This window comes from Lygodium microphyllum, chromosome 29 (assembly GCF_053477565.2).
Source record: "Lygodium microphyllum isolate KBCC chromosome 29, Lygodium_microphyllum_v1.1.10, whole genome shotgun sequence".
Lineage (NCBI taxonomy): Eukaryota > Viridiplantae > Streptophyta > Polypodiopsida > Schizaeales > Lygodiaceae > Lygodium > Lygodium microphyllum.
Window position 1 is genome coordinate 75,609,712 of NC_141163.1, and position 72,089 is coordinate 75,681,800.

Genomic DNA, 72,089 nt, shown 5'->3' on the forward strand with positions numbered 1-72,089 from the left:
ACTCCTTGGCCCATTGGCCTTTTAGTGGGAGGTTGTTGGGGTAAAAGGCCCTTGGGCTGCCCGTGTATAGTGACCGCCCATATTTTTTATTCATATATATATGAAAGTGCAATAAGACTGTCATAACATTGTTGACATCACCTACATTGTGTGTGCTCTTCTCTCCCGCATCTCCTGCATCCCTTTCAAGGAATCCATATCTAGGCATTACCCTCATAATAGCCTTGTGCTTACAATAGGGTATTGGGAACCCATCACGGCTTGACCATACATTGATGTCTATAGTTGCGTCTTGATACCCTAAGGCGTGAGGTGGGGTTCTTAGCCTTGCGGGGTTATGGGCGTCTGCCCCTAGGTGGTGGTTGTTGCCGTTTAGGCATCCATTGAAGCTTTGGATCATGGGATTTAGCTTTGGTTTCAGTGATTTGCTGGTCTTGAGGCTTGGTGGGTTGTGATGAAGCACCACCCCCCTCCTTAGACTTGGCAGCATGTTTCTTTATCGTTGGCTTTGTGGACTTGGAAGGAGCCACGCAACTCATGCTAAAAGTTGTAACTATGCGGACGTTGCCTATGGCTAGGTGGATACGTTGCGACTTGTAGTCGACATTACAATGAGCTTGCTTCTTAAAGGTTCGTATCCTAACAACAACTCCATGCTTGCATCTTTAGTGTTGGGCAACACATAGAAAATCATTGGCATGTTTTTAGGATTGATAGAAATTGTAGCTTTGCACTTTCCCAAGAGTGCGTATGATCGGGCCCATATGGGTTGAGCTTAGCGTTAGTGATCTCTGTAACTGTGGTTTGCAAATTTGGATCCAATGATCATGAGTTAAGACATTAAAATTTTCTCCCTCATCGATCAATGCATTGATGGTGCATGTGTGCTTGGCAATGATTGCTATGCTTAGGTAAGCTGCTTCTACAGCTTTCTCATCCTCATCGTCCATCTTCAAGGATAGTGGCTACTCGTACTTTGACAAGGGATGCTAGCATTGGAGGCTCATGCACTGGGTGCATGGGAGGGAAGTAATTCTTTATGTAGCTGCCATTGAAGAAGCCTATGCCCTCACCTTCTAGGGTTTCAAGTTCTATGTTGCCAGTTTGCGACTAATGGTTCAAACTCTGAAAGGACCTAGCCCTCAAAATTTCATTTTCTGTTTATGTCCATTGCTTGACTGCAACAATACTAAGTCATTGTGTTCAAGGACTTGCTGCTTGATATGCTTGTCAAACCATCTTTTGCATCTTTCCTTCTTGCATATTAGTGCATGGGTGGCTAGAAGCCAAGTTTTTGATAAGCGTTCAAGCTCAACTAGGTGTTCCATCCATGCCTCCTTCCCATCCCATCTCTCTTGAAGGGCTCTGCTCAGGCTAGGACGAAGAACTCTAAGGGTATAATTGCCTCAGTTCCATAGGTCAAACTAAAGGGAGTCTGACCCGCAGCCAACAGATCTTGAGGAGGAGAGAAAGCTAGCACGCAAAGCTCTGTAAGGCATAGTCGCATACAACCAGGATCAACAGACTAGGATCTTACACTAGGGCATGGAAATGCAAGAGATCTAGAGAGTGCTAGCCCTAGCAAGTAGAAATCGGACGGAGAGTGAGAGAGCGCTAGAAGGAGACCTCATACTGAGTGAGCTCCTAAAAAAAGTGGCTGCTGGATAATACGACAACGGAGTAGAATGCTGCAACATTAGCAACATTGCTATTGGCAGGGCTAGGAGTTAGCCAAGGCTCTAAGAGCCAGTAAAAAATTCCTATGGTAGCAAAGCAGCTGGACAAATACCGATTGGTGGTTGTACAACTTTGTGGAGCAGTTCGAGCATGTCTCTACGAGGCCAACGGCCTCACTAATCTCACTCAATGCTCGCAACCTTTTGGTCTGTGCTTAGGCAACAAGGGTAGGACCTAGTATATGAGTCTAGCACCTACTGAGTGAGCCAATTTCAATGGCCTGAAAAGACTCTTCATTAAGAGATTTTTCGAACTAGGATACTTCGATAACCTACTAGTGGGACTCATGAACATCAAGTAGAGAGAGAAAGAGGACATCCGAGATTATGTAACCCATGTGAGGAGCCTCTTCAAGAGAATCCCTATGGGTGAGAGACCAACCGAAAGAGTGGTGTCCATAGTATTCATTAACAAAATACAAAGTGAAGAGTTCTACAAAGCCTTGGTAGGCAACTCTCAAATGCAAACGAGCAATCACAGCTCAATAGGCAACTGCCAAAACAAGGGAGCAATTCACTGCTCAATACTTGTAAGTGATCCAAGTAATAGCCAAGATCTGTAATCAGAGCATCAAATCCCATATAGCATCCAAGGTCATAATGAAAAAAACCAAGTCGTAATGGAAAAAGCCAAGTCAATGTTCAACTGCTCAAGTGAATACTCAAATGAATGTCGAGACGAGCTCAAACAACTACCATCCATAGCCAAAGCATAAAGCATTTACCAAGACATCATAACCCGTATTGGGTAGCCTAGGCATAAACCATGTCATAGATGAAATGCCAGCTACAAAAAAGTGACAATCAAACCCAAATCGAGCTCAAAAGCATTTCGGAGCATAAACAAAAATACATCATGACATCATACCGAGTAGCCGGGAGCACCCTGTGACCAATAGGCATAACCCAATTGTAACATAAATAGCTTTAGCCCTGAAGTTTCCAGCAATAAATAACAGTCCAAAACTGAGAAAAACAATGCTCAAACCAAGCTCAAATCAAGTGCCAACTCACACGCATACATTCCTTGACATGTAGGCACCAATTGGGCATAATCAAGTATCAAATGACCATGTAGGCACCAATTGGGCATAATCAAGCATCAAATGACCATGTAGCATGAGCATAAAATGTAATGATAGGGGGTTGCCCTGTTTTGGGCTACATGTGGACTGTGTAAAAAAGTCAATCGCTGAGCAAGATCATCTCCAAAACCATCTCACATGATAGGCATACATTCCTACATCATTTGGGGAGCATTCGAAACCAAACGGGTGACCAATGTCAATGCCAATGTGGCCCAAACATAAAATGCTAATGTAGCACTGCTGTAAACTATATGTGAATAGTCTTGGATTGGAGAAAATCAGCCCACAAATCAATGCCAAGTCAAATGCCAAGTGCCGGGGACAAATGCTAAGCGTCGGGGGGTCCAATGGACCAAGATCAAGTGCCAATGAGTAGACAAGTGGGTGGTGGAGCTAGAGAATGATCACATGCTATCCAAGGCCTACCAAAAAATGGTGCAAACTATCTTGAAGGGGGCTGATCACATTTTTTATGAAGGGGGGACTCAAGGGAGCCACAAGGAGGCTCAATAGGTGCCAATGAACGCCCAAGCAAAGCCTCAACAAGCCAAGTAAGGTGAGAAGCTTCAAGCTTCAAGGGGGAAGCTCATCAATGGCTGCCCCAACCTGTAAACCCTACTATACCTGTACGGACTGAAGAATGAGAGAGAACAAGATCTCATACCTTGTGTAGATGCTAGGAAGAGCTCGCAAAGGAGTGGCTCTGATACTAGTTGAAAGGGATGCAGGAGACGCGGGAAAGAAGAGCACACACAATATAGGTGTTGTTTACAATGTTATGATAGCCTTATTGCACTTTCATATATATATGAATAAAGAATATGGGCGGTCATTGTACATGGGCAGGCCCAAGAGCCTTTTACCCCAACATTCCTAAGACCAAAACGGTTCAAAGGCACTAATCAAATGCTGCCCTCAAACTTGACCACAAAAACCCACATGCCACAACCAAGGCCAAGGCCACAAAAGCCTCTAGATTCAAAGCCTTCAGAATCACCAACACACAAATCAGTGAAAACTAAGCAATTCTATTGACCCACAGCCTACCACCCACACACATGCCATGACTAGTCCTACAACTCATGGAATGTCATTCGAATGTAGCAATGCACCGTTAGCATCCACAACCTAGCCTGCTAAACAAAAGGCCCAACCGCAAGCTCAAGAACAAACAAAGTAGCCACCATCAGCTACTAAACCCTTTAGTTTAGTCAAACCCCAACCACCTATTGGCCTTACACTCTCCTATGAGTGGCAATCTATTTTGATTGTGGCCCTGGACTTGGCAGATAACACAGGGGATGACTTGGTTGCCTGTCTTAGATGCTTAGATGCCACCTTCATGTATTTTGTTAAAAGCTATGATCGCTTAGACTTGGGGCTCTTGGATGAGCCTAAAGCAACGTAAGTATGGACACTCCCTTGTTCTTGGGAAGAACTGGAATTTGTATTTGTCAAGGCTTTCGAGGCAGCTAAGGAGCTGATTGCCACCAAGGTTTCCCACAAACAAGCATAGAAACAATGCCTCATCACCTCATATGACAAGCACACAGCTTATTCCAACAATCAAGTGATAGAAGACTTGAAAGAGCTTGTTTCCAACAACTCCCCTTTCTTGAAAAAATGGTACACTCTTCGCCTTCAATGGGAGCTCAAGGGATGTCAGATCATGACAAATTCGGAGCAATGACGCGCAATCAAAACATTGGAGTATGACCCAACCTATGTTGCTCAAACCTCTTATAGGGTATTAATGACCATTTGTGGACCAACCCATAGAAGAACACATTCAAAGACACCCCTATTTAGATCGCATCCTCATCGAGGAGGAACTACACATCACTTGTAGTGTAGACTTCGGTGACTTCTTGCTCGATGTCCTTACTTACATCACCTAGGTAGGCATTTGACCTTTCGACATGGACCGGTACGCTCATATGGAATATAATCCAAACTTCTATGCTTGGCTCATGTGAAAGTAAAGCACTATGTCCATGCCAAAACGCCCTCTACACTCTATCCTTCAATCCGAGGAAGGATTCTTCTCAATTCCGAGGAGGCGAGGGTAAGATGAATTAGGATGAATCATAAGGAGAATCAAAATCAAATCAAACATATAAGGAAACAAGAAAAGGAAAAACACATCTTAAAAGCCTCAATCCACATCTAACAATAGAAAAGAAAGGAAAACATTAAATAATGATTGAGAAAAATGTCACAACCTTTGAAATAAAGCTTGAAAGGGAAGTCTATCTCTGTGCTAAAAGCATTTCAATTCAGCAAGCATAAAGTTTTTTCTTCTAGCAGTTGACTATTTCGAAAAGCACTAATGAAAAACCATGGCTTATGACAGAAGTTGAAGATGTCACAACAAGACCGAGCCCGTCACCTTCCCTTCAAAAAAGAGGAAAGAGCAAAGTATGACCTCTCCCTTGAAAACTTGGTGTTAGCTCAAATTCAGGAGCATTCATGACATCAAAGAGGTGATGACAAGTGAGGCTATCAGGAGGATTGTAGACTAGTGCAACCTTGCCAAGTACATTGAAAAGTTCAGACAAGAGCCTGCTAACCACACTAAGTGTATGGAATTCTTGAGGACATATGACTCTGACATGGAGAGTGGGATAGTAATCGTGGGAAGTATAGAAGGAATCAAGCCTGTGTAGGTCTTGCTCAATAAGGCTTTGGTGGAGAAGGCGCTGGGATTGGAAACAAAAGTGGAAAAGAGGCAAAAAAGAAACGTTTATGCCATGTTGGGGATGAGAAATGAGAGCGTCTTGATGATCGATGGCATAAGCATCCATGACATCCCCAATGAAAAAGTCAGATTGTAGGCCAAGGTGATCCACTCCCTCTTCTCCAACCAAAGGTACAACTCACTCATGCATAGGATTAGTGTGTCTATGTTGGAGAGCGTGGCGGCTCACTCATTGGATGAGGTGGTTTGGAATGGCTATGTGCAGAAGACCATAGACCAATCTGCTAAAGCATTAGCCCTTGGAAGTAGACCAATGGGTGGAGAGTCCCAGCATTGAAAGGAATTGAAAGGAAGAAGCCTTCAGCCAAAGCCTCGTTTATTGGGTAAGGAGGAATCTTGACCGCCCCTATCCAAGAGGTGGTAAAAGAGGCATAGGACGGGGAAGAAGAAGCTGATGAAACACTTGATATGTCACCTCCTCGTGACAAATAACAATCAAGTGAGAGGACAGTTAGTGAGAAGAGGAGGGAGAGCAAGAAGCTCAATCTAGCAGAAGGAAATCAAAGATGCCTAACAAGAAGATGATGCACAAAAAGCAAAGGAAGAAAGGAAGAAAAAGGAGGAAGTGGACCTAAAAAAAGCCAAGAAATAGTCAAAAAGAGCCGAGGAAGAGAGGAGGAGAAAGGCCGTCAAAGAGGAGGAGAAGTTGAGGAAGAAGGAAGAGGAAGACATTGAGTTAGCCAAATGCAAGTCAATGGAGCAGCAAAGCAAACCAAGTGAGATGGACACCTTGAACCCAAGGAGAGAGGAGGGCTTGGGTTCAAGCTCAAGTACCCAAGGGCATGCCAACCACAATGTAGGAGGGCAAGGGAAAAGCCCTCGTCCACCCAATTCCTCCCCTCATGATGCCTACCTCTGCGAGACGACAATGCCCACCTAGAGCACCCCGGCCATGGTGCCACTAACCTTATGGCTTGGGTGCAATATTTCATCAACAAGGAACTATCTCAGGCAAAGAGCATGGAAACCCTGATTGTAGGGCAAAAAAGGACAGCGGTAGTAGCATATGCCGAGTCAAGGCAGTATCCTAAGCGGCAAAAGGTGGGTGCCTCCACAACTCCCATCCCCACAACTATGATGCCACCCGCTAACTACCCACCACTTGTCACCAGGCATGGCGAACTAGTCGTGGCCTCCCTCCTCCATCATCGTCATCATCGTGTTCTTTCCCTTCACGTTGACACATTCTTCCTCCCATGTGTCTTTTCACACATCGAGGTCAAAATGGCATAAGTATGTTAAAGAAAAATTGAAAATATGTAGCTAACCTCAGAAACTCGGCCTCAGTTCGGATTGCTACAGAAGATCTTGTAGCTGTCCTTGACATGGTGTTTCCAAAGAGGTAAGGCCCAAAAAGAGCTCATTATCCTTGGGGAAATACAAAAAGCTTAGTCCAAGGTACTGTGGACCATATGAAGTAATCAAAGTAATGGGAAGGTAAGCCAACAAGCTTAAATTGCCACTGCACCTCAAGATTCACAATGTATTTCATGTAACCTACTAAACCTTATGTACCAAACCCCAATCACATGCTTAATGACGAACAAAATAGTCATGCCTGCCCAAGGAGTTCTGGAAATGAAACCTGAGAAGTTCCTAGATACAAGTGAGAAACCTCTAAGAAGCCGGATCCTAAGAGAACACCTAGTACAATGGAAGGATTCTCCTGAAGAGGATGCCACTTGGATTGATGGGGCAACCCTTACGAAAGAATACCTGAGTTTCTCTTGAGATGAGGACATCTCTATTTCTCTAAGGAGGGAAGAATGTAATGTCCCCATTACTTAGTTTATTTTAATAAACAATGCATGTATACATTCCAAAGAAAAGTGATTTATGTTGCACATTTTTGAAAACTAGCTCTAATTATGAAATTAGCTCTACTTATGAAGATAATTGTTATTATTAATGAGGTATTATATGCCAGTTCATGGAAGAAAGACTTGGGAAACCCTCCCAAGACTAGCTTATTAAAGCTATGTTTGTAGTATAGAACAACAAAAATAACTAGCCTAGTGGATAGTCACTTGGCAGTTAAGTGCACTTGGGTGACGACACTCCTGGGATGGGTGACCTCCCGTGAATATTTTCCTACAAGCTAGTGGGAATTTCTTACATGCAGCCAATGGCGCCACCGAAGCCTTCATAGCCCGTTGCCAAGTATGCCAAGGCCAAGATGCCAAGGTCTATGCCTTGGTTGTCGCCTTAATCGTATGCCTGCCCGCGACGATGCGATGCACCGTGCATCCTCATCCATATATTCATCAATTTTTATCTTCGTGATGCAAAAATGGAATCCCTGATGACGCAATACATGGTGCGTCTTCACCTATATATTTGTCAATTTTTATCTTCGCATTGTAAAAACGGAGCCCCCCTCCCTGACATCGTCAAAAAATCTAAAGAAAAGCATTCTCTCTTTATCATCGATGAAGTCACAAAAAATGCTAAAAAGCAAGCGTCCTCCCTTTACCCCACCTCCCTGATGTCGTAAAAAACGTTCAAAGAAAGCATTCTCTCTTTATCATTAATGACATCATCAAGATGCTAAAAAGCAAGTGTCCTTCCTTTATCCCCCTCCTCCCCTCCACTAGTTACTATATAAACAGGGGTAGAGCATCATGTGTAAGACACACACGACACACACAAATATTGACACACACATAGATACACAATGATCCATGCAGAAGTCTCTCTGCCGTTGACGTAGTGAACCTTTGCTGCAATCAGCCTCTCTCTCTCTCTCTCCACCCCTATGAGAAAGCGCTACTCAAATCCATCAAGCTTCTTCCATGGCTCTCAAGAGATGTCGAAATCCATTCAACCCAAAGGATAGGTTATTCCATAACAAACTAAGGTTGTGGCCATAAACCGTAATCAGGATGGATGGCCAAATGGAGATAATCACATTAGTACATAAGAAAAGGATCATGATTAGTTAGAACTTACTTAAACTTATAAAAGCATATTAGTATTATCAAATGATTTTTAGGAAGGAACATGAAAATTGATGAAGGGGATAGAATCACATACATTGATAACTGTGTTAGAAATGTTTTATGGTTATGACTGCTTTTGGATAACATGAAAATTGATGAAGGGGATAGAATCACATACATTGATAACTGTGTTAGAAATGTTTTATGGTTATGACAGCTTTTGGATTTGTGAATTATGAATTATGACTCTTGTGATTCCGGGCTTGCACAGTAGGATGAGATGTGGGTTGTGGTGGTTTGGGACATTGGTTTCCCCAACCCAATGCTCCCTAAACACTCTATGGAGTGTGGAAGAACTCACATGAGGGTGGGGGGTCCTATGCTCCCGAGAGAGATAGGTGTTTTTGGAAAAACTCACATGTAGGTGGGGGTCCTATGCTACCGGAGGAGGGATATAGATGTTTTTTGATATTTGATCACTCGAGCACCTGAGAGGGAAAAGGGCCAAGTGATAAGTGACCCTATTATATAGGACGGGTCTAGAGGCTTAGGGAAGCTTAGAAGGGCTCTGAGCCAGTAAATTCCCTATTGACCATAGATGGAGTGCGATCACATATAGCCCACTCTGGAGGGATTGGAAGGTCCTATCCTAAGCTGGACGGTGTCTTTCTATGAAAAGGCGATTTTCTATCACTCTGCGGAGTGATGGTGAAATAAATTATCTGATTTTCAAATTGTTTGTTATGTGCTAAAGATTGAGTTTAATGAACCTAGTTTGATGGAGTAATAAAAGGATATCTGATTTTATATGTCCAAACAGTGCGGTAGTATGCTTTGCTAATTAGAAAACTAAGCAAAACCCATCGAGGAAAGTGGGAGACTTAAATCTTGATGATTGGATGTCTATGGCTAGGTGGACCCGATAAGTTGGGTAACTTTCCAGCACTAGATAGAGCTGATTAAATCGTGACCCTTCCAATGTTGATAGGATTAGTTACTAGGCTTAATGCCATTTAAGGGGGACTGGAGCTCAGATTTTACCTTATGGATAGGGGATCAAGTTACACTCTCCCTGGCCTCTCAATCTCTTTGAACCAAGTGCGGTGTTAACCTCACTTCTACCTTTGATTGATTACAAAGTGGTCTTTCTTAGGTGGGCGTTAGATTGCTATTAGGGGTGACTTGTCCATGCTTCCCCTATGAAGTAGAATTGAGATTCCCAAGTCCAAGGTTTCCCATGGGGAGACGGGATGGTGATATGCATGGATATGAATTTCGGTCGACTATTAAGAGGACTCCTTCAGGTCTGTTGGAGGAGGTACCTCACAATCGGCATCCTCATCGTCATCGTCATCGTCATCATCATATTTGTCATGTCCATTGCTAATAAAAAAATCTCCTTTATCATAAAAGAACATCTTCTTTACCACAAAATAGACATAAACAGTCTCATGAACCCCCCCTTTTTGTTCAAAAAATTAAATATTAAAATAATAAAAGAAGAGAGAAAGAAGCTTCCCACTCTGAGTGGAGGAGCTGTCTTTGACCAAAGAGGGCAGAAAGAGAGGGGAAGGGAGAGGTATCCTGCACTCCCTTCAGCCTATAAAAAGGCATGCCCTCTACTCCATTTAGGGAGGCACAAGAGACACTACAGGAAGGAGGTAGAGAAGGGGAAGTAGAAGGATACCCCTCCTCTGAGAGGCTGTGAGAGGAGAGAGAGAGAGAGAGGAGTTACCCCAAGAGGTTGTGAGGGAGAGAGTTAGCTCAACCCCCCCTCTCGCGGTCTTCGATTAAGCCATCTTCTCTCACATTCCCCCATCTCGAATCCATTCCACCTTCTCAAAACCACTTCCAAACGATGGCTCCAAAGAAATGAGGTGGAAAGACTATGAGGACCATCGCAACACAGATATTGCCAGAGATACGGGAGTGCCCAAGGTTGCTGGAGTTACCACTACCAATCGGGTGTGGCAAATGCAACTACAAGCAAAGACGAGATTTCCAATGTTGTCATGCCAAACTAGGGTATTCGCAACTCAAAAAATAGGTTATTATTTCACCACATAAAATAATAAGATTTTTGTTAAAATCTTACATAAAATGTTAGCTTTTGCATTAAATGCTACAAGAACTACTTGGTTAGATTGCACTGACAGCATCCATATAAAAATTAAGTACATAAAATATTAGCTTCCATATTTACACTTACATGAAATGATTGCTTTCATCTAGAGAGCATATTATTACATGCATAAACGATTAACTTGTATCTATGATTTGTAGCTAGAATAATCAAGTTTATAATCCGTGGAATTATGATGGAAATAATTATAGGTGGATGTTGCACAAAATAAGTAAAGGATTATACACACATTCAAGATTAGTTAAATAAAATAACTCGATATATCTACTATCAAACATGGCAAGGTTAAGTATTGATTAACACTTGCGAAAGTCTATTTAAAAGTCCTATAAATCATCCATCATCATATTTTCACTAGGAAATTCTCTATTTCTTAGGATGAATTGATGTTTAGGAAGATATTGGATGGAATCTAATAAGGTGAAGAACAACTTAGACCCTCCCAGTCTATTGTATTATCTACAAACTCCTGAAAATTGAAATAGAAGGATATTGCATAATCTTCATAAATAGTTTGTGAAATGGTATCGCTTATGTTGAGTAAGTTAATCCCCAAACGGGAAATCTATATCTTGCTTAACAAAGTTCAAAAATTGTACTCAACACTTCTTTATGGAGAGGAGAATACTCATTGGATTGTAAGGTTACCTTAGGTTAAGGATCTACCTTGGCTATGTGAAGCTGTGAGTTGCCCACGATGGTATGATTGTCATTGCAGCATTAACATATGTTTGAAAGGATTGTGTGTGTTTTTAAGAAACTAGATCTCTGATTAAAAACATTGACAAATAGGATAAAAGGAAAAGATTGTGCTAGGCTACTCCCAAGCTAGCTGTGAGACCCTACTCCAAAGGGGTCATGGTTATCGCTTTGAGATGCTTAAACCAGCTCCGTAAGCAAAAAGTCTATCTGTAGGGATAGCCTCAGGAAGTAGGAGATGTAAGTGCCCGGTCTCCTAGAATCTGGTGAGACCCTTCATGACCCAAGATGGGATCTTGGAACCCTAAATACTAGTTATAAGGGTGGAATCAATGATATTAAACCATATTCTCGAATGTTCATAACATACTTGCCTACAAAAGATAAGAGATGCTATCATCCTTCATCTTTCTTCACACTACTTCATCTTGAGTCTTTTTCATTCTACTAACTTTTTAGAAGAATTTCAAAATCTTTGAAAAAATTCGATTCATTCAACATGTAGGGTGAATCATCTGAAAGAAGTGGTGAATAGGTCTAAGAATTTTACTCAAGTTCAAAAAGAGAACATGGCAAGTTCTCTTTAAGAGATCGTGATATGGGACTTGTTGGTGATAACTAGCAAAATAGTTTGAATCAGTAGTTTGGTGGAATGTAGGTTTTAGGAGGTTGCAGAAAATTTAGAGGCAGGGGAAGCTCTAGAGGTAGAGGTGGATGGTAGAATTGAGGTTCTGGAAATTTTGATATTATTTGTTATTATTGTGGCAAAACAAATCATATTGTAGTGTCCATTATTATGCTAAGAAGAACGATATTTGCCATGGTAAATTGCATAAAGAAAACTATACATCACCTTCACAATAAAATGAAGACAAGAATGAGCATATGTTTTGTTATGCAGCATATGATGAGTACTATTACAAGAAACATGACACATTATAATATATGGCATGTTTTTTCAAGTACATCTAATCATATAACCATTCATGTTAAATGGTTTGGAGAGATTGTAATGTCTCCCCACAATAAAAGTTAGTTGGTTAGTTTGAAAGTTAGTAAGTCAATTAATAAGTTAGTAATGTTACTAACTAAAGACTAATTAAAGTAAAAAATAATTAAAATTAATAATTAAGTATTTTTATTTAAATTAAAAATATTTTATTTAGAAAAATCAAGAGTCGTAAATCCAATATTTTTCTCGGATTGATAAGGACCGTGGCCACCCTTCACGTAAGTTACAATGTGAACGAGATTTATGAGCTATATTAATCACTAGTATTAATGTGTATAGTTTGGATGGTTCAAAAATATTAGATTTTTGGCAAAACTAGTATATTTTAGATATTTTAGATATTATCCTAAAAACGATATGGAGATCTTTAGAACTGGATGTCATTTAAAAGAAAAGACAAGTGATATTTTAGTTAGTTTTGGAGAATTTATAAAAAGAAAAATAAAGAAAAGTGATTTGTAAAATCGCCCGCGCCGCAATTACAATCCACGGACAGAAAACATCACTTCGAATAGAGAAAAGAAGAAGAAGTGAACTAAGAGCTTTCTAAGCAAGTGTCTTGGAAATTTACCCCCCTTTTGGAGCCAATGGAACCATCAAATTTATGATTTGAGCATCAGATCACTGATCTTTCAAAGATCCCCCTCCACAAAGAGCTCCACTTCTCAACCACAAGCCCTATTATCTAATTCACTATAAATATGAGGCATGGGAGAGGCATAAGTAAGCATAACAAGACCCCGAGAGGTTGCGAGAGAGAGGTAGAGAGAAGGATACCCCTCCAAGAGATTGTGAGGAAGAGCTTGAAAGAGAGCTTGAGAGAGAGAAAGAGAGAGAAGAGTCACCCCGAGAGGCTGCAAGGAAGAGAATTAGCTCAATTCCCTCTATCTTGACCCTTGACTTAACCATCTTCTCTTACACTCTCCCATCTTGAATCTATTCCACCTTCTTAATCTCTTGAGTCTACTTGCGAACGATGGCTTCCAAGCCAAGAATCTCGCGTGCGGATGACAATCCTGCAACTAGCAACAAGGCTTCGGGCAAAGGCATCACTGTCAATCCATTTGCGGTTCCAGTCGTAAGTAATGTATTTTCAAATTGATAGATGCTTGCTTTGATTCTCGTATGAGATACGTTAGGCCCCATACTACAATGCACGAGTATAGGTCATGGGAAATGATAAATTTAATCTCACCTACTCGGAAGATGGAGTTTGTAAAGTGCATATATCAAGGGAAGATAATTGCACCTAGCTACATATGACTTCTTTGCTAGTAGAGCAATTACAAGGAAGAATTAGTCAAGGGTTATGAATGGCATAGTCGTCAAAAGAACAACATTAAAAGATTGTGCATACAAGTGCTAGATTAAAGTATAGTCAAGGGTTACAAAGAGCATAACTACTAAAAGAATATGACATTGAGAATCATGAATAGAAATTACTAGTTTAAAGTTTAAATACTTCAAAAGTACTTAGCCTAAGAGCCCAAATATTAAGGAAAACTAGATTCTAGCTCAATGCAAGGCCTGTTGGAGTCTAATTACTTGAGATCATCTCGCACTTATCTCATTAAGTATTTACACGTTATGCCTGTAACATGTTTGATATATGAGGATAATTTTCTAGTTGCCTCATGACTTGACTAAGAGCAAGTACAAGAAATTAATAATAAGGGTTAAAACTAAGATGTCATGAGATCCATTGGATAACGATGACTTTTGCCAATCCAAATCAGGGTTGGGTTATCAATCAGGGTAAGTGACCTATAGAACTTACATCATGAATAGTGTTTGAACCCTTAACATATGCCCTAGCCGAAGGAAGGAAGTACTAAGAAACATTTTTGCATAGTATTGCTCTAAGATCCCAAGGGGGAGAGCAAATATACGATGGAAATGTTATATCATCTATTCTTGCATTGGTTGGAAAGAATGTAATTGATTTTGTTGGTTGATGGAACAACATCCTAAATGCTTTTACATTCAACTGGTTGTTAGTTGTTGTTTGGATGATTATTCCAAGTGCTTGTGATTTATGGTAAATTCATGGCAAGGGTCTGTGATGACAAGTCGCCATGGGAATAAATGAATGTTTTCTTGGAAAATGATATTAGGGCTGAATGCCTTGTTTGTGCTTGATTCTTAAAGGATTTAATTAAGGAAGGATATATTGCACGGGTGGATCACCTCCAAGATTGCACCACGGATTAACCCGAGAGGGTACTGCTCGATTCCTGTGGTGAAAAGGCCAACCACGGGAATGATGTTTTGCTCCTAGACAGCTTGCGAGTCAGTTGGAACTTTGGACACCCCTTGCTAGGTCTAGAATGGAGTTGAAGAACTCTGTGGCCCCCAATGTCTGGGCATGTTGGGAGATCCTATTCTAGATAAAGGTTTGAATTTGTGGTGCCATGTGAATTAGACCAGTTACTTTTGCAAGGTAGAAGGGATACTTCTGTTAGACAAAAGTGATACATAATTTCTCTTGTCTGGGCAAAAGACAAAGATTAACTTGAAGATAAGTTAAGGAACTTGTTTGTCAATAGATTGCTTTGCTCTGTTTTCGTGTCTATGCTGTAAGTTATGCGAACGAACCCCGTTCCCTAAAAGGGTTAATTAATGAAGCTGACTTTAAGTGTCACACATAAATGTGTTAGGATCTAATTAGAAAACTAAAGCTATTAAGGGAAGCGGGTGGGTGGAAGCCTCGACGGGTCCGTCCTACGGTAGGGTGGTCCCAGAAAACTGGGAGGCTTCTCACAAGATTTTATCGTCATTCGACCTTTAGGTTTTGTTAGGTTAGAACAGGATTCATGCTGTTTTAGGGGATTGGAATGGGACTATGCCCTATGGGCAGAGAGGTTGAGCAATGCATCCCTCTCGTTTCCTATTCTCTTTGAACCAAGTGCGGCATGGGTCTGCTTCGGATTGGGTATCTCTGTGTAAAGTAGGATGTATAAGATTCGACGCTAGAATGTTGTTAGGAGACCTTGGCCACTAGGAGCCCAAATTTTAGGTCGATCCTAGTGGGTTCAGTCGTGAACGTTTTGTTGCGAGGCAGATTCGAGAAACCCTAGGCGAAACAACTCAGAACATTCCCTGGGAGTGTCGGGGAGTGACTCTTAGATTCATTTCTCGATAGGCCTGTAAAAGAGTGCCTGGAGAGCCGATGGGCGGGCACCTTACAATTGGTATCAGAGCGAAACTTTGTAATGATACATGATTGATTAATGTATGGTTTGTACACATATCCTAAACAAAATAATCTAAGTAGTATGCCTTGATTATTAGGCACCTTCTGCACCCAGGAATGTTGACATGAAAGAGAAGAAATTCTTTCTCAAGCAAATTAAGGCACCCAAGTTTGATGGAGAAGGGATAGACATTGTAGCAGAGGCAGAGATATGGATTGAGTCGATGGATTACTATTTCTTTGCTTTGGGAACTACCTCTACCAATCAAGCAATGATAGCCAAACTTAAGTTAGTTGGCCAGGCTCGATTATGGTGGAAGCAATGGTGCAAAGATGAAGGTGTTTCTGAAGCCACTATTAATTGGGTTCAGCTGAAAGATGCTGTACGCAGACGATACCTTCCGCCAACCTACCAGACTTTAAAGATGAATGCATTCTTCAAGCTAAAGTAGCTAGAATTAACTTTGGAAGCTTACTACTCAAAGTTTGTAACCCTACTAAAATACGCACCACCTATGGATATTGCACAGCAAGTATCCAAGTTTTGCCATGGCCTAGACACTCCTCTGAACCATTGTCTTGAAGCAATGCGTCCAACGAACTTGCAAGACACATTACTCCGAGTGAATCCAATCGTCCAAGAATTTAAATCGGAAAATTGTAGTAAAGATGACTCTTGAGATTTGGGTAAGAGATGCCATACATGTGGCGAGATTTGGCACATCCGTAGGAGATGTCCCTATTGTCAATGTTTCCAAGATAAAAGACCACTTCAATCTGCTAAAAGAATCCTAGGACACTTTGGTCTAAAGAAGAAAATCCTACCAAGGACAACCAAGAATCTTGTGACCACAAGTGATAAAGCTCTGCACTGTTTCTATTGCAAGGAGTTAGGTCATTTCAAAAGGGAGTGTCCAAAGCACCCTAAACACCGATGCTCTGAGTGCCACAACATTGGACATAACTATATCAATTGTCCCAACATAACTCAAAGAGAACTTGAGCTTACAAGAAAAGAAGTTGTATAAGCTACAATGATCTAGAATGTACCAAGTGCTTAGGAAAAACCTAGAAGATATCCATGAGGTGTAACTACAAAAAATGTTCTCTTGTAATCAAGACTCGGATATATCAAATACAATAGGTTGTTTTTTTTGAAAAAACTGCATGTCTATGAGTGATCAGAGTAGCGCAATGAAAGCATGGTGGGACCATAACCCACAGATTCCAAAATGATACCCCCAGTTTCTCTCGAGATGAGGATATCTCGATTTCTCTAAGGGGAGGAGGATGTAATATCTCCCCACAATAAAAGTTAGTTGGTTAGTTTGAAAGTTTTTAGGTTGATCCTAGTGGGTTCGGTCGTGAACGTTTCATTGTGGGGCAGATTCGGGAAACCCTAGGCGAGAAAATTTGGAACATTCCCTTGGAGTGTCGGACAACGACACTTAGATTTGTTTCTGGATAGACAGCTAAAAGAGTGCCTAGAAAGCTGATGGGCGGGCACCTTACAGTTGGTATCATAACGAAACTCTGTAATGATATGTGATTGTTCAATGTATGGTTTGTAGACATATCCTAAACAAAATAATCTAAGCAGTATGCCTTGATTATTAGGCACCTTCTGCACCCATGAATGTTGACATGCAAGAGAAGAAATTATTTCTTAAGCAAATTAAGGCACCCGAGTTTGATGGAGAAGGGATAGACATCATAGCAGAGGCAGAGATATGGATTGAGTCGATGGATGACTATTTCTTTGCTTCCGGAACTGCCTCTGCCAATCAAGCAATGATAGCCAAACTTAAGGTAGTTGGGCAGGCTCGATTATGGTGGAAGCAATGGTGAAAGATGAAGGTGTTTCTGAAGCTAGTGTTACTTGGGTTCAGCTAAAAGATGATGTACAAGGATGATACCATCCGCGAACCTACCACACTTTGAAGATGAATAAATTCTTCAAGCTAAAGTAGTTAGAATTAACTTTGGAAGCTTACTACTCAAAGTTTGTAACCCTACTAAAATATGCACCACCTATGGATATTGCGCAGCAAGTATCCAAGTTTATCCATGGCCTAAACACTCCTCTGAACCATCATCTTGAAGCAATGCATCCAACGGACTTGCAAGATGCATTACTCTGAGTGAATCCAATCGTCCAAGAATTTAAATTGAAAAATTGTAGTAAAGATGACTCCCAAGATCTGGGTAAGAGATGCCATACATGTGGAGAGATAGGGCACATCCGTAGGAGATGTCTTTACCATTAGTTTTTCTATTGCAATGAGCTAGGACATGTCCAAGGAGATTGCCCTGACTTAAGTCCAGAAGATACTGAGCCTCCAAGAAAATGAAGCTACACAAGTGTAGTCTTTGAATATATAGAGGAATCAGATGAAGACGAAGACTTCGAACCTACTAAACCACTTCAAAATTATTAGAAATCCTAGAAGTTGGTTAGAGATACTCTGGCAAGGAATGATAGTTATAACGTGCAATGAATTTCTCTTAAGTTGTTTCTTCTCAACTAATATAGATTGGGTCTTACCAAAATGTCGAAGCTTGGAAGTATTCTTTAGTATTACAAGCAAAGCCAATTGTCCATGGAGCTCAGTCCCAAACTAAGAAGAGGACAATCTGGGAATGTAGTTTTCAAGATAAAAAACCACTCCAATCTGCTAAAAGAATCCTAGGACACTTTGGTCTAAAGAAGAAAATCCTACCAAGGACAACCAAGAATCTTGTGAGAACAAGTGATAAAGCTCCGCGCTGTTTCTATTGCAGGGAGTTAGGTCATTTCAAAAGGAAATGTCCAAAGCACCCTAAACACCGATGCTCTGAGTGCCACAACATTCTATATCAATTGTCCCAATAGAACTCGAAGAGAACTTGAGCTTACAAGAAAAGAAGTTGTACAAGCTCTAGTGATCTAGAATATACCAAGTACTTAGGAAAAACCTAGAAGATATCCATAAAATGTAACTACAATAAATTTTCTCTTGAAATCAAGACTCGGATATATCAAATACAATAGGTTGTTTTTTTCAAAAAACCGCATGTCTGTGAGTGATAAGAGTAGTGCAACGAAAGCATGGTGGGACCATAACCCATAGATTCCAAAATGATACCCATGGTTTCTCTCGAGATGAGGACATCTCAATTTCTCTAAGGGGAGGAGGATGTAATATCTCCGCACAATAAAAGCTAGTTGGTTAGTTCGAAAGTTAGTTACTCAATTAATAAGTTAGTAAGGGTACTAACTAAAGAATAATTAAGATAACAACTAATTAACATTAATAATTCAGGATTTTTATTTAATTAAAAATATTTTATTTAGAAAAATCGAGAGTCATAAATCCGATATTTTTCTCGGATTGATAAGGACCGTGGCCACCCTTCACGTAAGTTACAACGTGAATGAGACTTATGAGCTATATTAATCACTAGTATTAATGTGTATAGTTTGGATGGTCCAAAAATATTAGATTTTGGGCAAAACTAGTATATTTTAGATATTTTAGATATTATCCTAAAAAAGATATGGAGATTTTTAGAATTGGATGTCATTGAAAGGAAAAGACAAGTGATGTTGTAGTTAGTTTTGGAGAATTTATAAAAAGAAAAATAAAGAAAAGTGATTTGCAAAATTGCGCTCGCTGCAATCGCAGTCCATTGACAGAAAACATCAATTCGAACAGAGAAAAGAAGAAGGAATAAACTAAGAGCTTTCTAAGAAAGTGTCTTGGAATTTTACTCCCCTTTCGGAGCCAATGGAACCATTAGATTTAGGATCTGAGCATCAGATCACTGATCATTCCAAGATCCCCCTCCATAAAGAGCTCCACTTCTCAACCACAAGCCCTCTTCTCTAATTCACTATAAATATGAGGCATGGGAGAGGCATAAGTAAGCATAACAAGACCCCGAGAGGTTGCGAGAGAGAGGTAGAGAGAAGGATACCCCTCCAAGAGATTGTGAGGAAGAGCTTGAAAGAGAGCTTGAGAGAGAGAGAGAGAGAGAGAGAGAGAGAGAGAGAGAGAGAGAGAGAGAGAGAGAGAGAGAGAAGAGTCACCCCGAGAGGCTGCAAGGAAGAGAATTAGCTCAATTCCCTCTATCTTGACCCTCGACTTAACCATCTTCTCTTACACTCTCCCATCTTGAATCTATTCCACCTTCTTAATCTCTTGAGTCTACTTGCAGACGATGGCTTCCAAGCCAAGAATCTCGCGTGCGGATGACAATCCTGCAACTAGCAACAAGGCTTCGGGCAAAGGCATCACTGTCAATCCATTTGCGGTTCCAGTCGTAAGTAATGTATTTTCAAATTGATAGATGCTTGCTTTGATTCTCGTATGAGATACGTTAGGCCCCATACTACAATGCACGAGTATAGGTCATGGGAAATGATAAATTTAATCTCACCTACTCGGAAGATGGAGTTTGTAAAGTGCATATATCAAGGGAAGATAATTGCACCTAGCTACATATGACTTCTTTGCTAGTAGAGCAATTACAAGGAAGAATTAGTCAAGGGTTATGAATGGCATAGTCGTCAAAAGAACGATATTAAAAGATTGTGCATACAAGTGCTAGATTAAAGTATAGTCAAGGGTTACAAATAGCATAATTACTAAAAGAATATGACATTGAGAATCATGAATAGAAAGTACCAGTTTAAAGTTTAAATACTTCAAAAGTACTTAGTCTAAGAGTCCAAATATTAAGAAAAACTAGATTCTAGCTCAATGCAAGGCATGTTGGAGTCTAATTACCTGAGATCATCTCGCACTTATCTCATTAAGTATTTACACGTTATGCCTATAATATGTTTGATATATGAGGATAATTTTCTAGTTGCCTCATGACTTGACTAAGAGCTAGTACAAGAAATTATTAATAAGGGTTAAAACTAAGATGTCATGAGATCTGTCGGATAACGATGACTTTTGCCAATCCAAATCAGGGTTGGGTTATCAATCAGGGTAAGTGACCTATAGAACTTACATCATGAATAGTGTTTGAACCCTTAACATATGCCCTAGCCGAAGGAAGGAAGTGTTAAGAAATATTTCTGCATAGTATTGCTCTTCAATCCCAAGGGGGAGAGCAAATATACGATGGAAATGGTACATCGTCTATTCTTGCATTGGTTGGAAAGAATGCAATTGGTTTTGTTGGTTGATCGAACAACATCCTAAATGCTTTTACATTCAACTGGTTGTTAGTTGTTGTTTGGATGATTATTCCAAGTGCTTGTGATTTATGGTAAATGCATGGCAATGGTATGTGATGACAAGTCACCATGGGAATAAAGGAATGTTTTCTTGAAAAATGATAATAGGGTAGAATGCCTTGTTTGTGCTTGTTTCTTAAAGGATTTAATTAAGGAAGGATATATTGCACAGGTGGATCACCTCCATGATTGCACTATGGATTAACCTGAGAGGGCATTGCTCGATTCATGGGCCGAAGGTCGAGTGGTGAAAAGGCCAACCACGGGAATAATGTTTCACTCCTAGACAGCTTGCGGGTCAGTTGGAGCTTTGGACACCCCTTGCTAGGTCTAGAATGGAGTTGAAGACCTCAGTGGCCCCCAACGTCTGGGCATGTTGGGAGATTCTATTCTAGATAAAGGATTGAATTTGTGGAGCCATGTGAATTGGACGAGTTAATTTTGTAGGGCAGAAGGGATACTTCTGTTGGAAAGAAGTTATACATTATTTCTCATGTATGGGCGGGAGACAAAGATTAACTTGAAGATAAGTTAAGGAACTTGTTTGAACTTATTTGCCAATAGATTACTTTGCTCTATTTTCGTGTCTCTGCTATAAGTTATGCGAACGTACCCTGTTCCCTAAAAGGCTTAATTAATGAAGCCGAATTTAGGTGTCACACATAAATGTGGTAGGATCTAAATAGAAAACTAAATCTATTAAGGGAAGTGGGTGGGTGGAAACCCCGACGGGTCTGTCCTACGGCAGGATGGTCCCAGAAAACCAGGAGGCTTCTCACAAGATTTCATCGTCATTCGACCTTTAGGTATTGTTAGGTTAGAACCCGATTCATGCCATTTTAGGGGACCGGAATGGGACTATGCCCTATGGGCAGAGAGGTTGAGGAGCGCATCCCTCTCGTCCTATGGGCAGAGAGGTTGAGGAGCGCATCCCTCTCGTTTCCCATTCTCTTTCAACCAAGTGCGGCATGGGTCTGCTTCAGATTGGGTATCTCTGTGTAAAGTAGGATGTCCAGGATCCAACGCTAGAATGTTGTTAGGAGACCTTGGCCACTAGGAGCCCAAATTTCAGGTCGATCCTAGTGCGTTCGATCGTGAACGTTTTGTTGCGAGGCGGATTCGGGAAACCCTAGGTGACAAAACTCAGAACATTTCCTCAGAGTGCCGGATAGCGATGCTTAGATTTGTTTCTCGATAGACCGCTAAAAGAGTGTCTGGAAAGCCGATGGGCGGGCACATTATAGCTAGTATCAAAGCGAAACTTTTTAATGATACGTGATTAATTAATGTATGGTTTGTAGACATATCCTAAACAAAATAATCCAAGAAGTATACCTTGATTGGTAGGCACCTTCTGCACCCAGGAATGTTGACATGAAAGAGAAGAAATTATTTCTCAAGCAAATTAAGGCACCCAAGTTTGATGGAGAAGGGATAGACATCGTAGCAGAGGTAGAGATATGGATTGAGTCAATGTATGACTATTTTTTTGCTTCTGGAATTGCCTCTACCAATCAAGCAATGATAGCCAAACTTAGGTTAGTTAGCCAGGCTCGATTATGGTGGAAGCAATGTTGTGAAGGTGAAGGTGTTTCTGAAGCTAGTGTTACCTGGGTTCAGCTGAAAGATGCTGTACGCAAATGATACCTTCCGCCAACCTACCAGACTTTGAAGATGAATGAATTTTTCAAGCTAAAGCAGCTAGGATTAACTTTGGAAGCTTACTACTCAAAGTTTGTAACCCTACTAAAATACGCACCACCTATGGATATTGTGCAGCAAGTATCCAAGTTTTGCCATGGCGTAAACACTCCTCTGAACCACTGTCTTGAAGCAATGCATCCAACGGACTTGCAAGATGCATTCCTCCGAGTGAATCCAATCATCTAAGAATTTAAATCGGGAAATTGTAGTAAAGATGACTCCCGAGATCTGGGTAAGCGATGCCATACATGTGGAGAGATAGGGCACATCCGTAGGAGATGTCTCTACCATCAATTTTTCCATTGCAATGAGCTAGGATATGTCCAAGGAGACTGCCCTGACTTAAGTCCAGAATATACGGAGCCTCCATGAAAACAAAGCTACACAAGTGTAGTCTATGGATATATAGAGGAATCAGATGAAGACGAAGACTTAGAACCTACTAAACCACTTCAAGATTATTAAAAATCCTAGAAATTTTGGTGACATGAAATACAACTTGTATTGGAATAAACTTTACTCTTGTAACTACAATTAACTTGAGTAATATGAGTTGCATCTTTTTTGAGCCTAGAACTTGCAAATGATAAGAGATACTCTGGCAAGGAATGATACTTATAACGTGCAATGAAGTTCTATTAAGTCGTTTCTTCTCAACTAATATAGATTGGGTCTTACCAGAATGTCGAAGCTTGGAAGTATTCTTTAGTATTACAAGCAAAGCCAATTGTCCTTGGAGTTCAGTCCCAAACTAAGAAGAGGATAATCTGGGAATGTAGTTTCCAAGATAAAAGACCACTTCAATCTGCTAAAAGAATCCTAGGACACTTTGGTCTAAAGAAGAAAATCCTACCAAGGACAACCAAGAATCTTGTGAGAACAAGTGATAAAGCTCCGTGCTGTTTCTATTGCAGGGAGCTAGGTCATTTCAAAAGAGAATGTCCAAAGCACCCTAAACACTGATGCTTCGAGTGCCACAACATTGGACATAACTATATCAAATTTCCCAACAAAAGTCGAAGATAACTTGAGCTTACAAGAAAAGAAGTTGTACAAGCTCCAATGATCTAGAATATACCAAGTGCTTAGGAAAAACCTAGAAGATATCCATGAGATGTAACTACAAAAAATGTTCTCTTGAAATCAAGACTCGGATATATCAAATACAATAGGTTATTCTTTTTTCAAAAAATCGCATGTCTGTTAGTGATCAGAGTAGCGCAACGAAAGCATGGTGGAACCATAACCCATACATTCCAAAATGATACCCCTGGTTTCTCTCGAGATGAGGACATCTCAATTTCTCTAAGGGGAGGAGGATGTAATATCTCCGCACAATAAAAGTTGGTTAGTTTGAAATTTAGTTAGTCAATTAATAAGTTAGAAAGGATACTAACTAAATACTAATTAAGATAAAAACTAATTAACATTAATAATTCATGATTTTTATTTCGTTAAAAATATTTCAGATATTTTAGATATTATCCAAAAAAAGATATGGAGATTTTTAGAACTGGATGTCATTGAAAGGAAAAGACAAGTGATGTTTTAGTTAGTTTTGGAGAATTTATAAAAAGAAAAATAAAGAAAAGTGATTTGCAAAATTGCGCGTGTCACAATCGCGGTCCACAGACAGAAAATAGCACTTCGAATAGAGAAAAGAAGAAGGAGTGAACTAAGGGCTTTCTAAGCAAGTGTCTTGGACTTTTACCCCCCTTTTGGAGCCAATGGAACCATTAGATTTATGATCTGAGCATCAAATCACTGATCTTTCCAGGATCCCCCTCTACAAAGAGCTCCACTTCTCAAACACAAGCCCTCTACTTTAATTCACTATAAATATGAGGCATGGGAGAGGCATAAGTAAGCATAAGGAGACCTCGAGAGGCTGCGAGAGAGGTGTAGAGAGAAGGATACCCCTCCAAGAGATTGTGAGGAAGAGCTTGAAAGAGAGCTTGATAGAGAGAGAGAGAGAGAAGAGTCACCCCGAGAGGCTGCAAGGAAGAGAATTAGCTCAATTCCCTCTATCTCGATCCTCGACTTAACCATCTTCTCTTACACTCTCCCATCTTGAATCTATTCCACCTTCTTAATCTCTTGGGTCTACTTGCGGACGATGGCCTCCAAGCGAAGAATCTCGCGTGCAGATGACAATCCTGCAACTAGCAACAAGGCTTCGGGCAAAGGCATCACTGTCAATCCAACTGCGGTTCCAGTCGTAAGTAATGTATTTTCAAATTGATAAATGCTTGCTTTGATTCTCGTATGAGATAAGTTAAGCCCCATACTACGATGCACGAATATAGGTCATGGGAAATGATAAATTTCATCTCACCTACTCGGAAGATGGAGTTTGTGAAGTGCATATATTAAGGGAAGATAATTGCACCTAGTTACATATGACTTATTTGCTGGTAGAGCAACTACAAGGAAGAATTAGTCAAGGGTTATGAATGGCATATTCGTCAAGAGAATGACATTAAAAGACTGTGCATACAAGTGCTAGATTATAGTATAGTCAAGGGTTACAAATAGCATAATTACTAAAAGAATATGACATTGAGAATCATGTATAGAAAGTACTAGTTTAAAGTTTAAATACTTCAAAAGTACTTAGTCTAAGAGCCCAAATATTAAGAAAAACTAGATTCTAGCTCAATGCAAGGCCTGTTGGAGTCTAATTACTTGGGATCATCTTAAGTATTTACACGTTATACATATAACATGTTTGATATATAAGGATAATTGTCTAGTTGCCTCATGGCTTGACTAAGAGCAAGCACAAGAAATTAATCATAAGGGTTCAAACCAATATGTCTTGAGATCCGTCGGATAACGATGACTTTTGCCAATCCAAATCCAGGTTTGGGTTATCAATCAAGGTAAGTGACCTATAGAACTTACATTATGAATAGTACTTGAACCCTTAACATATGCCCTAGCCAAAGGAAGGAAGTGTTAATAAACATTTTTGCATAGTATTGCTCTTAGATCCCAAGGGGGAGAGCAAATATATGATGGAAATGTTATATCATCTATTCTTACATTGGTTGGATAGAATGTAATTGGTTTTGTTGGTTGATTGAACAACATCCTAAATGCTTTTACATTCAATTGGTTGTTAGTTGTTGTTTGGATGATTATTCCAAGTGCTTGTGATTTATAGTAAATGCATGGCAAGGGTCTGTGATGACAAGTCGCCATGGAAATAAAGGAATGTTTTCTTGGAAAATGATATTAGGGCTGAATGTCTTGTTTGTGCTTGATTCTTAAAGGATTTAATTAAGGAAGGATATATTGCACGAGTGGATCACATCCATGATTGCACCGCGGATTAACCCAAGAGGGCCTTACTCGATTCATGGGCCAAAGGTCGAGTGGTGAAAAGGCCAACCATAGGAATGATGTTTCGCTCATAGATAGCTTGCGGATCAGTTGGAGCTCTGGACACCCCTTGCTAGGTCTAGAATGGAGTTGAAGTCCTCAGTGGCCCCTAACATTTGGGCATGTTGGTAGATCCTATTCTAGATAAAGGATTGAATTTGTGGTGGCATGTGAATTGGACTAGTTACTTCTGCAGGGCAGAAGGGATACTTCTGTTGGACAAAAGCGACACATAATTTCTCCTGTATGGGCAAGAGACAAAGATTAACTTGAAGATAAGTTAAGGAACTTGTTTGAACTTGTTTGTCAATAGATTGCTTTGCTCTATTTTTGTGTCTGTGCTATAAGTTATGCAAATAAACCCCGTTCCCTAAAAGTCTTAATTAATGAAGCTGACTTTAAGTGTCACACATAAATGTGTTAGGACTTAATTAGAAAACTAAAGCTATTAAGGTAACTGGGTGGGTGGAAATCCCAATGGGTCTGTTCTATGGTAGGGTCCCAAAAAACTGGGAGGCTTCTCACAAGATTTTATCGTCATTCGACCTTTAGGTATTGTTAGGTTAGAACTTGACTCATGCCGTTTTAGGGGACCGGAATGGGACTATGCCCTATGGGCAGAGAGGTTGAGCAACGCATCCCTCTCATTTCCCATTCTCTTTGAACCAAGTGCGGCATGGGTCTTCTTCGGATTGGGTATCTCTGCGTAAAGTAGGATTTCCAAGATCCGATGGTAGAATGTTGTTAGGAGACCTTGGCCACTAGGATCCCAAATTTCAGGTTGATCCTAGTGGATTGAATCGTGAATGTTTCGTTGCAAGGCGGATTCGGGAAACCCTAGGCGAGAAAACTCGGAACATTCCCTGGGAGTGCCGGGCAATGACACTTAGATTCATTTCTCGATAGACCGCTAAAAGAGTGCTTGGAAAGCCGATGGGCGAGCACATTATAAAGATGTAGGATTTACAAAATCTAGGTTATGTGCAAATAAGTGGTAATTCATGTCACCTAATTTCACATATTAGAAAAGTTTCCTTGTCCTTGCATCATGGTCATACAAAGATTTTGTTAGACGTATTAGATGTGCCATCTAGCACAAAGAATTTAGTTTTTATTAGTCAAATGCTAGAGCAAGGGGCTGCATGTTTGATTTAATATAAAATGATGCTTTGTGAAATATTTTAATGGTAAGTGCAAGTTGGTCATAAAAGGAAGCAGAGTTGGCAGCATGTTTAGTTTAGATGCTGGAATTCATGCTATGAATGCTGCTATATATGCTAAAGGAAAAGGAGTGGTTGTAGACATTGAAATATGCTACAAACATATTGGACATGCAAATGTGCAAAGGCTTAAATTAATGTAGTACAAAGGGTTGGTTATAGGGTTGCTTGCTTTTAGAGTTTTCATAAAGCATGTCAGTTTGGTAATTAGGCAAGATAACCTTTTTGAAATAACCTTAGCCTAGATTGAATTAAAATGACAAGAAAATAAAATAATAATAATTCAATCAATTGGCCATAGCCATGCCATAGCTAAAAATGTATTAAGTCTACAACACAATGAAGCCATAGCTAGATTGAATCAAAAGTATAATGAGAATCATGGATGAGAGGCTGCTATAAGAAATCCACCTCTTGCTATGGTGAGCATTGAGTATTCATCCTAAATGTTGGTGGAAGAGGCAAGAATCCTCAAACTCTAAGAAAATGGAGAAGTTACAAATGTGCTAAAAAAGATGATTACAATGGCACACTCTTGCCTTTTATACTCCAACCCCAACTAAGCTAATTTTCCTAAACGAAAGGGTACAATATTTTTTAAATTACAATCCTTCCCTATCAAATTTTTTTTCCTCAAAACAATGGAAAAGATAAAGGAATGATAGACATGAATAGAGAAAAATCCAATGTTGAAATAACCTTGTAGAAGCATCATCAAGATGTCAAACACTGAAATTTTGAAATTTTGTCCTGAACATGGTAGTAGTAGAAAATGGCCCATAACTTTGGATAGACACGTCAGATTGGCACATATGAGGTATAGAAATGAAATATACTTCAATAGATAACCATCCACGTCTTCAAAATGCAAACTTGACATCAATAGGCCTATTATTTTGAATGTAGAAATTTTATACAATAAGCTATTCATTATTTAGTGAGCTAGTATTCTCTTGGAGAAGACATGAAAATTGTTTCAAATACAAAACATGCTACCAAGAAGATTCTTCCATGGGCAAACCCTTTTATTTAATAAGATAATCCTTTCCCTTTTTCCTCATTTTCTCTTTTCTTTTTCTTTTCTTTTCTTTTCTTCTTTTGTCTTTGTTTTCCTTTTCCTTTTCCTTTCTTTTCTTTTTCTTTTTGGTACAAGTAGGAGGAGGCAAGCTAGATGTCATCCTCATGCTCTTTAGGAGCTTCACGAGGGGGCCTAAGGGATTTGCTAAGGAATGCAGGGCTTAGCATGTAGCCCTTTTGATTAATCCTTACATTGAGTGGGGTAGTACAGAGGAAAGGATGGTTACATTTCGAGAACCTACTATCACTCATATCTTCTAAGAGACTCATGTAAAATAGTGGTAAGAGAGGAGCCCTCAGCATGAGGCGAGTCATTGCACATCTATCTATTTCGGCATCGACGTCAAAAGAGAGCGGTGACATGCACTCTTCTTGTGGTACTCGATTATGTTTTGATAGGATTCACAAGATATGGAGGTAATTATAGGTGGGAAGGAAGATGGAGTTAGGGCATGTTATGAACTCATATAGGAAGTGAATGATGGAATGTCAGAGGTCTTGAGTTCCAAAAATGAGGCACTCTTCAAGGATGGAGGTGTTGACATTATAGATTAGGAGAAAGTTGTGCTTGTCATGTTGTTCCCGGCCAAAAACCACACCATGGTGCCTCGAGTGAGCTGCCATGTAGGTGGGGTCATTCCTTTTGTATGGGAGAGTTTTACAAAAGGCCATCCATACCTCAAAATTGTTGTCTCAGATCTTTTGGTTCCATTTAGACTGGGAATCATAGCCTTTGACTTTTCTTGGCTCCTCCATCACCTTATCCTCCCAATATCGGACAGGTTCTCTCCTCCACAATGTGGGATTTTTGACTCTCTCATCTTGCCACCACTTTCCTAGCCTCTTGAAGAGCTATATGGTCCCTTCAACCACTTGTGGAGGTAGCACCTTATTCAGAGCATCAGTGTAGAAGAATTCAAATTCGAATGGTGTGCACTTGTTCTCCCACTAATCTTAGTAATTCAACTCCCATGCCCAGTTGATTGGCAGTTGTTTCCCAATTTGCAGCGTTTGGTCATTGGGTGTTGCTTGTGGCACGGCACTAAACTTTCTCCTTGTGAGATTGACCAATTCTCTACGTTTTCTTTTTGCATCAATTATTATTTCCATGGAAGATGGGTCTTCTTCATTGGCCTTCTACTTTTGTTGATGGAGATGGGGGTGGGCTCTATTTAGAAAATTGCCCTTCGGGGTCATCAAGTGGCTCCAAATCAAGGCCTTCCTCTGTTGTTGGTGGTTTTGCATCGGTGGTTGTGGTCGATTAATCGTGGTTTCCTTGGCCTCCAATTCCCAAATCCTCTAAGTCTTCTCTAGAGAGCCCTGCTTATAGTAGAATCTGCCTTTGTTGCTCTAGACTTGGGCTTGAGCTGATTTTGGGGGTGTGAATGCATTGTTTAGTATTGAAAAGCTTGATGGTACAAAGTTTTTATACTAGAAAAGGAAAATCTAGAATGTTTTGTCTAGAATAAGTAAGTGGAGCCAAGAAAATGTAATGGGATGAAGCTTGAGGACATGGATCCAAATGTATAGGATGAATTGGATGAGATACTCCACTATTATGCTAATAATGTCAAATCCATGTATTTTAATGTGAAAGACATAGAAAGTGCATATGATGTATGGAAAAATCTTAGTGAACTATATAACAAAGAAAGTGTAGCTTTGCATGATATTGGTTGAAGAAACTCAATTGACCTCCACATCTTTGGTGTAAGCATCTCAAGAATGTTCAAGCAAACCATGAACCTAAACCCAAGTAGTTTGGAAAACTCACTGAGGGTTTAATGAAAATAAATGACATAGATCTTGCTAAGATAGAGAAATATCCATAATCTGTCTACATTGCCAAAGATCTTAATGCCGAGGACAAAGATTTCCTCATCAAGTTACTTGAGGAATATCATGACGTGTTTTCCTAGAAATACTTGAATCTCAAGGGCATACCACCCCAAGTGTTGATACATCAATACTATTTAAACTCGATGCAAAGCCACTGAAATAAATACTTTATTCCATGAATCCTCACTATGCTTGTCATGCCTATAAAGAGCTAGGAAAGCTATAAAACGCAAGATTTATTTATGAGATGAAGGATATGGACTAGGCATCACCCATTATTGTGGTACTCAAGAAGAATGGAAAGGTAGAAGTATGCATCAATTACACAAAGCTCAAGTTAATTGCTATAATTAGTTCTTGAGCTTCTTAGAGACCTCTAGCCCCCCATAAACACTTGAAAATGTCACACGAGTGCAAAAAAGAGCTAATATGCCACATAATGCACAGTTTTTGGGCATTTGAGAAAATTAAAAGTTTCTTGAGCATGAGATTATGCACACTCTCATTTATTGAACCTACATTAAGCATAAGAAAAAGAAAGGTTTGGTTGTGCATAATAGTCTAGATGATGGTTCAATTTGACTAGGGTTAAGGCATGCATTAAGCACAATGTTCATAACATTGAAAATCTACTAGGGCTAAGCAAATATTGAGTGTGAGGACAATAAGGTTTACACTAAGAACCCCAAAAGAAAAACCTTAAACATGATAACTTAAAGAAACATAATCCCTTAAACACTTAACTCACAAGAAAATCACCCTAACTTGATTCCTATGCAAGCAAAAATCCAAAACATTAAAACTAAGAAAAGTTGAGACCTCGTTTGCAAAAGAAACCAAGCACAAATCTTTGGCACATTTGAAAAAGCAAGCTCTCAACAATATTTAAAATATCTATGCAAACAAACAAAGAATTTAGAATCACCAAAAGACCAAACCCTAGAGTGGTACTAAGTCATTCAACTAGTTAAGAACCAAGTAAAAAGTTCATTCTTATGCAATGGATTGGAGATTCCAACTTCCAAAGAAAGTAGTACTCCTAGCCCCAAAAACACCTTAAAGAAAATAGGTCCTCCAATTATTCCTTGCTAGTTCTAGTATAGATGTGGCTACTTTATAAGTCAAGCATGCTACAAGCAAAATCACAAATGGCAAACACAATTGCTCATAGGATTGGGTATCCTGTCTCAAATGAGTTAGATAAATGTAGAACAATGGATGATCCCTATAGCTTCATAAGGTTGTTTAAGAAAATCTGTGAGGCTAACGACATTGTCTCTTACTAAAAAATAATGCAAGATTTTGGGTTATGCTTAGGCAACAAGAGACGTACATGGTTCACCCACCTTAATACCACTAAGAAGTTCTCATTCTCAACTCTTAAGGATCTCTCAATCATGCATTTCACTAAAGAAAAATATGGACAACTTCATTGTAAGGCCGATAAACATGAAACAAAAAGAGAACATGTGAGACTATGGCCTCTAAGGTTTAGGAGTTTGTATAAGAGAGTCATGCTAGTAGAAATACCAAATTCCAAGGGAGTAACAAATGCTTTCATCAAGGGTATCCAAGATGAGAGAATTTGTGAGGTAATGAATACCAACTCAACTCTACATCAGACCAACATCAACAACGTGCAAAATGAGGCAATTAGTATCAATGATCTTCATGGGCGAGAAGAAGAGATAAAAAATGGGTAGGAATTCAAGAACCCCATCGTAACAGAAGCAACATAAAGCCTAGTAGAACTTGGGATATCTTGGCTACCTTCAAGAGCTATAGCTCATGAAAACTGTAAAGAAACCAAAGAATTGTTGATGGAATGTATAGTGTTTACACTATGGAGGGGAGCACCTACCATCAAAGTGCCTTAGACCTAGTCGAGCATACATAAACTATGGATAAACAAACCCCAACAACTGACCTTACTAGCCCCACCTCTAGCCAAGGGCTAGCAAATCCAAAAGTAAATATCCTTTTAAGATATCAAGATCTCCAAAAACAATCACAATCATTGTCCTAGCAATTCTTCTATGCATTTCATTGTGGAACCATATGGGAAGGACAAGCACACAAATTCTTTCATCACATACTACAAAGAGCATAGTGCTATCCTCATGGACTATCACCCACCTTTGATCACAATGTTAGGATGTGGCAAAGGAAGAGGCATGAGACAAATCTATAAGAGGTTGAGTGCTAGCATTGTAGTCAATTTGGACATATGTTAATCATGTATCTACAAAAGTAGAAACCTCTCCAAGAAGAAAAGGCCAACCAAAGATGCAATGAGTGTGGTATCACTCATATGTGTCATGATTTCCCCAAACACAAAGCATCCAACAACACTACCATTGGACGTATGAGGCCTAATATTTTAATAATGAAGATCAAGGATATGATAGTTAACCCTAATGAAAAGAGCTAAGGCCACCTACATTTCTTAGGCTCAAAATAAAATCAAAGAGAGAGCATATCACAAATACTCTCATTAACAAACATTTTGATTTCAATATTCAAACATATGATGCATGGATTGAAATTAAACAACTTGAACTTGTCCCAGAAATGCAACTATCAATCCATACAAGAGAGTCCTAAATTCATGAACATGTATTTTTTAGCATGCATATAAAATCCACAGAATAAATGGATTCAAGGTAAAGTTCATCCATCTACAATAAATGACAAAAGACATGTAAAAGAGAAAAGATTGGGTCTACCCACCCACCAAGAAACTCTATGTACATAATTTGTAAAAGTGAATAGAGAGGTCATTCTTGTTGAGATGTTTGCAATCACACATACTTCAGTCTCTTTGGAAGGAGTAGTAAGGCTTAGGACTAGAATTCCATAAGCACAGTAGGAGAAGTGCTACCATCTAGTTTCCTATAAAGCATTGTACTTGCTCTCTTTTCAAATGTAATGTCATAGTAATTTTGTCCTTTAGTAAAGTCTCTGTGTCATTGTCAGTCTATACACAAGATTGTGTTTATGAGTCCAAGCTTCCATCTTGGAACCTAATTCACTTGTGTAACAGTCAGTCATGTCAATGTCTTCATGGACTCACTCTTTCTCTTCCAACCTCCATAACTTCCACCTCGAGCCATGTTCTAGATCCATGTTTTTTACATGGTATCAGAGCCCAGTCAGGCATGGATCAAGTTGGCTTAGCTCTTATCAGCTCTCTCTTAGTCCCTTTTCAACTTTGGTTAGCTCAGTTCAAGCCCATGACTGCATCTCTCAACTCTACCTTCACTTGAGCTTCCATGGCAGCCATAGCCAACTGCACCCTATCAGCTTGAAGCTCTTATGTCTCACTCCACAAGTCAAATCTCTTAGATCTTACTTCTAGAAAGTGTTCTCCTATTTTCACAACTTCCTCTTGTCATCTCAATCATTGACATCAGGCAACCATAGGCTTAGTATTGTCAAAATTCTTAGTCATTGCCATAGCTTGCAATTGTGACCTGCAGGACATACCCTACTTGGAGTCCCTAGATTTCTCAATACAAAGCATATCTCGTCTTGGTTTCTTCTAGAGGATCATTCCTCAACTTAAGGCACAACCTGCCATCATATAAATCATTGACATTACTACTCCCTGACCATGGCATTATGAAATTTTCAGATCATTGACAAAAATGCACCTATCTACATTTCACCCTTCTACACGTGACAAGTTGTAACCAATCTTCATGATCTTCATAGGGCTTTGATAAAGCATCAATTTAGCTTCATTTTCATTTAAAAAAATTCAAAAAGCATCAAGTATAGCTCATGCAATGTTAAAAAAATCCAAGACACTGTCAGAAACCCTAACTGTGTCTCCATAGCCATTTTTCACCTAAGCTAAAACATCTCATTATTTTCTCTCTTGACACTCAAACCAAGCCTTTGCCACTCTGATCCACTAAATCTGAAGTTTTCTAGCACTTTTTTCAGCATCAAATCAAGGAGGGGATATTTTGAAGGTCTCAAGCTTTGAGACACAAGTATCAGTATCTATTGATACTATTTATCTAGTGTCTTTTGGCACTCGTGCTTATTCTGCAGAGTGGGAACATCAACGGATTCTGCAAAAACAACCCGATTCAACTGCATAAGCATCACAACAAACTAGACCAAAATGGACGTATTTAACATTAAGAAGAGAAATCACCTTCTGATTGAATGACCCACTTGCGCGGCTTATTCTGCAGAGAGGGAACATCAATGGATTCTGCAAAAATAGCCCAATTCGACTGCATAAGCATCAGAAAAAAATCATACCAAAATACTGGTTTTTACCATTAAGAAGAGGAATCACCTTCTGATTCTATGGAGGTTTCAATGCCTTTACTGGCTTCTGCAAAAACAGCCCAAGCATCACAACAGATCATACGCAAATAGTCTCTTTTTGTATTAAGAGGAGAAATCACCTTCCGATTCAATGCGGGAGGTTTCAATGCCTTTACTGGCTTCTGCAAAAATAACCCAATTCAACCACACGAGCATCACGACCATCATACCAAAATAATGTTATTACCATTAAGAAGAGAAATCACCTTCTGATTGAATGCGGGAGGTGTCAATGCCTTTACTGGCATCATCGTCACTGCCTGCCATCACAATGTTGAACGTCAGAAGAATAAAAACAGCAGGTCAGATCCAAAATTTCGGATATATTCAATTTTAGAATTTCAAACACATTGGATTTTCAGCCAGTGGCCAAGAAAATTCACACCAATCGAGCACTGCAATGCCGTAACAACCGAGGCGGCGGATACACACAAAGTTCTCGAGTATCCATTTAGAAATAAGAGTAAATTATGCGGGCTTCGATCTCGTAGATTTAATGGGCTAATTTAGGTACGCAAAAACAAGGTTGTTTTTAGATGATTAATTTCGTTACGAGAGGTCGGAACACTCAAGATCAAGTCTGCTACTACTGAAATCTGAGAATTTTGAAGTTGATTTGCCACTAATCCTCCAACTCCAGCATGGGCAAGGACTCTCTAACAGTTCACTTCAAAGGGGTCGGGTTTCACATCTGACGAGCTCATCCTAATGAAGAAGGGTTTTTGGGCCATCACCAGTGGCAAAGAGAAGAAGCCTCATGATGCAGACCTTGCAGTCACTTGGAAAAAGAATGATGATAAGGATCAAGCCATTATCAAACTAGAGCTAGACGACAGCTATATCCACCATGTGGATAATTGTGATACTTCACATGATACATGGAAGAGACTTGACACCTTGTTTGGTGCATAGTCTAAGTCATCAAAATATGGTCTCCTGATTGAATTTCTTAGGCTTGACTTGAAGTCCAACACATCACTTGCCACACTCTAAATTACATGGAAGGACTTCTAATCCAGTTTACAGGAATCAACATTAAATTGGAATGTTTGCATTGGTGTTCTACTTAAAAGTTTTCCTCCTAAATATAATAATGTATCAACAACCTTAATCAATATGAAAAACCCTAAGCTTTTTGATATCTAGGCATCACTGTTAGAGGAGGATAAGAAGCTAAAACCTAAGGAATAACCAAGCACCTCTAGAGATGAACAAGCATTATATGTTGGTAACAGGTATAAAGGCAAGAAGGACCAACTTTTCTGTGACTTTTGCAAAAGGATCGGACACATCGAGAAGTTTTGCCATGCCAAAAAAAGTCCCAGAAGGTCTATCTTGCTGTAGTTAAAGAAGAAGAAGACCATGGAGCAAAGGAAGAAGAAGAACAAGAAGAAGAAAACTGGGAGAAGGACAAATCTCATCAATCCTTCTATTCGGATAGACCTTTTTAGCCTTGCATTGCCTGGCCCTAATGCTTTGGACATAAACTTGTAAACTCCTCATGTAGCCTTTTCTACGACAGCCTTTGGTGTTTTGCCATGTCTATGGTGTGCCCGCCCCTTTGTTGAGATCCATTCTCCATCATCATCATCTTCTTATCTTTTTTAATCTATTCTCCTTTTAATATTGGAGTGGTCATTGAATCAAAGGGAGTGGCAATAGATCAAGAGGAGACACACTCAAATTATGGAGCTTATCAGAAAATCATATAATGATCAAACTACAACCAATGCAGAGGACTATCATAAAAGTCACTATATCCATTCTTGAATCATTTAGCTTCTTTTTTTCATGAGATTGAGAGGAGATAACTAGTTACATCAAAGCAAGAGTATGAGCCAATTAGGCAAGAGATAGCTGAGTTGATAGAAAGTCTAGCTCTTGAAGTTGACGTCATGATTGTTGAGCTCTTATTGAGCCTAACATGCATGCTTTCCTAATTGACTATAAGATATTGATAATCACGACTCAAAAATTAAATAGAGTGAAAATTTTAAGAGACACTAGAGTTTTCAATATTTTCTAAAACAATTTTGGTAATCTTTTGGCTCTTGCATTGGACTTCTCTACCTATTTTTATCATTTTAGAATTCAATTACTATTTTAAATAAAGTTATTATTTTTGAAAAATTTTGTTTGTTTTATTTTTGGAAATGGTGTTGTTGACCATTTGTGGTGTCTTTGGCAAAACTAGTTAATGTTTTAAATTTTGATAGTTATTATTTTTTCAATTATTATTTTTAACCATTGATATTTGTTGAGAAACACGGATCTAGAGCAAGGTTTAGCTATGGTGGATGAAAAATGAAGACACTACTCATAATGACATGGACTTAGATAGACTAACTGTTTCATAAGTGAATTAGGTTCCAAGATGGAAGCTTGGACTCATAAACACATTCTTGTGTAAGATGGACAGTGACACTGACAATAATTCAAATTGATAGTTCCATTGCATTGAAATGAGTGCCAAGTACATGCTTATACAGCTTTTGGATATTACCACTTTTCCTCTCTGTGCTTATGGGATTTTGGACATCTCTTCCTAGAGCATTCTGGAGCATACAACTTTTGTCATCTCTCTTATACAAAGCCTCTTCTAGGCATACATCATTTGATTTCTCAACACCCCCCTCAAATGATGAGTCTCTAATCTTGCTGGCTTTTTCCCCCCTTGCATGCAAACATGGACTAGGAGACTAGCTCTTTGGCAGCCTAGTCAAGTTAAGGCTTGAAACTTTACATCTTGGTAGGGTTTTTACAATATCCACTATGGGAACAAATTCCTTAAAACAGTTTGTCATAGTTGTTGATGGTAGCGGAAGTATCTTTTTCTTCTTCTTCATTCATGAATTGACTTTGGTGGTGGTTATTCTGCATCTACTGTGCTCTTTTCTTATGGAAGCATTCACTGACAATATGGCCAGTTTTATCACAATAATGACATGTCATCCAACTCCTATTGTCGGTGTTGAATCCTCGACCTCTTCCCTTGGGTCCAGTAGCTCCTTTAGTGTATAAGAGGTTTTCCCTTGAGCTGGTCTCTTTTACATCTTTGCTTTTAAATTTGCTTTCTCCATCAAGCAGTGAGTGCTCAATATCTTTGAGTGAGAGACTTGGAACATTAATTAGAGTGGACACAAGGTTTTCATATGGATCCTTGTTTACACATGCAAGTAGTACGGCTATTGCTTCATCTTCATCAATATTCTTCTTAAGAGTTGCAAGCTTGGTTTTTAGGCTCTTGAACTTGTTAATGTGCATGGTCATAGAAGCACTGTCTTTGATATCTAGTTTATAAAACTGCATGAGTAGTTTTACCTTTGAGTTCTTTGCTTGGGTACCAAACATTCTGTCAAGTACCTCCCAAGCGGTTCTAGAATTTCTAATGCCAGATATATGATGTAGCACACCATCACTTAGTCCCCAGGAAATGATGCCTAGTGCCTTGTTATTCATCTTCTTCCATTCTTTGGTTTTGAACTGGTCTTCTTCAACAAGCCCATCTTCATCATCTTCCTTCTTGTTATCTGCATCATCTTCAAACAAGTCCCATAAGTCTTTCCGCATAAGATGGTACATGGTCTTCTCCTTCCAAGCATGGAAGCCTTCACCATTAAATTTTGCTATATGTTCCACTTCAGTCGTCTTTAGTAGGAGGTCTTACCACGAGAACTCTCGGGCAGTGTCTATCCTTTTACAAGAAGATTGAGATTTACAAGGGATTTGATAATTGTGACTTTTGTGCATAGTGCAATCAAATAATTTTTGATGTGGGAATTACAAAGTGTCTTGGTAGCAACAACATTTTTATGAGTATTTGAGTGCTTATGAGTATGAACTGTTGTTACAATGATTGCACAAATGAATTCAAAGGCTACGTGCATGAACTGGGCTTGTGCTACACTGGTTAGAGAGATATAGTGTGAAAGGGGGTACTTAGGAAGGGTTGATTTTAATCTTAATGTTAAGGTTGAACTGAATAGACCAAACCCTTATCATTTTTCACACTCTCTTCTGTGATTGAGACGCACACCCGCAGTCTCATCTTCCAAGATTGATCCCGTCAGACTGCCTTGCTTTCTTCATCTTCTAGATTCTTCCTTTCAGTACAACAGCCTTATTTCCTAACAACATCACCCGATCTCTTGTTACTTGATTGGTACCAGGCTGTGAGGATGTCAACAGCCTTCGACAGATGTGATGACACAGTTATGCAGGTTGTTTGAGGTTGTCTATGTGCAAGACAACAGGGACTGCAGAATCCAACAATTATGGAACTCCACGACAGCAACTTACCCTTTTCTCTTGACTTCTTACTTTGTCTTGAAGCCTTTCAAGTCCGTTCAGACCAGCATACATTAGACTAAACAAAACTACTCTTGGACATTGACTCCACAGCCACAGAAATTCAATATTTATCTTCTTCTTTTGACTTGATTTCTTTGTCACTTAACAGAGACAAAAAAAAATCCCCCCAACTTCTTGAAGATAGCCCCTCTACTAATGAGAAGAATAGAGCCTTTGTTTGCGGGATAGGTAGCTCCTTTGGTTGAGGTATGAGTAACTTCAAGGTGAAGACCAAACCAAGCTTCTTGATTGCCTTGAGTAGCACCTTCTCCCTTGAGCTCTTCCAACAATACCTCTTTCCTTGAGATTCTCCTACACACACTTGATGTTGGATGGAAGTAGGCTTGTACAAGGAGAAGAATGAAAGAGGGACATATTGTAGAGCTTACAAAGAAGAAGAGATCACACCACTAGCTACCTAGCTTAGCCATGGCTCTGATATCATGTTGAGAAACATGGATCTAGAGCAAGGTTTAGCTATGGTGGATGAAAAATGAAGATATTACTCATAATGACATGGACTTAGATAGACTAATTGTTTCACAAGTGAATTAGGTTCCAAGATGGAAGCTTGGACTCATAAACACATTCTTGTGTAAGATGGACAATGACACTGACAATAATTCAAATTGATAGTTCCATTGCATTGAAACGAGTGTCAAGTACATGCTTATATAGCTTTTGGATATTACCACTTTTCCTCTCTGTGCTTATGGGATTTTGGACATCTCTTCCTAGAGCATTCTGGAGCATACAACTTTTGTCATCTCTCTTATACAAAGCTTCTTCTAGGCATACATCATTTGATTTCTCAACAATATTTTTAACAATTATTTATATTGATTACCATTTTCTCCCTCCAAGATGAGTTCCAATCTCTTGGTGTTCTCTATTAAAGGTAGTGTGCAATGGCACACACTTACATGAAATGTTGGGATTGAATGAAGAAGTCCAATGGAGGAGCAACGGTTGTTGTTGCTAGTCATGTGGATCATGTTGTGGAATATGACGAATGCAGGTTGGCCTTTTTTGCTAGATGAAAGTTCAAGAATTGTATTGATTGATAAATATTTTCAAAAGTTGGTATTATTATTGATGTTGATACACTTGATTAGGAAATCCCTCCATAATGAACATACCTTGAACTACTAGAAGAAAGAAAATGCAAAGTGCAAAAAGATGAAGAACTTATTTTGGAAAGTATAGATGAAGAATTGAGGTTCTCCACTAGTTTTGATACTTGTAATTAAAACCTTAGGTGTAGTAACTTAGTTTGGAAAAAGTAGAGATGAAGAGTTGAGGTTCTCCACAAGCTTTGATATTTGTAATAAAAACCTTAGGTGTAGCCACTTCCCAAGGAAAGTGATGCTCTTCTTTTGCCAATCATTGTTCATCCAAATCAACACTTGGAGAAAAATGAGGATAAGGGATTAAGTGGAGATATATAAAGCGATAAAAGAAGAAATAATAGTCTAAAAGTTTCCAAAAATAGTAGTTATCAAAAGTAGCAATTATGTAAAGTAAAATTTGGTAATTCAAGTTTAGGAGCCAAATGCAGGAAGGTACCAAAAAATAGTGAAATTATTGAGGATATTTAAGGCCCAAGTGTCAACAAAGTTAATATCTCTATTCATTTTAAATCTCTCATGACTATCCCATAGTGTTTTGTGGTCACATATGGCATGTGAAGAATGAACATTGTAAAGTTTGAGTGTTAGCCTCACTCATATGCAAATTGTAAATCATACGGGTTAATTTTCTCCCTTGCAAGTCTATGTTTACTAGAATATCCGTAGGTTAGTTAGAAAAATCATGTAGATAAGCTACAAAGGCCTTGGCTAAAAGATTAGGCATTCTAAGTGGACATGAGAGGATAAGAAGGTTGAGTGTCCATCCAAAAGAAAACCTTTTGTATATAATGTGTAAAAATGGATAGAAATCCTATTGTTACATGTGCAAACTAAGAACTCTTGCTTGACCTTTTTCTCCTCCTTTCAAATCCATATCTTGTGTATGTGTGTGTAACAAAGAGAATATAACAATCATGAGAGGCATCCCTTCTGTTCTAAGTTATCTCTTCTCCCTCTTTATCACTGCTAATCGAGAAGATATATGAGGAGAGGCTGCAACTACAAGGAGTGCAAGGAGATTATGTATGAAAATTTTAGGGCCAAGAGCTTCCTAGCATTTAGACTATAACAAAGGAAGCTCAAACTTGGTGTACTCACTCAAAGGAGAATATTGGGATTTTATTATTATTATTTTTCATCTGATTCTTTTTCTTTTACTTCTTTTGCTATTGTTGCTTCTTCTTCTTCTTCTTCTTCTTCTTCTTCTTCTTCTTCTTCTTCTTCTTCTTCTTCTTCTTCTTCTTCTTCTTCTTCTTCTTCTTCTTCTTCTTCTTCTTCTTCTTCTTCTTCTTTGCTTATGGATAAGATGGAGAGTGGAAGAGAGGGGTGAGAATACATTTTAGATTTGGAGGTCTAGACATCTATGCAAGAGATAGATTAGAGCTACTAGAGAAAAATGCTTGGCTTGGTTCCATTTTTAAGTACAAGGTATTACTCCTCATTTATGCTATTTTGTTTCCCACCAATGTGGGCAAAAAGGAGATCGTGATGGCTTAACTAGATTGAATGATCTATTGCTTTCTCTAAGAGAAATCATAGCTATTTTAAATAAGAAATATGGCTAGAATAGTTGATATGTGCCTACTTTATGTGGCCTAGAGAGGTGATGCTTGATAATCACTTGGACGCCCTTTCCAAGCAACATTGTTTAGATCCCATGGAATCTAAGGACTTATCTAGTTAGGTGATCTCTAAGTCTACCTCATAGTGAAGAGCCATGACTTCAACCCCCCATGACTAATGACTTGAGGTTCCTATATCTTTATAGTTTCCTAACAACAATTTAATGTACCTTATCAAGAATGATTACTTTGCAACCAATCAAGATCAATAGAAAACTAACACCACATTTGGTTCAAAGAGAGCGTGAGATGAGAGGGAGTTTACCATCGACCCCTTTATTGTAGCAATCACACTCTAGTCCCCTCAAACAATGCTAGTCAAGTTCTAAGACACAATGGTCAAGATGATCACCCTATGCTTTGATGAGGAAGTCCATCCAATGTGCTCTCATTAGGTGAGCTGCTCACCTGGGCACTAGTGTGAAAGTAGTTGAATAGTCCTTTAGAAAATTATTTCTCTTATTCCAAGATTTTGCACCTTCTCCAAGGTGCATCACCTCATTTGGAAATATGCACCTTCTCCAAGCCATATCACCTTATCAGCATCATTTGGCTTCTTATCTAGAACTCAAGGCCTCTTAATGTAGACATTGGTCTCAAAGGGGTCTTCTTCTCCATCTTAGGTCAATGAAAATCTATTGACTAGAACTCCACTAGTTTCTATTCCTCTATACGACAATGCCTTGCCTTATAGATGACCTCTCATACCATGTATCAATCAACACATTGACTAGAACTGCACTAGTTTCTATTCCGCTATAGGAGAAAGCCTTCACTTATAAATGACCTCTCGTACCATGTATCAATCTCACCACATTGGCTAGAAATGACACCTAGTAAGAGAGCTTTGACAAGGACTTCGGGGGAGGTGCCTCACCCACCATGTTTGATAGAGTAAATGTTAAATCAAGATATTTCATAAATTATAGCCAAGAAAATAGCCTATCTTCTAAGAAAAACATTCCTTCCATGAAGTACAATTATGGGAATTGCATATATATAGTAATAGCTTCACAATCCATGGAAAAAATAGCACATATATTAGAATATATTACAAGAAAGCCCTAGCTTTAAAATAATTTATACCACCTCTCCTCATAGGCATATTTCCCTCTTCACATTTAGAAGTAAGTATCCAAAGTATCTTCTTTTTTTCCCAACAAAGTCCAAGCTAATTTTCAAATAGTGGCTTACTAGTCATTAATGGGAATCTATTCCACATCTCCTAAAGGAAACGTCACATTACACTCACCTTTTATAAGCCATATCAATACAAAGGAGGTCAACTATTAGAGCCCATACACAACATTGTGCTTTAGTTCTCATCATGGTTTCAAGTGAGACAATAGCAAGGCTTAGAACAAACTAATCCTTACAAAGTATTTGATTTTACTTTATTCAAATTTAATTATTGTAAGAAAAAAATCTTTTGAGAACATTAGATAATGGTCAAGACATTGTTGCAATCATGAAAACATACTATTGGCCATGAATAGGTCTAACAAAATCAAGTTTCCGCCCAAACCATCTGATAAACTCCAAGTAGCTGTTTGAATTATATGAACTTTTATTTACCAAGAGACTTGGTAAATATATATGCTACATGGTCTTTAGTCTTCACATGAATCAAGTCAATCTACCCCATAAGAACCATTTCTCTGATGAAATGGTAGTGAACCTCAATATGTTTGGACCTAGCATGGTAGATAGGATTGCTAGCCAACATAACACTACTGAGGTTATCACAATGCAATCACACTTTGCTTTCTAGCTATATTCCCAAGTCTTTCAATAGTTTCATAAACCAAATTGCTTTGCAAGCCACTAAGGCAGCTCCTCTGTACTCAGCTTCTGTTCTAGACAATGCAAGGGTAGGCTATTTCTTACTCTGCCAAGTAATCATACTGCTGCCCAATCCAAATGCGTAACCAATGATTTACCTCCTGCATTGGCACAATGTAATATTTCCACGAAATAAAAGTTAGTTGGTTAGTTCAAAAGTTAGTTAGTCAATTAATAAGTTAGTAAGGTTACTAACTAAAGTAAAAAAAATAATTAACATTAATAACTAAATAACATTAAAAATAAATAAATAAATAAAATCAAGAGTCGTAACTCAATATTTTTTATGAATTAACAAGGACCATAGCCACCCTTCATGGAAGTTACAATGTGAACAAGAGAGATAAGCTATATTAATCACTAATGCTAATGTGTATAGTAAGAATGGTCTAAAAATATTAGATTTTTGGACAAGACTAGAATATTTTAGATATATTAGATATTATCTTAAAAAAAGATATGGATATTTCTAGAACTTGATGTCATTTAAAAGAAAAGACAAGTGATGTGTTAGTTTGTTTTGAAGATTTTATAAAAAGAGAGAGAGAGAGAGAGAGAGATATATATATATATATATATATATATATATATATATATATATATATATATATATATATATATATATATATATATAGAGAGAGAGAGAGAGAGAGAGACGAAGTTGTGCGCACCGCGATCACAGTCTACAAACAGAAAACATCACTTTGAATAGAGAAAAGAAGAAGAAGTGAACTGTGAGTTTTCTAAGCAAGTGTCTTGGGGGTTTACCCCCCTTTTGGAGCCAATAACATAATACTAGTGAGTTTGGGAATCTCCCAATTCCCATTTTTTGAATACTAAAAAGGTGGCTCCCAGATAACATGCCCGTAAGTTTCTCAAAACCATATGATGTGACCTATCATTGGAAAGTGCTTGAAAAATGGAATCTATTGAGCTATAGACCGCTTAATTTGGAGTCATAGTGTTCAAGTTATGACAAATCCAAAGATTTGACCACGCGTCCCAAACTTATGGGAAATTCCCATTTTCCCCAATATGGTGTTCAATGGAACCATCAAATTTATGATTTGAGCATTAGATCACTGATTTTCCAAGATCTCCTCCACAAAGAGCTCCACTTCTCAGCCACAATCCCTCTTCTCCAATTCACTATAAATAAGAGGCATAGGGAGTAGTTAGAGAGCACAAGGAGATCCCAAGAGTCTGCGAGAGAGAGGTAGAAGGATATTCCTTCAAGAGGCTGCGAGAAGGAACTTGAGAGAGAGAGAGAGAGAGAGAGAGCTCAATTCCCTTGTCTCGATCTTCAACTAAGCCATACACTCTCTCATCTCAAATCTATTCCACCTTCCCTATCTCTCGAACCACTCGTGGACCATGGCTCCAAAGCGAAGAAGTGGAAAGACAATGGGAACCACCATAACTGATCAAGCAACGGGTATTGCAAGAGATATGGGAGTGCCCGAGGTTGCCGGCATTGCCACTACGAACAGAACATCGGGTGTGGCTAATGCAACCAAGTAAATATGAAATTCCTGTTAGATATGCCCAATGTCCCACCCTCATAAGGTGCCACCAATGATCCATGGTGCTCAAAGTTGTAAGGCCCCCATTATTAGGAGAAGCCAAATGTGAGCCTGGACATTGGTTGAGTCCTGACTTGTATATTAGATGAGGTCTATGTGACGAGATGGCAAAAAGGTGACCATTGTGGGTCTAATCTTTGGGTTGGATTGAGTAGTTAAGTTGGTAGCAAGTCGAGGCACATTGTGGGTCTAATCTTTAGGTTGGACTAAGTAGTTAAGCTGGTAGCAACTCGAGGCACATTGCTTTACGGTAAAGGGAATATTCCCTCGAATATTCCTTGGTCGACTAGTGGAGGCTCACAGCCATCAATCATCTATCTTTCACCCCTTCACAGCCATCGATCATCTATCTTTCACCCAGTCAAAGTTGTTCCAGCTAGCCTTAAGCTCTTCACCTATCTTTTGTCTAGATCCCCATCTAAGCTTCACTGTGGAAGCACATGGGTGGACAAAGCCATCTCTGTATCAGTTGTTTGGAGCTAAAGAAATTTTCTAATTCTCCTCTTATATGTTGTGTACTCTCTATCTCTATCTCTTTCTCAGATTCTGTTCGTTGCATCGTGTAATTTTTACATGGTATCAGAGGCCCAGGGGGCTCTAGGGATCGAAGAGTACGCAAGAGGCAAAGGCTTCAATAGCAAAGAGAAACAATGTCATCTTTTGAAAGCAGTTCTGACGCATCAGGAAGTGGTGCTAATGTACCAGCTATTCAAACACTGATGATTTGTCCACCAACCTTCAGTGAAGGAAAGTAAGATGGTACAAACTATACCTTGTGGAAGTTCAAAATTATAACTATCCTTGATTCTTATGAGCTTTTTGAGACAGTGCTAAGGACTGATGTAGAACCACAGCCTACCCCTGGCCCATCAAATCCTAGTGTGATGATTCCTTCGAATGCAGATCTTCTACGAGCTTGGAAACAAAGGAATGCAGATGCATTGTATGCCTTAGTTACAAGCTATTCTGATAGTGTTTTGACTTTGATTCATCATACAACCAAAGCATCAAAGGCTTGGAATGTATTGAGGAGTCAGTATGAAATATGAAACCAAACAAGGATTCAAAACTTGGAGAATCAACTAGCAACGGAGAAGTTTGTTGAAGGAGAGACAGTTGAAGCATTCATCACTCAGATTAAGAATTTGCTCAACCAAATGGCTAGTGTTGGGATACAAAAGACTAGCGAGGAGCTAGCTTGGAGGTGTCTTCGAATTTGTCCACAAAAGTTTGATGGACTAGTAACTGCCCTTAATACTCAGGTGAGATCTCAAGCTTTGAGTTTTGAGGAGTTTTGGGCATTATTGCTGGAGGAGGAGTTGAGGTTGAAAACCCAAGAAGGAAGCAACAATGGAGATGTTGCATTCTCTGCCAATGCAAAAGGCAAAGATGGTTCCTCCACCAAAAATGATGGTGAAAAAAAGAAGAAGGGTGGTAAGAAGAAGTTTCAAGGAGAGTGCTTCTACTACAAGAAGAAAGGATATGCAATAGCAGATTGTCATGTTAAGAAGACAGATGAAAATAATGGTACCCTTAAAAGTAAAGGGAAAGAGACAACCAATATGGCTGAAGAAGAGTTGGAGTTATTCATGGCGACCATTGAGGAGGTGCGCTCCTCGGCACAAGAAGAATCTACCACTGACTCATGGGTGTAGGATAGTGGAGCCTCCCATCACATGACCAATACGAAAGGTCTATACAGTTCTATACAGTCTCTACAAGAAGCCATCACTGTGACAGTTGAAAATGATGCAAAATGCCCTGTTGTGGGCACACGTACTATTTCATTTGTTGTTGCAAATGGTGATGTTAAAAAGCTTTCAAATGTGTTGTATGTTCCCAAAATTAGAAGAAATCTGTTATCAGTTGTGCTGCCATAACTGATCTTGGTCATGAAGTGAGGTTTAAGAATACAGGTGCATAAATTCTTGATAGTGATGGCAAAGTTGTTGGCAAAGGAGAAAGAAGGAACAACCTATATGAGCTAAGTGCTCTTACAACCACCGTTGGAGTGGACACAAGTAAGCTTTGGCATGAAAGATTTTGACACATTGGATTTGCAGTATTGAAGGAGATGCACAAGCAAGGTATGGTTGCTCACCTACCTGCAATAACTGAATTTAAGGAACCATGTGAAGCTTGTATGATGGGCAAGCAATAGAGAAAGGAATTTCCATAAGAAAGAAAAAATAGAGCACAAGCTTCTCTAGAGTTGGTGCATGCTGACTTGTGCGGAAAGATGCCTACACGGGCCTTGGGGGGATCTTCTTATTTTATGTTGATTGTCAACAAATACAATAGGAAGATGTGGGTGTACTTCCTTCGTGATAAGGCTCAAGCTTTTGGTAAGTTTAAAGAATGGCTAACACTTGTTGAGAATGAAACAGGGAAAAGTGTGAATAAATTTAGAAGAGATGGTGGTGGTGAGTTCAACTCAAAGGAGTTTGAAGACTTTTGCAACCTCAGCAGAACAGTGTTGTGGAACGCAAGAATTGCACCATTGTGGAGATGGCAAGATGCATGCTAAAGGAAAAGGGATTGCCTAACCATTTTTGGGCTGAAGCTGTTAATACTGTAGTCTACATTTTAAATCGGAGCTATACAAAGGCTCTCAAGGGAAAAACACCTCATGAGGCTTACACTAGTAAGAAACCATTTGTCTCACATTTCAGAATTTTGGATGTGAATGTTATACACATATTCTAGATGAGAAGAGAAACAAGTTACAACCAAAAAGTAGAAAATGTATCTTCTTGGGTTATAGTGATGAGCAGAAGGCTTAAAAATTATATGACCAAGAGGCAAAGAAGATCATCGTGAGCCGTGATGTGGTGTTCAAGGAGCAGCTATATACAGTGGAGGAGGAGAAGGCAAGTTCTTCCACTTTATTATCAAGCAAAGAAGTAGTCCACTATGAACCTGTTCCGAGAGTTGTCCCTATCCTTAAGGAGGAGGAAGCATCATCTTCAGATGATGAGAAAAAAGTTTACCAACCTGACATCACCCCACCGAAAAAGCCATTTCTGCGTTGGGTGAAGCAGCTCTATGATAACAATAATCCTATGCCCAGATCTGTTGAGGAGAAGGCAGATGGACCAAGGAGGTCTCAGAGAATAGAGGATAAAAGGAGAGCTTCTGCTCACATAGTCAATATGGCCTTGATGATTGAGATTATGAGAGAAGTAAAGGAGCCAACTGACTTAGAAGAAGCACTTGCAGATCTAGCATGGAAGGCAGCTATGCAAGCCGAGTATGACAACATAATGAAGAATGACACTTGGGAGCTAGTGGATCAGCCAGCAAAGCGGAAGGTTATTGGCACCAAGTGGATTTGGAAGGTAAAGTACAAGGCTAATGGTACTTTAGAAAAGTACAAAGATATATTGGTTGCACAGGTTTTTTCACAGGTTGAAGGGTTTGATTTTCAAGAGTCATTTGCCCCAACTGCCAGAATGACCACTATTCGCACACTACTTGCAGTGGCCACCCACAAGCAATGGCCAGTTTACCTAATGGATGTTAAGTCAATGTTCTTAAATGATGACCTCAAGGAGGAGGTTTACGTGGCTCAGTCACCAGGGTTTGAGGCCCCCCATTCTAAGAACAAAGTGTGTAAGCTGAAGAAGGCATTGTATGGGCTGAAACAAACCCCCAGAGCATGGTACCAACAGATAGATAAGTTCTTTTTAAGCTTAAACTTCAAAAGATGTGCCTCAGATGCTAACTTGTATGTTTACAGGGATGGTGAAAAGTCTGTAGTGATTGTCCTATATGTGGACGACCTTCTTATTATAGGTGACTATGAAAATATGATCAACCAAACTCAAAAGGCTTTGAGTTCTGAGTTTGAAATGACAGACTTGGACATGCTGCACTATTGTTTGGGAATTGAAGTCTGGCAAGAGCCAGGAAAGATCTTCATCTCTTAGAAGAAGTATGCATGGGAGATCTTGAAGGCATTTGGCATGATTGAGTGCAAGGAGATAGCTACACCTATGGAGGTGAATACAAAGTTATCTGTTGAGGATACATCAGCACTGGCAGACATTGGGAGGTATAGGAGGATGCTGATCTACTTATATAATACCAGACCAGATATTAGTTTTGCTATTGGTGTTTTGAGCAGGTTCTCAAACAAACCTCATGAGAGTCATTGGAAGGCTGGGATGTAGGTGCTCAGATACTTGAAGGAAACTCTTGACTATGGTATCACACATATACAGTTCCGTAACTTCTCTTGTGGGGAATTGTGACTCAGATTGGGCAGGAGACAGTGATTCCAAGAAGTCAATTTCTGGTTATTATTTCTCTTTGGGTTCAGGAATTTTCTCTTGGATTAGTAAGAAGCAACCAACAGTGGCATTGTCTTCTACTGAAGCAGAGTACAAGGCATATTTTTTTGCTGCATGTGAAGCAGTATGGTTGAGAAGGATCCTATGGCATATGGGAGTGCAAGATGAAGAACCAACTGTGCTGAAATGTGATAATCAGAGTTGCATTGCCATTGCAAAAAATCCAATGTTTCATGCACACACCAAACATATAGAGATACATTATCATTGTGTGCATGATTTGATGGAGGATGGGATAGTGGAACTGGTCTACTGTCCAACAGAGGAGAATGGAGCGGATATCTTCACCAAAGCACTTATGAAGGATCTACTTCTTCATCTTCAGAGACTCGGTATTGGGCCGAGGAGATAATTCACCTATGGGTGGACATTGAGGGAGGGTGTTAGATATGCTCAATGCCCCACCCTCATAAGGTGCCACCAATGATCCATGGTACTCAAAGTTGTAAGGCCCCCATTATGAGGAGAATCCAAACATGATCCTGGAAATTGGTTGAGTCCTGACTTGTATATCAGATGAGGTCTATGTGATAGGATGGAAAAAAGGTGACCATTGTGGGTCTAATCTTTGGGTTGGATTGAGTAGTTAAGCTAGTAGCAACTTAAGGCACATTGCATCGAGTTGTGGGGGAAGGGAGTTAAAAGGGGCCCCTATTTTGGGATCCGGGGCCCGCGGAAGTGGCCCCTGGGTGAATGAGCCGGTGACTTATAGGCAGTGGCTTGGTTAAGGGAACCCACCAGAGCCATAGTGAAAGCGAGTCTTGCTAGGAAAACTGTCACTACTTATGGACCCGAACCTGGGTGGGGGGTCACGAAAAGATTCCCTAGAATATTCGCTGGCTGACTAGTGGAGGCTCATATGGTAGGTTGGTCACGCCGACCTAACCTTTGCGGGCTATAAAAGCTAAACCCCTTCACAACCATCGATCATCTATCTTTCACCCAGTCAGAGTTATTCTAGCTAGCCTTAAGCTCTTCAACTATCTTCTGTCTAGATCACCATCTAAGCTTCAATGTGGAAGCGCATGGGTGGACAGAGCCATCTCTATATCAATTGTTTGGAGCTAAAGAAATTTTCTAATTCTCCTCTTATCTCTTGTGTACTCTCTATCTCTATCTCTTTCTCAGATTTTGTTCATTGCGCTGTGTAGTTTTTACAATTCCTAATGTCATCATGCTGCCAAACCGGGTTATTCATTACTAGATTATTATTTTTCTATATAAAATAATTACATAAGATCTTAGCTTCCATATCCTTCACTTATACGAATTTATAACTCATCTAGAAAGCATACTAGTACAAGCATAAACAATTAATCGTTACGAATTGTAGCTGGATTAATTAAGATTCTAAGTCATAAAATCATGTTGGAATTAATGTCCAAAGGTTATTGTACTTATGCCTTTATGTGCATTCAATATAGTTATGGTCAAATGCGACAAGGTTAAGAGTCGACTGATGCTTGTTATAGAAACTGATTGTCTATTTAAGAGTACTATAAGTCATCTCATTGAGTTATTGACACAATATATTTCTTTAAGGAATTTCGCTTATGTTGGGTAAGATAGCCCAAACGGGAAATTCATGCCTTGCTTAACATGTTATAAGAGATGTACTCAACACTTCTTTATGGGGAGGAGAATCCTCATTAGAATGTAAGGTTACTTTAGGATAAGGTCTACCTTGGCTATGTGAAGCTGTGAATTACATGATGGTGTGATTGTCATTGCATCATTTGATATACATTTGAAAGGATTGTTTGTGTTTGCTAGAATCTAGATCTCTGATTGAAATTATTGTCAAATAGAATAAAAGGAAGGATTGTGCTAGACTACCCCCAAGCTAGTGGCGAGACCCTACTCCAAGGGGATCATGATTATCGCTACGAGAGACTTGGCCCGGCTCCATAGGCGAAAGGTTTGTCAGTAGGGATAATCTCGGGAAGTAGGAAATGTAGGTGCGAGAGGGGGCTCTGACTGTAAATCCTGCATTATTTCCAAAATCTGACGAGCCCCTTCGTGACCTAGGATGGGATCCTGGAACCTTAAATACTAGTTATGAGGGTCGAATCTTGGTGGTTAAAATACCATCGTGGAATTTTGTGTATCTTTCGCTAGGTTAGAAAGATGGAAATTGTAATAAGCTTCCAATATAACAAAGAAGTTTTCTTTACTGTTCGAATTGTATGCATGTCTGTGAGATAAATTATGTGAAGGAACCTGTGATTTAGTGGACTAATTAAGGAAGCTGGTTGTATATGTTCCAATAAATGTGTTGTAGGTAATTAAAAACTAAAGATGATCTTGTCATCAAAGAAAAGCGGGTGGGTGTAATCCTCAACGAGTCCGTCCAATGATAGAGGGTTCCCAATTAGCTGGGAGCTTTTCTAAATCGGCAATAGAAATAGGAAGATGGTGACCAACTAGTCGTTAAGTAGAACCGACTTGCATTGTTTTAGGGGGAACCAAATGGGGTTTTGCCTTATGGGTAGGAGGGTTGACGTACCACACTTCCCTATGTCTCCCATTCTCTTTGAACGAAGTGCAATGGCAAGTCCACTTCAGATCGAGTAATCCTGTAAAAGTGGGACTCAAAATTATTGACGCTAAAAGCTGGCCACTAGGAGACCCATCTGATTTTAGGAACCCAAAACTTCAGGTCGATCCTAATGGGTTTGTCTAGAACTCTCCAGTTGCGAAGTAAACTCAGTAGGGCCTAAGTGACAAATGCCGTGATGTTCCAAGGGAGCACCGGGTGGCATCATTTTTGGAAAACCTACTGATGGACTACTAAAAGGTGTGCCATGAATTGAGACTAACGGACACCTAATAGTTGGTATCAGAGCAGACATTAGTATAGAATACGATGTAAGCTTATGAAAAATATTTTTTTAAAACATAGCCTAGGACATGTTTTCTTCTCTTTATTAATGTATATTTTTGAATTATGGCAAAGTAGCGAATCTTGGAAATGATTCTTGAGCTTTCGAGTAATGTTAAAGTCAGCTGTGCATTCATCTAGTTTTTCTTGGAGAATTCAAATGATGGGGGCACTAGATCAGTTGTACAACCCCTTGCCTCTATATCATGAAAGACGATGGATGATTAGCAGAGGATATTGCTAAATCGATGCAAGCCGTCTAGCTTATCTTCAAAATAATTTGAAAAGGGTAAAATGGATGGAATATCTTAAAGTTGTCAAGATCTATCTATTTCATGAGGCCAGTGTAAACTCAGCCTTGTATACTAGAGGCAAGAAGATCAAACTAAACTAATATATCTATGAGGAAGTTACGAATATCCTTCTGGCTGACAGAATAAAAGTCATAGGTCGCTCTAGCCACCACAACTACAAAAAAGATGGACTTCTTGAACTCCCTCAAAATATAGATTCCTAGATATCTACACTCCGAATCCAAGTTACTTCATTAAGGATGTATCAAAGTGTCATGCTTAGATTATAGTAGGGAATCCTTTTCTAGAAGAAAATAAGACAAGCTTGCAAGTTATTTGAATAATGTATTTCTTTCCATATGATTACCTTGTACATCCGTTGTAATAAGATACTGATTGATACTTTATCAATCAGAGAAATAATGCAATCTTATTTTTCCTTGAAACCTCTGAAATTGCAGTTTAACTTTAGCAATGGGAACAGAGTTTTATTTGAGAGTTGTTTCAATAAACTAAGTGAGAGATAATTTGAGTATTGAACTCTATTATTGACGCTATATAAACTTCAAAAAATTTAAATTGCGAATTGTTGAAAATTTCCCAGAATCTCGCATCCACAATAATTCCCAATGAAGCTCAAGAGAAAAGGAATCTTTTGAAGCAAGTCAAACCTCCGGAATTCGACGGGAAAGACGAGAATGTGGAAGCCGATGCTGAGGTTTGGATCGAATCCATGGAAGATTATCTTACTACTATTGGAACTATCCTAGCCAACCAAGCCATGATAGCTAAGCTAAAATTAATTGGTAAAGGTCGACTTTGGTGGAAGCAGTGGTGCCGAGATCAAGGTGTCCCTGAAAATACCATTACTTGGGATTTGCTGAAAGAAGTTGTAAGAGGAAGATATTTACCTCCAGATTATCGCACCCAGAAGATAAATGAATTCTTCAATTTGAAGCAAATGGGTCTGATCTTGGAAGCATACTAATCCAAGTTTGTTTCTCTTCTTAAATATGCACCCCCCATGGATACTATTCAACAAGTGTCCAAGTTCTGTAATGGGCTAAATTATCCTCTAAACACTCTTTTGGAATCAATGCGCCCAATAGACCTCTAAGATAATTTGATTCGAGCTGCTCCTATTGTGCGAGAAGTACAATCAAAGCCTAACAACAATAAGTTCTAGAGATACAATAACTAGAACAAAGGAGGATTCAAAGGTCAAGCAAAAAGAACCCAAGGCCAATTTTACCAAGGTTAGAAGAAAAAGGCAAAATCCAATGTAGTTGGAAATTTTATTCCTACCCAGGGGAATAGGAATGGTCTTAGGTGCTTTCACTGGAGCCCCAAGAGAAACACCAAGGAAAAGGGAATTATCTTGTAAGAAAATCTATCTTGTAACATCAACAAGCTTTTATTTCATTCTTTTGATCATCAAAACAAAGAAAACAACAATTCTTAATGCAACATCATAGTAGATTTCTCCCACGGATTTGATAGAATCAACCATAATTTTTAACATCTTCATAGAATCCATCAATAGAACAAAGAACAAAAAATAATACACCATCTTTGAATGAAAATCGATCACATATTATTCATCTTCAATGTCTTCATAGTTTTCTCTCTCAATCTCTCATATACAGTTACACTGTTTTGATATAATTGACTATCTCTGGCTCTCTCTCTCTCTCTATCAATAGTACATCATCTCCTCACTACAATACTCTCATAATAACTCTCAATAATCCTTCTTAGGTCATGGATGCACCTCCCAAGAGGTATGTTTGATATGAAGAGTCACCAGAGCCACTATAGTGTCTTTTCACAGCTCACTACTGTCACTGTCACTCAGTCTTCAGCAGTTGCTTCTTCCACTTGTTTTAGCTCTTTTAAACTTAGATTCATCCTTTCCAAAGGTTAGAAAACTTTCCCAAAGTCACACATACATTCTATAGAACACTTATAGAAGTTCTACAGAACAGTTACAGTATAACACCAGAGCAGCTACAGTACAGTTACAGTACAGAGACAGAGTAGCTATAGAGGCTCTACAAAGGGTCTACAAAAGTCATCAGAACCTCATAACTCATACTCAAACCATTTCATACTATCAAAAACTATTCAATAAGCTTCCAAAATATCTCAATCTTCATCAATCTCCATCAATCCATGCTTCATACAGAAGAAAATCAGAACAAAACAGAAGCTATACAAAAGGTATACAAAACCAATCAGAACCTTATAGAGCTTCATATCTCCACTGAAAATCATCATGAACTTCCAAAACATAATCAATATCATCCAAGACACTCTCAAACACTTCCATTAAAAACCATACATCACTCTAAATCTATAAAAAATCAATCAATCAGACCTCAAAAATAATAAAAATCAGTCAAAATTTCAATCTTTTTCTACTCTCAACATATCCCAACACTTAGAAAGGAAGCGTCCTCACGACCTAAGGAAAAAAAGAATATAAGTTCATTAAAAAGCTCAATTTTAATCTTCCGTCGGATCTTCAACAATCTTTCCAAACCACGACCCCAACTTATTACCTGTATCTGATAGAAAATACTACTAAAGGAAAACTTCTGTTATTCATTAACTCATCTGATAATCATTTAAAACCCATAACAAATTTGTAAAGGATATAAGAGGTTCTCTTCAGCTTTCCACCATAGGCTTTCCATCCACCGTCAATAGCTTGAAAAGAGCTCTCGAACAAAGTATTCTCAATCAGCACAAACTCATCACATACAATTATTACAACACATACACAAACACTAACACAACCATCTGAATGACCTCTAAAAAGAGAGATATATATCATTAAGAATCATCCAAAATACATTGCAAAGGCATCAATGAAGATGATCCCTTTTGAAGATCCATGGAGAAGGATTCATCTACAAATGCCTTTGGAGGATTTTGAAAGAACTGCAGGTAGCACATCCTTTCTAGCAAAACAAGGTATCTGCTAGGGAGACATAGGGCATGAAAATATAGGACATCTAACTGGTGGGAGTCAATGTCCACATTGACATTCATGCAAAGTTTGGAATGGCCTTTTTATCATTATGGGAATGCCTATGCATGTATGCTAGATACCAAGCAAAATGAGCTGTCAATCTCACTGAAGGATCTAGAGATTGTGAATATTGGTGAGCAAAATGAAGGTAGTTCTGGTATGCTTGACTGGCAGTTGTCCAATCCCCTGGAATTATTGGCCAGTTTATCTAAGGTCCTGTAAGAGAATCAGTCGAGCTCTATCCTCTTCTTCTTGGAATCTGCTGATCAATCCCTTCATATTCACTAACCAACTGAGGGGGCTAAGAAATAGAAGTGGTAGGAGAGGGAAGTGGAATAAGTAAAAGAGGATGAAGAGATGGGTAGGAAAAATCATAAAAGGAGGAATAAGTTAAAGAAGGAGTGGCTAAAAATTTTAAGGAATCAGTTAGGAAAGGTGTTAATTGATAAATAGGAAAAGTAGAAGGTATATGGATAGATGGAGAAGGGGATGGTGGAGAATGGGAAAATACTCTATCTTCAATAAAAGAGCAATAGGTAAATATGGGAATTTGAGAAAAAGATTGAGGTTGGAAAAGAAGAGGTAAGATTGTTGTTGAATTGGTTTGATAAAGGGAAAGATAGGTATCATAGTGATGAGCCATTTGATGGTAATATAATAGGCTAGGAATAGAGGGACCTAAGACAGATATTCTCTGATAGGCATCAAAAAAGGTGGAATCAAATGGATGGTTTTTTGAAAGGTGAGCTAAGAGATCCACCCTCAGTTGGTTAGTGCTCTATACATAGGTAGAAGTTGTGTTCTGACGTTGATTCAGGACCACATAATCAATCATTGAGTGTCAGGAATTTTTAGGGCAAGTAGCCACTTTTGAGGAGTAACACTAGAACATGTCATCTATCTGCAACTCCAAATAGTTGACATACAAGACAGCTTGCAAAACCACATCCCCCACATACTAGGTCATATCTACTTCATTTGGAATCAACAGATCACCTCGTAGATACATATAAGACAGCAGCATGGTATCCGTCATCACAGAATCTTCAAACACCATACGAACCACTTTTATCAGTAACTTAGGAGACCAAGCCCCACTCCAACCATCCTCTGGAAGATGAAGATCCATCCTTGAAAGCTTCATGTAAAAGGCCAACTTCTGCAATTAATAGTGGACAAAGAAAGAATGGTCTGGAGGAACATACTCCTAGAAATGCTCAAATATCGACCATAACAAATCCATCATGGACAGTACTCTTTCCACTTTATCTTGGAACAAGGGACACAATGTGGCATGTCTCTGGAGAACTGCCAAGTCCTGCTTAGAGAGAGAAGGAATTAGAGGAACATTGGGGCTTGGAGGAATAGACCGTGACTGCATCAGTTGGTCTTGCAACTGCTTGATTTGGGAAGCTTGTGATTCCACTATGTTATGAGTAGTCTATAAGGCTGAGAGTTTTGCATCTAAAAGAGTCTGAAACTCTTGAGCTTCTTTGGACATCCTCTCCTTCTCCTTTGAGATTTTAGTGACCTCTAATTGAGCCTCTGTTAAGTGAATCTTCAAAGAAGATATTTCTTCTCTCTGAGCCTCAATCATTTGGGTTTGTTGCTCCATCTGCTTAAACAGATCTGCAAGTGTGTCTTTAGCAGAGGCTAACTCTGAAGTTGCCTTATGCAACTGGTCTTTGGACTGCATCAGTTCTTTATAGAAGGAAGCATACAACTGTTGAACACAAGCTGTCATCACTGAAAGTTCAATCAAACTCTAAATGTCTTTACAAAGGAATGGAATGGCATCTCCCGATAGTAGACTGTTCAGTGAAGGGATTGATATATTCAAGGAACCCTCTCTATGCACTCTGAACAAATTGTTACATGTGAGGTAAGCAGGGAGGTCACTGCCAGATGTAGTAGGAATTGTAACTGAAGGAAGAACTGAAGGAGTTTTTATCTTCCACACGCTTCAAGAATTTTCATTGAATGACTAGTGGAGGAGGGGAATCAAGAAGCTCGCCACCTTTGTGGATCACTAGGGGATCCTTTTTCCAACGGAGGGGGGCAGGGGAAGTCTATTGGCAGAAGCCCCAGGGTTGTAGCGATCCTGTGCAGAGGGTGACGAGGCACGAAGGGTGCCGCAGGGAGGAGGTGACGGAGCAGGGGAAGGAGGGGGCACTCTCTCTGTCTCGAGGGAGGGGGAGGGTGCTCCTTTTATAGGAGGGGGAGGTGGTGGGCATGGCCGCCACCCCTTCCACATGGGGGCTGCATCCCCCCTTAACCATTACATCACTCCCTCTCTCTCTCTCCCCAACGTGCTGTCGGCGGGGAGAGAGAGGGGGAGTTAAAAATTTTTGAACTAATAATATTTTTTTTTTAAATTAAAAAGGGGGGAGTTCCTATGGGAGGGAGAAAACACGGAAATGTTACATTCCCATAGTGAATTACTTGGCCGAATATACCCTTGTTCTAGCACTTGCTTGAGTTTCTCTTTTAGTTTGATGGCTTCAAGAATAGACATTTTATAAGGTCTCTTTTCCACTGGAGTGGCTCTTGGAACAAGTTTGATCTCATAATCAACTTTTCTTTCTGGAGGTAACTTAGTTAGCTCTTCAGGAAATATGTCGATGTATTCTTTTAACCAAGATGGTTCTTCTTTAACCTGATCATCTTGATTTATTTTATATTATTAAGCTTGATCAAGTAAATAGGTAATCCCTTCTTCAAGCCTTTCACAATTCGAGAAGCTTTTGCTAATTGAACTTTAGGTTTTCCTGTTTCACCTTGTGTAGTTGTTATTTCACCATTCAAATCCTAAAATGTGACTTGATCTTTTCCACAATGGATATGAGCATCATTGGGAATAAACCAATCCATTCCTAATAAACATTTCTTAGACTCCTAATTTCATTACTCTAAACCTCATACTTGAAAGGTTTTCTCCTAGGTTAAACTCTACCTTGGCAATTTGCTGTGTAGAAAGTACTTCGTTTCCATTTGCTAATTTCACATGCAGCTTTGATGCATTTACTCTATCTATTCCTAACTTCTTAGCACACTTGGGTGAAATAAATGAGTGTGTACTTCCACAATCAATCAAAACTTTAAATGATTTACCTCAGTGACTAGCCGGTGTCTGTATTACCGAATATTGACGATTTGGACCTTTCCTATGGAATGTAGCATGAACAATTGCTCTTTCAATATCTTCTTTCATAGTAAGGTCTTCCTCCTTATTAGTCTCTTTTAGGGTAATATTTGACATTCTTCTTCTTGCCATAGCTACTTGAACACGGCCTTGAGCAGCTCTGCCTTGACCTCAAAATTGGTCTTGGTGATTGCTCCTACCAAGCTTTGGACAATCTCTCCTGAAATGTCATGTCTCATTATAGTGAATGTTGAGAGTAGAAAAAGACTGAATTTTTGACTGATTTTTGTTGTTTTGGAGGTATGAATGATTGATTTTTGATGGATTTAGAGTGATGTATGGTTGTTAATGGAAGTGTTTGAGAGTTTTTTGGATGATTTTGATTATGTTTTGGAAGTTCATGACGATTCTCAGTGGAGATATGAATCTCTATGAGGTTCTGTTAAGGTTCTAATTGGTTCTGTATAGCTTCTGTTTTGTTCTGATTTTCTTCTGTATGAAGCATGGATTGATGATTGATAAAGATTGAGATATTTTGGAATCTTATTGAATAGTTTTTGATAGTATGAAATGGTTTGAGTATGAGTTATGAGGTTCTGATGACCTTCTGTAGACCCCCTATAGAGCCTCTGTAGCTACTCTATCTCTGTACTGTAATTGTACTATAGCTACTCTGGTGCTATACTGTAACTATTTTGTAGACCTTATGTAAGTGTTCTATAGAATGTATGTGTGACTTTGGGAAAGTTTTCTAACCTTTGGAAAGGATGAATCTAAGTCCAAAAGAGCTAAAACAAGTGGAAGAAGCAGCTGCTGAAGACTGAAGAGAAGCCTAAGTGATAGTGACAGTAGTGAGCTATGAAAAGACACTGTAGTGGCTCTGGTGACTCTTCATATCAGACATACTTCTTGGGAGGTGCATCCACGACCTAATAAGGATTATTGAGATTTATTATGAGAGTATTGTAGTGAGGAGATGATGTACTATTGATAGAGAGAGAGAGAGAGCCAGAGATAGTCAATTATATCAAAACAGTGTAACTGTATATGAGAGATTGAGAGAGAAAACTATGAAGACATTGAAGATGAATAATATGTGATCGATTTCCATTCAAAGATGGTGTATTATTTTGTGTTCTTTGTTCCATTGATGGATTCTATGAAGATATTGAAGATTATGGTTGATTCTATCAAATCCGTGGGAGAAATCTACTATGATGCTGCGTGAAGAATTACTGTTTTCTTTGTTTTGATGATCAAAAGAATGAAATAAAAGCTTGTTGATGTTACAAGATAGATTTTCTTGCAAGAGAATTCCTTTTTCCTTGGTGTTCCTCTTGGGACTCCATGTTTTTGGTGCGCAGCCAGGGAAACTTGCCATCAACAACAAGCACCAGAAGAGGCTGAAAATGAAGGAAATGGCATTGCCAAGAAGAGGAGAATTCAATGGATATTTGCAAAGTTCCTTCTTCCACTGAAGAAGTGAAAATTCTCATTATCAAAGTCACTTTCCACAAGAAGTTCATCCCACAAGGGCCAAAACATGTCACCATCATGATGCATGCTCTATGTGGTGGACTGTTTCCTCTTCCTGTTGAAGCAGCAGAAACTTGCATCTTGGTGGCAAACTGTTTGGGAACAAACTGAAGAGCAAAAACAGAGAGAATGACTATCCATGGAAGATTTGGCATTCATTGAGAAGTTTCCATACATCATCAAGTGGGAGATTATGAAGAAGCTTCAAGGGTCTTGGTCTGTAGAGGTTCACGAAAACAAGAAGGAAAAGAGTTGGAATTTGTTCGTGGATGATCAATAGCAAGATACATGGGATGCTTGGTGCACTGACAATCTTCTGTTTGTCCAATTAGCAACCCATTGGAAGTTGGTAGATAGAGTGTTTTTCACAAAATACACTGTTGAAACCCTTAGAAGCTGGCATTATTATAATGACGCAACAACGATCCTAAGAAGAATGAGTTTTGATACTTTCAGAATGGAATATCTCCCCCTCTATAGTGGTTTGAAAGCTGAATTCAAAGATGTTGAAAAGAAGGAAGTAGAGGAGATGTTGGCCAGAGAATCCATCAGAGACTGAAGCCCCCTTTGATACTATCCTGGTGAGTCCAGACCAACTGTTTGAAGCCAACCCCCTGATGAATGATGCAATAAAGAGGCAAGTGTTAGAACAAGTCCAGAGGTACATGAGAAGAGAGAAGGCAAAAATCAAATCCGAGAACGAGCTTGCAGTAGAAGCCTCCTTTGGCGCCCTAAAAACACTCTTTACAGAAGTCCACATGGCGACTCAAGGTCCCCTTCCTAGTCAGATTTGTCTTGGAAATATTGATGACAGGCCTGCAAATGTAGTTCCATTTCCAGTTTTTAAGGGAGATTATAATGAAGACCATGATCTTCATGTTGCAGAGTCCATGGTAGCATGTGTGGCTAACAATGCCAGAACCCCTAAGCATTGGCTAGAAATATTCATCACCACTTTCAAGGGAACGGCATTCCAGTGGTATGAGAGACAAGCAGCAGGAACTTTTGCCATGTGGGACGTTGGCCTTCCTCACTAAATTCAGGAGTGAAGGTTTTGAAGAACGGATGCGAGAGGAGTTCATGAACCTAAGCCAGTCCTCTAGAGAAAGAGTAGAAGCTTATGTCTCGTGAATGGAATCCATCCTGAAGAGATGGACTAACCATCATTTGGACAAAGATATCTGGAAAGGAGTGTTTCTCAGGGGCCTACAACCAGAAGTTTGCAAGTTCGTGGAATTGAGAAGACCAATTAATATGCAAGCTGTAGTGAAAGGTGCAAGATTATATGACGAAGTTGAAGCAAGGCTGTCAATGACTCCAGGAAGAGGAGTTTTATCTCCTCCCATGCCAGGAATGGTATACCCACCAAATGCAGTCCCAGGGACAGTTCCCTACCCCTATCCCCAGATGCAAATAGTGCCGCAATATAATGCACCTAATTCACTATGGTCACTGCAAACGACAATGCCTCAAATGATAGTTCAACCACAGCAATAGTGGCCTCAAAAAGTTCCTCCAATGGCAACTCAACAACAGTGGAAACCTACCAAACTGGAATCAACAACCCCAAGTTTCAATAGGAGCTCTAAATCAGAGCCAAAATGGAGGACCTTCTAGATCAACCCAACCAGTGTATGTAGTAATTATAGACGCTTCCCGAAATCCCACTACAAGTACTTTAGGAGGTGAAAATCTAAAGGATTACTTATCCAACTCAGTTGCAAGTATCAAGAAAGAGCTTTTGGATGTGATTACAGATCAGCTGCAGACACTGAAGGTGAATACTGCCAATACATCCACTCCTGCAGGAGTTGGAAGAGATGTGATGCGCTCTAATACATGGTGTGGAAAGTGTCATCCGGCGGGACATTTAGCCACTAAATGTACCCAAAAACCAACCATTCCTGGAGCCTTTTGTTCATACTATTTTTGGAAGAACCATATAGAGGATATTTGCTCTCTGAAAGAGATGCATGAACGAAGACAGAAGGATGAAAATGCAAGATTCAACTTGCTGGAATCTAAAATGACAACACAAGATATTGGACCAAAGCCTAGGGAGTTTGGTCCTAATTTTGGTCCAAGGAGGTTTCCCTCTCAAATTTACAGAGGGTGACAGTCTCAGAGGTGGAATGTTACAGGTGTGGAGAAAAGGGACATATCTCTCCAAATTGTCCAAACTCTAGACGATCTGTGGATTACAAGCCCTTATGCAGCCGATGCAAAGGAGAAGGTCACATTGCAAAGGACTGTCCAAGTCCATCCCCTGTAAAGGCCAATGCCACTGATAGCCAACAGAAGGTACAAGAGTCTGCCTCAATTTAGTAGAGTTGGAAGTTGTTGCTGTTACGCGCACCAAGAAGAAGGAACCAGTGGTTCAGAACGAAAATGATTCTCCCGCCAAGTCTGTGAAGTTCAACCTGCCAACAGAGGGACAGAACAGTATAGAATAGAGCACTGCAGTACAGAGCATTGCAGTGCCACAGAGAGCTATAGAGATAGTCCCAGAGACAGGACCAGAGGCCCAGGAGATAGATGATATAGAAGTACTTCCAGAAATAGAGGAAGTGCCGATGTTGCAATTGTTAGAAGAAAAAGAAAAGATGAAAATGAATGTAGCCCCATTCCCTAGCAAGCTAGAGAAGCCTGTAGATCCTATCAAAGATTATGACTTGGTCAAAGACCTAGACACTTTTAAACCAAACTTAACATTCTGACAGTTGCTGATGTTGTCTCCCAGCTGCCTGCCGAAAGAGATTCAAAAGCATCTTGACAAGAAGACGTGGACTAAGGATTGCTCTTTCAACAGCGACCAAGACTAATAAGGTCCCGAAGCCTGTAAAGGAAGTAGATGTGGCTAATGCCTTCCTAGATCCTGGAACCCTAGAGATTAGTGTATGGATAGAAGGATGCTTCATTTCAAATGCATTGATTGATGGAGGATCATCAGTAAACATAATGACGGATGTGACAATGAAGGACTTAGGGTTGCAAGGAATTCAACCTACACAGTGGCTTATCAGATTGGCAGACCAAAGCAGAATCAAACCTTTGGGCATCCTCCCATACGTAAAAACAACCCTTGCAGGAAGAGACTATTGGCTAACATATTTGGTGGTCAAACCAAATTCTTATGGGACCTCATACCCTCTGTTGTTGGGAAGACCTTGGCTTTTTGAAGCAAGAGCCAGGACGGATTGGTTCAAAGGAACCCTAACCCTAGGCAGAGAACCCAACAAAGTGGTGTTAAAGTTGTATGGACAACAAAAAGGCAATGGATCCACATCCATCGAAGTCATAACTGACTCCTCTAATGAGGTAACATATGGTATATCAGGAGATGAAGAGGCTGTTAAGCAGATCTTTCCTAAGAAAACAGAGACACAGTCCCTAACAGTGGGCACTGTAAGCCAACTACCAAGGGAAGTAAAATCCTTGTCCATGGGTGAATACCTCCTGCCTCAACTAGAATTAACTTCTGAAATCACCTCTGACAGTGAAATAGAAGCATGGATGTACTGTTCTCCCTGTTACATGATAGTCGCAGAGACAAAGCAGAGACAATACAGAGACACTACAGTTACAGAGTAGAGATAGTACAAAGGCAGAGTAGATACAGAGCGGATACAGAACAGAGACAGAGCGGATAGAGAGACAGTCACAGAGACAGTAACAGATACAGAGCCAGAGCCAGAGGCAGAAGCAGAGTCAGAAGAGGTGACAGAAGCAGAAGCAGATGCAGAGGTAGAAGATTTGTTCTTCTCTTATAGAGCCTCTACAGAAGCAGAGATAGAGCCTCGAAAGGAAGAGGATGAAAATGATAAGGAAGAAAATGATGAGGAAGAAAATGAAGCAAGTTATGAAAGTGCAGATGAAGAATTCCCTCTGATAGAGGATGATCTTGTTGATGTTCCTATAGAGACCTTAGAGGCCAAAGATCTCCGGGTACTGGATGCAATGACCATGGTTCCATTTGGGTTGGCCAATGGACTACAAAGTATGCAGAATCTGTATAAGCAATGGATTAAAAGCATAAAAATTAAGTTCACCAGTGGCTCATATCACCCTGACTGTTCAGTCCAAAGAAAAGATGACAATGATGTCCTTTGTCAATAGAAGCCAAAGCCCTCAGAGCCCCGACCTCTAGCAGGTCCATGCTATGTGAGATTCATGGACGCATCCTCTGAAGATGAATCCGTAAGTCTAGAAGAAATTACTACTCACACAGAAGCAAACAAAGCTCTGACACCCTTCCAATAACCTAAACAGACGAATGAGTCATCTGTTTAGAAGGAGGACACTGGTTCTGGTGGAATATCATATGAGGATACTACTCTCTTGAAAGAGACAGACCTCTATCCAGAAGCAATCCGTGGGACATTTATCCGTGAAGTGGAATGTGAAAGACAAGTAATATTCTTGGATACTGACAGTACCGAAGGTCACCTAAAAGTGTGTCTCAATCTTCCAGAAGAAGAACTAGTGGTCCTGAAAGAGAACTTAGATGTGTTTGATTGGTCATATAAAGACCTAAAGAGGATTGATCCCACAGTATGCCAACATCACATTAACCTAGAGCTTGATGCCAAACTTGTAAGGCAAAGACAAAGGCGTATGAATCCTAATTACTCTGCTCTGGTGAAGGCTGAATTATTAAAACTTCTTGAAGCAGAGTTCATCTCTCCCGTGGCTAACAGTGAATGGGTTTCACCCATTGTGGTAGTATCTAAGAAGAATGGGAATTTTTGAATATGTGTCCACTTTTGGAAGATGAATTCAAAGACAAAGAAGGATCATTTCCCTATCCCCTTTACAGACCAACTGTTGGACACAGTGGCAGGCCATGAGCTGTATTCCCTCTTGGATGGATTCAGCAGATATAACCAAGTCCAAATCGCAAAAGAGGACCAATCCAAAACAACTTTCACCATAGAATGGGGAACCTATACCTATAGAGTGATGACATTCGGGCTTTGTAATGCTCCTGCCACCTTCCAACAAGTAATTATGGGTGCCTTCCAGAATCATTTGCATGATTTCGTTGAGGTGTATCTTGATGACTTTTGTGTCTATAGTTTGATCCGAGAGCACTGGGGACACCTAGAGCAATGTTTTGACAGATGCCGAGAGTATGGGATTTCTCTCAACCTCGACAAATATGTCTTTGGCATCTCATCAGGAGTTCTTCTGGGCCATATTGTCTCTGTGCAAGGGATTGCAAGAGAATGGGCAAAGATTGAGAAGATTTCCGCCTTAACAGCACCAACAAACCTCAAGCAATTGAGAGGATTTCTTGGCCATCTGGTCTATCACAGAAGATTTATTGCACATTTTGCAACCAAGGCATCCCCTCTGCACAAGCTCCTAAGGAAAGAAACTGATTTCCTTTGGACTGATGACTGTGAAGAAGCCTTTAATACCCTAAAATAGTGCCTTATCCAAGCACCTATCTTACAGCCTCCTGATTGGACGAAGGAGTTCCATGTGCACACAAATGCATCAGTTGAAGGGCTAGGTGCTTTCCTATGTCAAAAGGGCCCCTCTAAATTAGATCAATCGATATATTATGCAAGTCGAAAGGTCACTGATAGGGAACGGAACTACACAGTGATAGAGCTTGAATGCTTAGCAATGGTGTTTGCATTGGAAAAGTTTCAACACTATCTATTGTCAATGCATTTCAAGTTTTATGTGGATCATGAAGCCCTATCCTTCCTGATGAACAAAGTAGATGTTAAAGGACGACTGATGAGATGGTTACTCCTATTCCAGGAGTTTGATTTTGAAGTGGTAACTAAGCCTGGCCGTTCCCATGTCCTAGCCGATCATCTGTCATGGATCCCTCAAACAGAAGAAGAGGGACAGGATGATCCAGACCTTCCTAATGCTTCCTTGTTTCTAGTTGAAATAGTTACTCCCTGGTATGCAGACATAGCCAACCTCTTGGCAACTCAACAGTATCCTCCTGGCATCTCAAGCCGTGAGAAGAAGAAGCTTCTGTTAGAATCAGCCCCCTACACTTTGCTAGGTGGTGCACTGTACAAGAGAGGCAAAGATGAAAGGCTGTGAAGATGTGTTGCAGGGGATGAAATCAGCATAGTATTGAAAGCATGCCATGACGAACCCTATGCTGGACACTTCACAAGAGAAGCGATAGCCAGGAAGGTTTTGTTAGCAAGATATTGGTTGTCAGCGAATGATTACTGCAAGAGATGTGATGCTTGTCAGTGAATGGGGAAACCCACCAAAACAAGTGCCATGCCGCTGCAACCCATTCTTCCCCTAAAGCCATTCGAGAAGTGGGGGATTGATTTTGTGGGTCCCATTGATCCACCCACTAGACGGCAGAATAGATACATCCTAGTCTGTACGGATTATGTCACAAAGTGGTGTGAAGCTAAAGCTCTGAAGCAGGATGATGGTAACAGTGTAGCCATGTTCATCTATGAGAATATTATCACCCGTTTTGGCAGTCCCCTTGAACTGGTAAGTGACAGAGGTACTCATTTCCTTAACAAAATCATGGAGGAGCTGACATAGTTTTATAAGATCCGCCATCGCAAGTCCACTCCTTATTACCCCAGAGCCAACGGCCAAGTTGAAGTCACCAATCGCATCCTCTGCTCAATTTTAACAAGAACAATTGCCGCACATCGTCATGACTAGGACGATCGACTTACAGAAGCCCTCTGGGTGTACAAAACCTCCCATAAGGCAGCTATAGGACAAACCCCTTTCCGGCTAGTGTATGGTACAGAAGCCGTTTTCCCTATTGAGCTGGAAGTGCCCTCTTTGCGAGTGGCAGTTAAAGAACGCTTGGGAGATGGTGAGTCATTGCAACGCCGTCTCCTACACTTGGAATGCTTGGATGAGATACGGTGGATGGCCCTATAGTGCATGGAAACCACTCAAGCGTGACGCAAGGCCTATCATGACAGTTTCATTAAGCACAAGGAGTTCAAAGAAGGTGATCTTGTTCTAGCCTATGATTCGAGATTCGGCAAGTTTCCTAGCAAGCTTCAACAATGGTGGATAGGCCCATACAAGGTACTTGCGGTCAATCCTAACAGCTCTGTTCAAGTACAGACCATTGATGCCTCTAATGATCATTTCCTGATCAATGGCTGTCGCTTGAAGATGTACTTCCCTCCCTAGGGATCTTGACAATCATAGTCGACCTACCCTTTCCCTTTTGGGCGTCGCACTGTCCTTCTCGTCATGCTTCTGATAGCCCTTATGATTCTCCTCATGAGGTGGTCTCGTTCTGCTACCCCCTCGCAGAAACATCTCAACTCGACCTTGTTCTCTTCTCGTCAGATCCAACAACGGTGGCGAGGTTGGTCCTGACATATGGTATTTCTACCATTCTCTTTCTTAATGGAAAAAAAAAAGAAAAAAAAGAGGAAAAAAAAAAGAAAAGAAAAAAACAAACAAAACAAACAAAACTGTTATGGGAGAAAAGGAAGAAATTCCCTGTCATAACAGGCATCGTTCCAAGAAAAGGTGGAAACACCCTTGGGTGAGCAGCTGACTATGGAAAAGGTGGCAACACCCGCAGTTCAGGATAGCTGACTCACTAGCAGAACCTCTTCAGCAAGCAATTTGAAGCCACCTCCCTTGGTGTGCTGTCTTTGCAATATCATTCTGTCTGCCCTTCTTAACAGACGACTCTTTTTACAAATCATTGAAGTACGAGATTTGTTGGCTGCCTCCCTAGGTATGCCTCCTCCTCAAGATCCTGACGACAACAACAGCCGACATAATCTTCATCACCAACCCCTTGAGTGATGCGAGCTTTCATCCTAACAGGATGGCGACATGAGTATGGGCTGCCATCTTTATCTATCAGAGAGTGAGACAAAGGTTGGGGTGAGTGACTAGTCTTTCCCTTCAAATCAAATGAGAGGTGAGACGTGTGAACGGAGTGTTGCACGCACGGGATGGGCCTCTCAATGCACAATGCACGATCTGTTTCTGTGCACTGCACCATAAGGCTACCTGGCCTTCCTTCTTGCACTGTATGCCAGCACAGGGTGGGATGCACTGTTGCACAATCAAAAGCGCACAAGGCATACAACCTCTGCACAAGTGATAGTGGGGATTACATCAATGGGTTTTAGGAATGGGCTGCCCTTTGTATCTATTCAACAGAGCGTGAGACAGAGGGTGGACTGAGTGTGACTGGTATTCTTCAATCAATTAGCGAGAGGTGAGGATTGAGGGACGTTGCGACCATTGGAGTCAGGTACGTTTCTGTTTCCCTATGCACCCACGGGATGGGTCTCTGCCATCAGCACAGGATACGTCATTCCGTTATGTACACTGCACTATAAGGCTCCCTGGCCTTCCTCCTTGCACCTATGCTAGACGGGTTGGACGCACTGTGGCATCATCAATTGTGCACCCTGGCATACTCCCTCTGCACCATTCCCTGGTCGATTCCTAAACCCGGTGTGAGCTCTGGGTTTTCATCATTATTTTCTTGAGTGATGTTAGTAATGGGACGAGTGATTATTCTTTCATTCCATTTGCGAGATCGTGAGTTGAATGTAATATCCCTCGTCATCGACGAATTTCTTGTGATTCCTTCAACCAGCTACCTCCCTGGGTGCTGCCACGTGGTCCCTGCCACAAAGGACGTTGGACGAGTGCTGTGAAGATACCTTGTTACCTCGTGCAGCCAACGATGACACAAGACGTAACCTCGATAGTCGACATTCCTCCTTGGCAATATGGGCCAAGCTTTTCTAACCCTACACCTTCTGCTTCTCAGTGACGGTTATGTCTTAAGTGTGGGGACGTTGTGGTTGGTGTGATTTGAGGTACCAGGTCCTTGATGTTTGGTTTACCCTTCCTGCTAAGGTTTTAAGTGTGGGGACGTATCCTTGTGCGTCTATGTTGCATACCCCCATGCATATACCCTGTTCTAATCATGCATCCATGTCATGACTTCATTTTACCCTGATGAGGTCCCTTCTCCACCCTTTCGTTCTATTTCACCCTGTCCTCGAGGTTGTTTCTTAAATAAAGAGAAAAAAAACAGAAGACAACAAGAAGAAGAAAAAAAAACAAACAACAAAGGAGGAAGAAAAAAAAAGAAGCAATAATTTAAGAAAAGAATTATTTTTTAAAAAATACAAAATTAAAAAAAGAGAAAAAAAACCTACCTATGCCATTGCATCACATCCCTCCCTCCCTGCTCCTTCTTCCTCCTTCTTCCTCCTCCTTCTTCTCCCCTTTCTTCTTCTTCTTCTTCGTCTCCTCCTTCTTCTCTTCTCCCTCCACGTTGCCGCCCCACCTGGTCCTCTAGACGACGCCCTGCCGCCCCGCCTGGTCCTCTAGACGACGCCCCGCCGCCCCGCCTGGTTCTGTGGCCGACGCCCTGCTGCCTCGCCTGGTCCTCTGGACGTTGCGGCATGACGCCCTGCCGCCCCGCTTAGTCCTCTGGCCATCGCCCTGCCGCCGCGCGTGGCCGCCCCCCATGCTGCCTCCACCTCTCCTCCACCATCCTGCTCTACCTCCTCCTCCACCACCTCCCCCTCCACCACCCTGCTCTACCTCCTCCTCCTCCACCTCCCCCTCCACCACCCTGCTCTACCTCCTCCTCCTCCTCCTCCTCCTCCTTCTCCCCCCCTCCATCACCCTGCTCTATCTCCTCCTCCTCCACCTCCCCCTCCACCACCCTCCTCTACCTCCTCCTCCTCCACCTCCCCCTCCACCACCCTACTCCTCCTCCTCCTCCTCCTCCTCCTCCCAGACAAGTTAGACCTTAATCTAACCTTAATCTAACATTAATCTAACCTTAATCTAACCTTAATCTAACATTAATCTAACCTTAATATAACCTTAATCTAACCTTAGTTACAAACTTAACTACAGCTAGTTGACCCCCCAAATTAACCCTAGTTAGTTGACCCCCCACTAATTAACCCCAGTTAGTTGACCCCCCCCCACTAACTAACCTCAGTTAGTTAACCCCCCCCCCCCACTACACCTGGTTAGTTCCCACCCTTCCTTAACTAATCTAACTAGACTAGACTAACTAAGACTAGACTAACCAGACCTGACTAACCTAACCTGACCAGACTTACCTGACTTACTTGACTAAACTGACCTACCTAGACTAACCAGACTTAATTGACCTGACTTGACCTCACTTAACCAACTAACCTACCTAACTTAATTGATTTACTCAACTAAATTAACTTAATCAACTCTCTCAGACTAAGCTAACCTAATTCACCTAATCTACTTACTTAGCCCCCGTTCCTGCCCTTTCTCTTCCGTTCTTTTTTCTGCTAAGTACGGGTGTGCTAGTGTTCATGCGCGAGGACGCGCTTTCGACTTGTCCGTGCAGTGGAGTATTGCAGACCCGCCGTTCACACGCACTCATCCTTTGCTGTTCACACATAGCTCAGGTACCGCCTTGTATTTTCCAACCCGCAAATATATAAAAATACATAAAATAAACAGAAAAAACATTTAAAAAATCCAAAAAATCATTTAAAAATAAAAATTACAACTACTTTTTTTTTTGAAAATTCATCAATATTGCTGAAATTATTTGAAATGTTTTTAAAAGTGCAAATTAAAACAAATAAATTTCAAAAAATTTCAAAATCTGAAAATTACTTCAAAATTATATGAAAAATGAGTAAAAATACAGAAATAAATTCAAAAAAATCCCAAAAATTTCCATGAACCCCCTGTCTCTTTTGCCACTAATTTTTCAATTAAAAATATTTCCATAAAAGGTAAAAATATTCTTTGAAGCAAAAAAAACCCTAATTTTAATACTATACTTCATAAAAATTCATTTTAAATCCTAAAAATCAGTTGAAAATCATGGCTGAATTAACATACATTGTTGACACTTTCAAGATGACTGAAAATTCATTCTTACACTTCATAATATATTCATGTGTCATATATCTTGATTTATTATTTATTTAAAAAAACACACACATAATAGAAAAAATAAAAATAACAAAATAATTAAACTAAACCAAACAATATACACAAAACAAACACACCTAAAATACAAAACAAACAAAATATAAAATAAAAAATAAAAATAAAATAAAAATCAACAAAAACACTAAGGTGCTTTATTTTTTTTCAATCAATGGTGTTTGTTTTTGTTTGACTGGATTCATTGCATTTGGGGGATTACTCCATGCGCCTTCAGTTCATTGCATACATACCCCTACCAGATATTTATTTTGTGAGCTTTATTTATTTTTATTACCCCCTTAATCATAATTAATTGCTAAAATAAACTTTATTCACCCACTTTTTCAAACGCATTCACGCTAAACACACAAGTTTTTAATAATTTAAAAATCAACCAGCCGTTCACTTTGCACGCGCTATGTGCGCTTAAGAGGCACCTTAATTGTTAATAAAAATGAACCAGCCGTTCACAAAAAAGCACGGGCTGGTAAAAAAGTACTTCACATCACTATTAATTTTTAATTAATGAATTTGCATGTAGAGACCCAGTCTAGGAATCGTAGTCCGGGTTTCGATAAAGCACCATTTCACCCTAATAAATTGTAATTAAAATTTTAAGAATGAACCGTCGTTTTCTTATTAAGGTTTATAACCTAATAAAATGTCACCCATTGTTAATAATTTCTTTAAAATGAACCCTTCATTAAAACAATTCCCCCTCACTGCACTTTTTTCCCTTTTTAATAAACACACTTCGTGGGATGGGCACGTAAAGTCTTCTTAGTTGAACTTGATGGTCAAGGTTATGGTTAGGTCTTGATTTACATTTTTATGGTATTCTGGTTTGTCTATGTGCTACAATTACGGGTACGGTTTGTAGTTTTCTTTCTTTCTTTCCTGATACGAGGATTTGGATGCCTGGTTGTTGCATCACATGAAGTTTTCGGTCGCATATGTGTAGAGGTTATGCCGAATTTTTTCTAGGACGTGGGTTGTTTGGGGTGG

The 72,089-nt window shown here is 39.8% G+C and overlaps 1 long non-coding RNA gene across 1 annotated transcript; it reads right to left on the bottom strand.

The window, feature by feature from the left end:
* Positions 1 to 34,024: 34,024 nt before the first annotated feature.
* Positions 34,025 to 34,651, bottom strand: LOC148010812 (uncharacterized). Its single transcript, XR_015689606.1, has 5 exons — positions 34,573 to 34,651; positions 34,447 to 34,488; positions 34,335 to 34,373; positions 34,188 to 34,247; positions 34,025 to 34,101 (listed from the first exon to the last, which is right to left on the bottom strand). It is a non-coding gene; the product is annotated as an uncharacterized LOC148010812 (long non-coding RNA).
* Positions 34,652 to 72,089: the final 37,438 nt, after the last annotated feature.